Here is a 72,089-nt window from a genome sequence, read left to right as displayed (position 1 = left end):
ACTATCTCCGCATGTCTCTTATTTTACATAGGTGGGGGGGGGGTTCTTCCCCAGTGTTTCTTTAAAGAAAGGTTCTCACTCTTAAAAAAGTGACCTTTGAGATTCCTTCCAGCTCAAACATTCTAGAAAAGCTAGTTTGAAACTACTTAACCTAATTATTATTTTAAAAATCAATTATAGTCTGACTGAAAACATCATATTCTGAATGGAAGGAGAGAAGAGTGTGAGTTTCATTTTTTTTCTTCTAGCTTTTTAAGACTGGTTTGTTGACTTGCCAGTGTGAAAATCTGGGAGCCTGAGGTTACGTGTGAATTTATGTTTTCAAATCCTGAGCTTAGCCTGAGAAACAAAAGTGGATGGAAGACATCCTTTTCACCAGAGAAAATAACCTCTCACTATGATTTCCTTTGGTAAATATCATTTTGAAGAAAGATGGCATCATTTCTTTCGAAAGTTCTCCCTTCATCATTCCTCAGAGTGTATTTCCATTGAGCTCCTTGGAAAAAATAAAAGGAAGTGAAAGAAAATCACAAAGAGTATATCCATGTAGAGTACCTAGTGTCCCATCTGAGCTTCTGGGAGGTGTAAATACTCCTAGCCAGGCCACATGACTGTGCTGTACTCCTCCGCCTACAGCTCCAAGATCAATGATGCTGTCAGCATATCTGTGTTTTATGAAGTCAGCTAAATGGAATTTGTGTGTATCAGGCTACTAGTGATTTGGCAGCAAATAATATGTATGTTGCAGAAGTCATTGACTCTCTTTCATGGAAATTTGAGGTCCACTTTTCTGCCCAAATGCTTCATCCCATCTTCAGGCAAATCCCATGAAGGTGAGTGTTCTCCTTAAGCATATCCTAATATCTTAACCTTGCCAGATTCTCCTTGAGGTTTTCTCTAGTGGGTTTGTTTATATCTCCATAGCTCTAGAGGGGACTTTCACAGTTCTATCTAAAGACCCTAGGGGTACTATTCCAAATGGGATGCAGATGAGAACATCAGGAAGGCTTCATATGGCTTAGCACTGCCTTGGGTAAGTGCTGGCTTCTCTTTTTTTATGTTTAAAAATTTTTTTATTTTTTAATTTAAACAATCTCAATTTTTTATTTTTAAATTTAACTAATTTTCTTTTTATTTTTTTACGCATGTGTGTGCTCTTACGTTCTCTTGCTGTATTACAAACCACCCCAAAACTTGGTGACTGAAAACAGTGACAATCATTATTTTGCTTATGGCTCTGCAACTTGGGCAGCTGGGTGGTTACCTGGGCCTCTTTTCTGCTCCACACAGACATCTGGAGGCCTCCGCTGGGCTGACATGAATAGCAAGGCGCTGGAGCAGCTCAGGCTGAGCAGGAAGCCCTTTCTCTCTACGTTCTCTAAGGGTCGTTCCACAGGGCTTCTCTTGCATGGTGGTCTCAAGGTAGTTCAGCCTCTTAAATGGTAGCTCAGGGCTCCCAAAGCTACTGTTCCATGAGGCCTGGGTTGAAGCTAAGAAACTTCTTACGACCTGGCTGCAGAGCTCTGTCTTTCAGGCAAGTCTCTATGACTAGACTGTGTTCAAGGGGAGGGAAATTAGTCTCCAGCTCTCAGTGGTAGTAACAAAGAATTGGCACAGCACCTAGTGTGTTATGTAAGTCTCCCTCAGTGTTCACAACCACCTTGGACGAGAATGTTACAGATGAGTTAACTGACCTCTGATGGCTCAGGTAACTTGCCTGGGCCACTCAGGTGGCAAATGGCAGAGTCAGGATTCAAACCTTGGATTCTGGTCTTGTTAGAAGAGACAAGGTCTTTTGTTCAATGTCTGTAATTTACAAATAGGAAAATCAAACAAACAAACTGAGACCCAAAGAAAGGAAAGGAAAGCCTGCTTGGTATCACACATTTTATCAGCAGTTAGGATAACCTATGCCCAGTCAGTTAAGCAAACCCAATGACTGCAGGCCACTTTGGCAGTGCTCCAAGGGAGGGGCTTTGAAAGGGTTAATTGAGGCAGACCTTTCAAGGCTGGATGTTTTTAGATGAGGTAATGCTATCGATGGTCAACAGATACCAGTGTTGCTACACTGACCAACATGTCAATTCCAGGAAACTATAGGAATGCTTCAGACAGATGCCCAGATGACTTTGACCTCAAGCTGAGGTACTTGGGGTGAGATTGTTTCACGTTGAGGTCTAAAATTCTGTCATGTTCTGTTTATATGTATTTTAAGTGGTTGCATGAACTAGGATTTGAAACTCCAAGTGGATAATATATCTTTAAAAGAAGGAAGATTTTTTTTTTCTGTCTTGCGTTAAAGAGGCTTGCCATTGCCTTTAGATCCGTCATCAGTTACCTGTTAGGTGGAAGGAGAGCAGTCCCTATTTGTTGTAAAGGGAAATTAAGCTTTTTTGATCACAGAAGATAGACTTGTGTCATCCTGTTGATACAGATGCACATGATGGGTCTATGGTCTCTTTTTTATGCAATTAAATGGTGATGAAAAGCAACTTATTCTTTCAAAGAAACAAGGTAGAAGCCTAGATAGTATGTATGGACACAGCAGGCAGAGAGAGAGAGAGAGAAGAGAGCCAGAGAGCCAGACAGCCTCTGGCTATCCGATGACTTCTTTTAGGGAAAAAAAATCTATAAGAAAAGAAATATTGCTATGGTTTCTACACCTGCTGAAATTGTCAAAAACTCCAGAAACAGACCATTGAGGAGGTCCAAATTCAAATTAAGAAATCCATTTGTAATTACTTTAATTTTTAATTTAAAAAAATTTAAATTATTGTTTGGCTGCATTGGGTCTTCGTTGCTGCGCATGGGCTTTCTCTAGTTGCGGCGAGGGGGGCTACTCTGTTGCGGTGTGTGGACCTCTCATTGCAGTGGCTTCTCTTGTTGCGGAGCACAGGCTCTAGGCGTGTGGACTTCAGTAGTTGTGGCACGCGGGCTCAGTAGTTGTGGCTCGTGGGCTCTAGAGCGCAGGCTAAGTAGTTGTGGCGCACGGGCTTAGTTGCTACGCGGCATGTGGGATCTTCCTGGAGCAGGGCTGAAACCCGTGTCCCCTGCATTGGCAGGCGGATTCTTAATACTGCGCCACCAGGGAAGTCCCCCATTTGTAGTTACTATGTAAACTTGGGAAGAAGTTGAAATAAATCAATGTTTGGAGTAGTTAACAATTAGTGTGTAAGGTATCTAAATGTATGAAGGGGTTTGTGGTAAGTGCATGTGTATTTCAGTGTGTAAATTTCTTCCTATCTACCTAAAAGTGTTGTTAATCTAGTTTTCTGTAAATAATTAATGGTGCAAATTAGTTTTTGCTCCATTTTTTCAACAGACTACTCATTTTTTCTAAAAAGGATGGATGAGGAGGAAAATAACCTGCTTGCCTTTAATCACAATGGGAAACCATGAAATGTGAACGATAAAAACCAAAGCTTACACATTGCAGGAGACTTGTAGTTGTTTACTTTAATTGCAGGCCAGATACACAAGGAAAAAAAGGCCATCCCACAAAGCAAGCCCATAAAGAGATGGTTGTCATCATGCTTTTCGTTAAGTCAATCCTTATCTTTTTGCAAGCCCCAGAGCATCGTCTGAGGAGATCAGTTACCTTCTTTAGGTGGGACCTGTGTGGAGGGCGGCATGGAGAGAGTAAAGGAGGAGGGAGTAAAATTACTGTACAGAGAGAATTCACCTTGGCACCTAGAGCTTCTGGTAGCCAAAATTCCTTACCCTTTAAAAAAAATCTATAAAACTATTAAAACTAGTAAGACTTCAGACTCTCTAGAGAATTAGTTTTTGGAAGTTTTTCCTTTTGAAAACTGAGTTAATGCTTTTCTTTAGCTCCAGTCTAATGCACTCTCCAGCTACAAAGTTAGGACACAAAGTCTTTGGGGGATTGTGGACTTTGTGGGAGTCTGCTGTTCTAGCCATGGGGCCATCTCAGGTAGCAGGTTACTGCGTGGCTCAAGGTGCAAGGCACCATTCTCAGCCAACACTGACCCCACTGGTTGGATGTCAGAGGTTCTTCAGCTCTTTTTCTGAGGGTGAGGTGACATTTTTCCCCAATAGCCTACCTACCCGCTCCATACACACAGACATACGCTCTGCCAACACTCCCACTGGGAAAACTGTCAAACAAGCATACTGTACAATCACATAACTCTTCTCACTGAAAATTAGACTTATATGAAGAATACATTTTTATCATTTTTACCCTGACATTTCTAAGAAGGATATATTCTGATGAGCCTGAGGGAGAGAAAATGGGCACAATTTGGATACATACAGTATCACTCACAGCTTTCACACACGTCCTATGTCCAGCACTTCTGGGTTTGGCTGGGCAGTGGGTGTTGCCCTTCATTTCTTTGTGGAAATCATTGGCTCTTCTTCCTGTTCCTCCTTTAACTTTCAAATCCTCCTGACAAGGCTGACACTTTAATTCCCAAGCCCTTAGTGTGAGTGAGTTAGGGAGGAAGGGTCAGAGCCGGGAGTGGCCTCTGGACTGTTGAGTTTTGCGGGTGGTTTCACCTGCCTTCACCCACTGAAGCCGTATTATTTTCACCTACCTTCATCTTTGCAAAGGCTGGAGAACTTTTACTCTGCACTTTGAGAGTTATCATCCCTGCTTTTCAAAAAAAAAAAAAAAAAAAAAAAAAAAAAAAAAAAAAAAAAAAAACAACCCAGAATATCCAACAAGAAGCTCCCATCCAGATGATTATGGGTGTATTTATTTATTTTGGCTCTGAGGACCACACATCTTTGCCCTGTGTCATATTCATTTGTAACTTGAATGTTCTAGAGTTTGGTTCTCCCCTCCTCTGACACCCAGAGCAGTGCCTTGAACAGAAATATTGTTCCTAGAGGGAAGAGATAGTAGGGTTTTTGTACATTTTCAAATAGTTGCTGAGCTGTTGACCCTACTTGTCCCCAGAAGGCCATTGAGGGCAGTGTTTATGCTCTGGGAGCTATAGGAAGGAGGTCTTATCATGCTCTCCCATTAGCACACCTGCCAGGTGGTTTGTTGTCAGTTGTGTTCATATTGTGTTCTAAGAAGCCAGGTGCCCCTGTACGGTGTCCCAAAAAGCTGCTGGGAGGAGGGGCGCAAGGAAAGTGCAACTCGTGGGAACTTTGTGCCTCTCTCCTGCTTCAACCAGAGGAGACCTCCTTTATCTGTTTATGTATGTATTTGGAAAAAAGGGTTTAGCTGTGTGTTTTTTAAAGTTTAGAAACTATCATAATGTGAAATAAGTTTGGAATCCACAGCCCTTAGCCCCAAGGTCATGAGACAGAATAGGAATGTTTCGTGAGTGGAGATGAAGCCTTTACCAAAGGATGTCATGAGAGTCCTCAGCAGATGGGTCGGTCCTGGCAGTGAGGCAGCTGCGATACTGCTCACCTGGGTCTGTGTGTTGGGGCTTGGGGTGGAGGTGGTGGAATTTCGTGAATTCTGATAGAAACAGTTTTGAGGAAAGAGACCTGCTCCCTGTCACATTACTTTTGCCGCTTCCATCCTCTTTGGACCACACACCTGCCTCTGCTGCTTCCACACTCCCTCCATCCGTGATGGGCAAGTATGTTGACCGGGTTCTGAGACTTTCCGGAACAGCTAAAAGTGATTATAAAGGACTTTACCACAGTAAAATAATTGTATATAAAGAATTCTCCTTCCAACCAGGGTTAAGTGTTGTGCCTCTGTCCTAGGGCTTATGAAACCATTCAGTCAGTGTTGCTTTAGGAAAATAGTAAGAGGAATCAGTTAATTGAATTCCATTCTTTGTAAGACTTTTAATCCCCTAACATTATTGAAAGGCAGTTAGGATGGAAGATCTAATTTTCCTCTTTGAGGCATTTTGGGTCAGTTTGTTCCTAATGGGCTTGACTAGGACACAAGGAGTATTGCCACGTTCAAAAACAAACAAAAAACGGGGCAACTCTCTCCTCTGCTGGATAATTGAACAGTTAGATGGTAAAAAATTACATCTCTGAGATTTCTTTTTCCCTCTAAATGTATAATGTGGAGAGGCAATTTAATGGAAAGGGCTTCTCTAAATTTCACGTGTAGCTCTTGCCAAGGATTTTAGCATCAAGCTGGATGGATCTTCCCAAGACAGTGTGAATTAAGAATGTCCTTTCTTGCAGTACATTCCCTTTACCTCCCCAGAAACCTGTGTCATCTTTGGCTTCAGTCTACTTTATTGCTCTCGTAATCTCGTTAGGTTTCCTTCCTTTCCCCCTACACCTCCGTCAGGGGTCTGGCTGATGAACCAATGGCAGATTTCTGTGCTTGTGCCAACATTGAACTCCTGGAGGGTGGCGGGCAAGAGGAGGACTCTGGTTACCACCAGGATGAGCCATGTCCTAGTGATGGGCTCTCCTTGCTGGTTTTGGACCAAGAATCTGGCTGTGTAAGGAACAGTAATGCCTCTGAAGATGAATGCTGACTTAGGTTCCACAAGAGAACTAATTTAACCTGAAGCCTTTTCCATCTCTTGATTAAATCCATGCTCAGTGTGAAGGAGGCCAAGAGTCTCACTGGAAGCCAAACTGGCAGAAATTGCCTTTTCTCCCCATTGTTGATAGTATCTTTAATTTTCTACCTGACATGTTTGGTAGCTTTCTCTCTCTCACTCTCCTCCTCCCTCTTCACCCCCCATATACATGTACATATGTATGTATATACATATATATATATATATATATATATAAATATTCTCTTATCCAGCCTCCAATTAACTAATTAAACTGACTAAGGCTCCCCTTCTCTGTAATACATACTGTGTTAAATCGATGCAAATCTAACATAGTGCAGTCAGCTCACTTTTCCATCAGCTGAGTACCCAAGAACCAGTGGTGTTTGTTACCAGGTCTGTTTCTGCCAATTTTACTTGGTATTCTATAGATATAATTTAATTATATGTTATATGAAATGTTTCTTTGAAAACTAAGTTGAATGCTTTGGAAAGACTTGGGAAAATAGTCACTAGAACTTTGTTCTTGAATTAAGTATGGTAAAGACAACTGTAAAAAAATAGAAATATCCTAAATATCTAGAAGAATCCTAGATTTAAAAAAAAATAAATTTATTTATTTATTTTTGGCTGCGTTGGGTCTTCGTTGCTGCGCGCGGCTTTCTCTAGTTGCGGCGAGTGGGGGCTACTTTTCGTTGCAGCGTGCGGGCTTCTCATTGCGGTGGGTTCTCTTGTTGTGGAGCCCGGGCTCTAGGCGCGCGGGCTTCAGTAGTTGCAGCACACGGGCCCTAGAGCGCGCAGGCTTAGCTGTTCCACGGCATGTGGGATCTTCCCGGACCAGAGCTCAAACCCGTGTCCCCTGCGTTGGCAGGCGGATTCTTAACCACTGCGCCACCCGGGAAGCCCAGAAGGTCTGTTAATTAGAGTGACTTTAGCAATCATTTCATTATGTATATGTGTATCAAAGCATGTTGTACACCTTAAATATATATAATTCGAATAAACAAATATCCCCGAGTGATAACAACCTGGAACCAAAGTTGAGAATCATTGCATCAACGGGTCACAATGTGAAGTTTGAAAAGCACTCCTCTTAACTGCTGAAATTCTAATGATATCTGTAGGTTACTTCACAGTATTGTGCCCATGTTAATCTTTTTGTTTCATTTATTGTATTATGGTTATGTGATACTAATATTACAGGAAGCTAGGTGAACATTGCAACCCTTCTGTAAGTTCAAAATTATTTCAAAATAAAAATGTTTAAAAAAAAGAATTCCTCAAAGAAATAATTTAGATGTTCAACAGGAAATGGACAAAAATTTAAATAAGCATTTCTTAAAAGAGGACATCCAAACGGCCAGTAGATCTGTGAAAACATACTTAACTTCATTCGTCAGCAGGAAAATAAACATTAAAACCACAATGAATTGCTGTTGCACACCCCCCAAGAAAGGTTAAATAAAGAAGACGGAAAACGCCAAGTGATGGTGCAGAAGTGAAGCGACTGGAACTCTAAAACCTACTTACTGATGGGGATGTAAGTTAGTGCAACTATCTGGGAAAACTGTTTGCCATATCAGTTAGAGCTGCACATACACATACTCTATGACCTGGAAATTCTACCCCTAGGTATACACTAACAGAAATGGGCATATATTCAGTAAAAGACATACTCAAGAACATTCATTCATTTGGCATCTTTTGTAATAGCCAAAGCCTAGAAATAACCCAAGTATCCACCCAGGATACAATGGATAAATACACTGCTGTGTAATCATACTATGAAATACTCAGCAGCAAGTATGAATGAAATATAACCACATGAGACAACATGGATGAGTCTCTGAAAAATGACGTTGAATGAAAGAAGCCAGGCACAAAAAGATGCATTCTGCAAAATTCAATTTACATGGAGTACAAAAACAGAACTAAACTATAATGCCTGGTTTCCCTTATGGGGATATTGACTGGTCAGGGCCAGAAGGGGGTCCTGGTGATGTTCTGTTTCTTATTCTGGGCATTAGTTGGATGATGCAAAGTCATTAGACTCTATACTTTGAATTTCTGTCTTTTTATATATAGATCATACTTCAGGAAAAAGTTTAAACAAAACAAAGTACATGGTTTTCTCCTATTATTCAATAATTTGCATTGACTTTCTCTGTGACCTACCAAACCAAGGCTCACTTTCCTACCCACACACGGCACACGCCCTCTTTAGCATCTTTACTCGTGCAGTTTCCTCTTACTGAAATATCCTTCATCCTCCACATGGCTTGTCTGGTAAAGCATATCTCTTTTACACAGAGTGACTATATGCACCAGTTTACACAGTGCGGTCCTGGATGAAATTTTTGCCCTGGAGTAATTATTTAAAAATATCGGGACTTCCCTGGTGGCGTAGTGGTTAAGAATCTGCCTGCCAATGCAGGGGACACGGGTTCGAGCCCTGGTCCGGGAAGATCCCACATGCCGTGGAACAGCTAAGCCTGCGCGCTCTAGGCCCTGTGTGCTGCAACTACTGAAGCCCGCGCACCTAGAGCCCGGGCTCCACAACACGAGAAGCCACGGCAGTGAGAAGCCCGCGCACTGCAACGAAGAGTAGCTCCCCGCTCACTGCAACTAGAGAAAACCTGCGCAGCAACAGAGACCCAACGTGGCCAAAAATAAAATAAATAAATCTACAAAAAAATTCCTTCTCATATAATTGTTTGTGTGTGAGTGTATGTTTAGGGCCCCTGAAATCTACTCTCTCAGCGAATTTCCGGTGTTCAATACAGTATTAGTAACTGCAGTTATCATGTTATATATTAGATTTATTCATCCTGTGTAACTGCAACTTTGTACCCCCTGACCAGAATCTCCCCATTTCCCCACCTCCTTGTGCCAGTAACCACTATGCTACTCTTTGCTTCCATGTATTGGACTTTTTAAGATTCCACGTATAAGTGAGATCCTGCAGTTTTTCCCTCCTGTGTCTGGCTTATTTCATTGAGCATAATGCTGAGGAATTCTTTATATATTCTGATTATGGGTCTTCTGCCAGACATGCATGTTGTGTAGATAAGCCACTCTGTGACTTGCCTCTTCAACTCTCTCAATGCTGCCTTTTTTTTTTTTTTAGTATTATTTGGCCGCTCCAAATAATATATACTTAGTTGCAGTATACTTAGTTGCAGTATACAGCATTTTCGTTGCCCGTGTGCAGGCTCCTTTAGTTGCAGAATGTGGGATCTAGTTTTTTGACCAGGGATGGAACCCGGGCCTCCTGCATTGGGAGTGTGGAGTCTTAACCACTGGACCACCAGTCCCTCTTAATGCTGCTTTTGATGCAATGTACATTCTCAATTGTAAGGTATTTCCATTTATAAATTTTTCCTTTTTGGTTCCTGTTTTTAAAATCTTTGATTATCCCAAGTTCATGGAGAAATCCTCTTACGTCTTCGTATGTTTCTTATCTTCCTTTCTAAAAGCATCGGGGAAGGAAAACCAGGATTTTGAGAAGATCAAGGTGGCATATACATGCAGGAGGGCTTGTGGGGAGAGGTTGGAGACAGACTAGACAGGAGCCTATATTATCCACCCGAGTATCAGCCCAGACTGGGTGGACCAGGATGTAAAGAGAAGGAGAACAGGAGCAAGAGCTCTGATAAAGATGTGGGGCCTGTCTTCCTGCCTGAGTACAGGAGAGAGGAATGGATACGGAAGTCTGCTATAACTCTGAGACTCACTTAGAAACAGAGAGAACGGAAACCCTTTCACATTGCAGGATCCGGCCTTCTCAGTAATGTACTCTTTGAGATTCTGCGGCCTCTATTATCATGAAGAGAGACTGAGTACGTATTTGCTATGTGCAGAGAACAGAATAAGCAGGAAGTTTTAGCAAGTATAATTCTGGAACAGGAAAGGACTGGAGAAGTCGGCTGCGGGAGGTCGTAGGTCTTGATCTGAGAGACAAGCAAAGGGGAATGGGCCAGCTGTGTGTCGCGGTGAGTTGGTAGAGCACTGAGGGAATGCTCCAGTAGCCTTAGCGCATCCTCATCTACCTTGCAGCTCGAGGCTGAGTCATGGGGACCATTTACCATGGGGAAGCCGACATCTGTTTAATGCCAAGAAGGTCTGGGTTTGCCAGGTTTACTTTTCCGAAGTTGTAATTGGTAAATTTTCCTAAAAGTCCTTCTCCCCTAAAATACAGGCGTCACATCTGAATGGCTTGTGCCCTGGGACTCTCTAATGACGCAGACTTCAACACACTTACATCATGAGGGAAAGATCTGTGTAAACTTTTCGGAGAATGGAGCCTGCAGTTTAGATTTTTTTGGTTACTATTTCATTCTCACTGCATTCTAGCAGAGGCTGTGTGTCTATGATTTAAGTAAACAGTTGCTCCATCAGATTGGAGATTGAGGTAGAAGTACCTCTATCCTTTGCTAGGTCAAGATGTTGTGGCAGATTAAAAATTCCACAGATTTTGACTAACAGTTGTGTTTTATTCAGAGACAGTGAAAGGATGCATAGAGCATGAGATATGCAGACTCTGATTTAAAAAAATTTTTTTTTATTGAAATAATTGATTTACAGTGTTGTATTAGTTTCAGGTGTACAGCAAAGGGATTCAGTTATATTTATATACATATATATATTCTTTTTTTATGTTCTCTTCTGTTATAGGTTATTACAAGATGCTGAGTGTAGCTCCCTGTGCTATACAGTAGGTCCTTGTTGGTTATCTATTTTGTATATAGTAGTGTGTATATTTTAATCCCAAACTCCTAATTTATTCCTCTCCTCCCTCTCCTTTGGTAACCATAAGGTTGTTTTCTATAGTTCCCGACCAGAAATCGAACCCGCGCCCACTGCAGTGGCAGCATGGAGTCTTAACTGCTGGACTGCCAGGGAAGTTCCCAGGCTCTGATTTTTTAATATCCTAATATTGCTTCCAATTCTCTCACTCTTGGAAGTGTTTACCTGCCTTTGTTCCTGGTTTGTCCTCATGGGACTAATGAGGAATTGGGTTCCTTTTGCAGAAGTCTCTAGTCCCACAGTAGAGCTTTATCTACGGGTTTATTTATTTGCTCTATGTCATATCCTACACTGTCGCATCTGGGTTATAACCTTCTGGAGAGCCAGATCCTTGCCTTATTCTTTGCATTCTCTAAATATCCTAGTATATTGCTTTACATGTAGAAGAATACTTAATAAACAGCATTAAAAGAAAAACAACAACCGTGGACTAGAACAGGGAAATGGGAGTGAGATCTAGGCAGAGAGTCTTCTGTAACATGGCCCAAACTTCTACAGCCACCCTTATCTCTAGCCACAGACTGTCACATAGCCTGTCCTTTAGCTGCAGTGGCCAATTTTCCACTTCTTGAACTTTTCTCCTTTATATATGTACCTGTAACCGTACCTGACTGTAGAGAGAATTTGGGGCAGAAAAAAATATTTGAAGTAATAATTGCCCCGAAAAGTCCAAATTTGATTTAAAAAATGTCAAGTGTCAAGAAGGTCAATGAACCCCAAGTAAAATAAAGAGAAAACCGTGTATCTCACCTCGGTGGTTTGACACATCCCTGTTCCTTCAGCACGGATGACCTTTCCGTTCCAGGCAAAAGCCTTCAGCAGGCCCTTCACCAGAAAAGATATTCAAATGGATTATAAGCATATGAAAAGGTACTCTGCATTTTTACCAAGAAACACAAATTAAGATCACAAGGAGGTACTGCTGCACCTCCAAAAAACGGCTGAAATTAATAAAACTAATGATACTAGGTGTTGGTGAAAAAGTGAAGTAAATGGAACTCTGATCCATTGCTGGTGAGTAAATTGCTACAAGCACATTGGGAAAACTGTTTGGCAGAATCTGAACAAGCCAAACACACATATTCTGTGATTCACTAGTGAATATATACCCCAAAGAAATGAGTGCTTCTGTTTATCCATAGACATTTCCAAGAACGTTCACAATAGTCAAAAACTTCTAATAACTTGAATATCTATCAGTGGCTGAATGGATAAATAAATTGTAGTATACTCATGCAATAGAATATTGCCTGGCAGTTAAAGTGACTAAGACTGTGCATGATATGAATGAATCTTTTAGATATTAAGTGAAAGAATCCAGAGAAAAAAGAATATATATCATATGGTTACATTTATGTAAATTAAAAAAAAATAATAGACCAACTAATCTCTCACGACAAAAGGTCAGAATAGTAGTTGCCATGCAGGGCTGGGGGTACAACCTGGGAGGAAGCATGGGGGAGGAGGCCCAGTGGGTTGCTAAAAATATTCTGAATCTTGATCTAGGTGATGGTGACACATATGTTTACACGAGTACCATTTTAAGGGGCTGGACACAGTATTTGTGTACTTTATGTAAGTTATATCTCAATAAAAAAATTAAAGAATTAAAATCTGTGCAGTAAGCACCCAAACCAATAAATGCAGATTTACTAAATAATTGTTATAAGTATCATTATAAAACAGAATCAAATGTAAAAATTAGAAATGAAATATACTGTAAGAACAGTTTTATTGCAAGAATATGGCTTTTTAGCCTAGATTATAATGACATTATTTGGAAGTAGGTGAGAGGTAGATAACTAAAAGCAAAATAAATCAGTCGTCTTACATAAAAAGAGTAAAACTATTGCAGAGCACAGGCTCCGGACGCGCAGGCTCAGTGGCCATGGCTCACGGGCCCAGCCACTACGCGGCACGTGGGATCCTCACAGACCAGGGCACGAACCCGTGTCCCCTGCATCGGCAGGCGGACTCTCAACCACTGCGCCACCAGGGAAGCCCAAGTAAAACTATTTTTTTAAACTGATTTTACATGTAGGAAATGTGGGAAGTAGAAAAAAAAGCAAACTTTTGGTTGTCTGATTTGGATTTTCTCTGTTAAAACACATAAAACTTAACAGCTTTTTTGTTTCTAAATTTTATGTTAGCTAGTAACAAACACTAAAATTTTTTTTTCAAATCATGGTCTTCGAATTTGGACCCCTCCTCTGTGGTTTCTCTTCCTTAGTGATAGACCTCTGCAGCATGAAGTAATAAACTGGCCTGGTGGACAGAGCAAATCTGACCTCTGCTCTCTCACTGATCCCCAGTTGGTTGCATTTTACAAAGTGGGTGGGTTGCGGATTGTTGCCTTATTTACAGAGCCTAAGGCAGGAAGTTTTTGAAAGATGTCTGAGAAATCACGTTTCCCCCATTGCTTTGCCTTCAGCCTACCTCTCAGGGGCTTCATATATTCTCTTCTTCGCACTAAAGAGTGGAGCAGGCAACTTTTTCAGTTCTTCAGGGTGCGTGATGCTCTGGCGTGCTGTGATCTTGGGTCAGTGGCCACAGGCAGAAAGAGGGTCTCTTAATAAAGCCGTATCTCTGCTTTACTGTTCCTTTCTGATTTCCAGTCCAGCTACCTTGCTCATCTCTCTAGCTGCACAGTCATCAGTGACAAAGGTCCTGAAACAGCAGCTTTGGTGGGAGCATTGTTTAATTCTCAAGACACCAAAGGGACACATGAAATCTGCAACTTTGCTGGGTAACAAAGACTGCTATTATAAGACTAAATGCAAATATACAAGAAAGTTAGCAGTGGAACAAATAATAAGAAAAATTTTATAGCAAGATATGATTTTCAACCAAGATTATCTTGATATTATTTGGAAGTAGAGTTGAGAAGTGGGAAAATAGGATAAAATAAGTCAGTCATCTTATATAAAAAGATGCCCATCACCTGATTTTGGTGTAGGCAATTCCAATTTTAGGGTCTGCCATTTGTAATACCCTAAATCTGGTAGCAAATCTCTATGAGGAAGTTTGCCATTGAAAGAGTTCAATTTAACTTAGGAAAAAACAAACAGAAGGAAAAATTAAAGAGGTTTGTTGAAAAAAATATTGTTAAAACTCTAGAATAGAAGGAAGAGATTTCAGGGCAGGCACATCCTAGTAAAGTAGGAATTGGAACCAGAGATCCAGCCATTGTCAAGATGCTGTCTTTTTTTTTTTTTTTTTATCATCTGTGTTTCTCTCTACTTGGTTTTATTGTATCTCTCTGTGTCTGTAACATAACACACACATATGTAACATATGTAACATATATACATAGCTATCTATATCTAGGGAGAATGCTTTTTTCCATTTGGTGGGAGCATTGGTACCTGCAGCGCTAAGTTTGTATCATTTTAGTTTCATGGCTGAAGAGGCAAGAGTTTCTTTTTTTTCTTTCAACTTTGGTCAATAAAATTACAAGGGCAGATTTTGATTGAAAGAATTCAGATCACATATCTCCGGATATATGTCCTGTTACTATAAGATGGAGTACTGTGTTTTGCTTAGGACTTGGCCTTTACTCAGGGTGAGAGGACATGAATTTCACTAAGATCTGAGCTGCTGCCTTCCATGCTTTACACATGAAAGGTGTTTTGGATGGAAAAACATTTTTATGTCAAAATCGTTTTCTCTTCAATTCTTATAAGATGTTGTGTCGGTGTTCAGAATTGCTGAGATGTCAGAGACTTCCCTGATGTTTTTAATCTTTTTTTATTTTTCCCACACAGAGACTATAGGAATGTATTTCTTCGTAATTTAAAGAATTGCTAGGACATGGTTATGTAAGTTAAAAAATGTTTTTAAAGTAACTTATTCACCTGGCATGTAGTCAGTCCTTTTATTTAATACACAATACACTTTAAAAAAAATTTCTTGTTTTTCTTGGATTATTTCTTTGATTTTTTATTTATTTCCGCTTGTTCTCTTGAAAAATAGTAAGAGAATATACTTTCACAATCTAATAAAGAATGCTTATTCTACGTTTATTAGTAATTTTGTCCTTGTGACACAACAACAGCATTCTCATTGAGGTCAGGAATAAAATAAAGATGCCTGTTAATGCTGTTGAAAATTCACACGTGAGAAAAGAGATTAGGTATTCCTAATTGTTAGGATAACTCCAAATGGTTTTCTCCATTTTAAGAATTTTCCTAATCTTCCTAAAACTTTCCTCTGATCATATATCACTTTCTTGCTCGAAAAAAACTTCAGTTGTTTCCAATTGTCTAGAGCATCAGTTTCCAAACTTTTGTGACTGTGCATGCCAGTAGTAAACTAAAATTTAGATCTCTCCCTACATTCGTACACTTTATAACATGCATTCTAGGAAAATAGCATTTTTACCCATTACCATAGAAGATTTAAATGAGGTTTCTTTGTACATCTTGACGAGGACTCTAACTGATCTATTCTAGCTAAAGGTGATGACAGACTTTCTCAGCATTGCTAATGCTCCTAAAGTCTCTTTACTTTTTTTTATGGAAGATGGAATGTTGCATTTTTGACAGTGTTTCTCTTCAGAAGATCTCAATTTGGTGTCATTGGGAAGACCTTCATATTCTTTGTATTCTTCTGATGATGGAGAACGTTTTCCTTTTCCTTTTTCCTATGCCAACCTCTTGATCTTTGTGACTGCTTTCTGCCTCCTTAAACTCTTTTTACCTGACTTTCATATTTCAGCCTGTCTAGAAACTCTTTTTAACTGTTGGATAAGCTAAAGAAAGGTGTTCCACTTTAGCAGGGGGAATATACTTTATTATTTATAGTGTAAATAATCGGTGACCCACGCTAGGCAGAAGGGTAGGGACAGCACAAACTGCAAGGCACTGGCAGAGGACCTTTGGCTAATATCTTAGCCTGGGTCTTCCCAGAAAACAGGCTGAGACAAGAGCTTATGAGCTACCACTTTATTAAGGTATATAATACCAGGAAGGAGGAGTGAAGAAAAAGAGGAGTGAGGCAGAGGGTGTGCCAATATGAGGATATGTTACCGTGGTGTCCACTGCTTGGAATCAAGTAAACTCATGTCCACAGAGAGTTTGTTGTTGCAGTGGCGACTGGGGTGGAACAAGTGGTCAAGCATCCCCAAAATTGATGAAGCTGAGAGGATGGTGCAAAATAAGTGACTGACAGTGTAACACTTGCACCATTAACTCTCTTTGGGCCCTTCTGTTGCATCTGCTTCTCAGTTATAATATGGTGCCTCCATTTTTGTGAGAACAAAGTGCTGTCACTTATCTCCTGACAGGACTGGTAAAAGTCTACCTAATCACAAAGAGCCCTTCAGGATAGTGCCAGCAGCAGCAATCTGGCATAAGACTTACATCAAGAAGGTCACGGAGGGGCTTCCCTGGTGGCGCCGTGGTTGGGAGTCCGCCTGCCGATGCAGGGGACGTGGGTTCGTGCCCCGGTCCGGGAGGATCCCACGTGCCGCGGGGCGGCTGGGCCCGTGAGCCACGGCCGCTGAGCCTGCGCGTCCGGAGCCTGTGCTCTGCAACGGGAGAGGCCACAGCAGTGAGAGGCCCGCGTACCGCAAAAATAAAACAAAAAAAAGATCATGGAAATAAGCAGCAGCTGGCCCCAATGCCGTTTTGGATAATCATCTCTCCTCTCCCCACTTCTTTTAGAATTTCCTTTCCATCAGCCAACCCTTTAGCAGCCTGGTGGAATAATCTAGATTTCCACCCCTGAGGGGTTTGTGCACTAAGTTACCTCGACCATCTAAGTTACGGTTGCTGCAGTTGCTGATTTGCTGTTACTGGACATGAAAACACAGAGAGAAGCCTCAGTGGATCCCTGGCTTTCAGGGGATCCCTCAGACTCCCTGCTCTCACTGTAGAGCAGCAATCCTAATTTTTCATAGTAATCAGGTTTAATTAGCACCAGGAGTCCAGTAATTCTTTTCTTTGACCTCTGGTCCATTGAGGTGGGGAGTGAAGAGTGGCTCTCTGACTGCTCTTGCTTTCAATTCAGTAGAACTGGCGGAAGCCTTCTCTCCAAAGGGCCAGGACCTTTAACCTGGCAGAGTCTGACAACGCAGAAAGGGGGAAGCATACGTGTTGCAAGTTAAGTCACTGGGAGTGATTCTGAGAGGGTCAACCACACTACTCTCCTTTGGTTCCTAGATTCATGTAGTCCAGCCTTTGGAGACAGGGGCTATTCCTTCGTGCTGGTTGGCTGGCTGGCTGTGTGTCATGGGGCACATGGTAGGTAACACAGTGAATCCTGTGGTCGTATGTCCAGTGTTGCACCTCCTTGGCTGTAAAATATTTCTGTCTGTCTGAGGCAATGCTGAGTGTCATACCACATCAATTGATTAGGCGTTTGGATTGTGGTACTGGTGAAAGCAACATGCACGGAATGAAAACCCATTTTCTGAGCAGGTATAACCTTGTGTAGAGAAGAACTACTGCTCCTTTCAGGATGGAAAGGAGCTGGTGGAATTGATCCAGCGATAGGTGCCGGCCTATTTATAGGGCAATGCTACTCAAAATGAGGTCCATGCGACGTGATGGGCCTTTTACCAATCTGTGATACGTATAGAAATTGAAAGGAAGGGTCTAGAAAATTAACATAATTTGACATTGTTGCCACATTCAAGCATCTAGTAATTTTCTAGTAATTCATTTCACTGTATTATATAAAAGTAATTTCCATAATATTTAAAAGTTTAAAAACAAACAAACCTGGTTGCTCACCACAGATTCAGAAGCACTGTCCCAGAGGAATGGTGCCCTATCGAGCGGTTAGAACCGGTCTCTGTAGCTGGCAGGTTGTGGAATATCAAGAACCCTGGTGGGATGGACCCCTTGCTGTTGTGACCATGCAGTACTCCACCTTTGCTGCTATAGCCGCTCAGGGATGGCTTAGAGGCCCTGAGTCGGTACTAAGCCAAACTGAGAGTCTGGCTGACATCCACAGGAGGGCACGCTGTTTCCCTGGGGACTGGGAACGTTTTCTGGGGTGAATACATTTCGCGGATAGTAACATGAGACAGAAAAATTCTCACAGTTTTTGTGCCCCCTCCCATAGGCCCACTGACAATTGTCTTTCCAAGACCTCCTAGTCCCAAATTGTGGTAGATGGATGGTAGCCTCCGAAGGTATCTGGTCTTAATTTCTGGAATCTGTAAATATTATCTAATTTGGAAAATGGTCTTTGCAGATGTGATTAGATTAAGGCCCCTGAGATTGTTAGATTATCTAGGGTTCTCTGGGTGGGTCTTAAAATCACATGTGTCTTTATAAGAAAGAGGCAGAGGAAGTTGATAGAAACTGAGGAGAAGGCAATGTGAAGGTGGAGACCAGATTGGAGCAATGCGGCCACAAGCCCAGGAGTGCCAGTAGCCATCAGAAGCTGGAAGAGGCGAGGAATGGGTTTTCCTTCAAGCCTCCAACACCTTTCTTTCAATCTGGTGATAGTATTTTTGGACTTCAGGCCTCCAGAACTGTGAGGGAATAAATGTCTGTGGCTTTATGCCACGAAGTTTGTGGTACTTTGTAACAGCAGCCATAGGAAATAAATACACAAAAATTCTAGTGGTGTCCCTTTCAGCCAAGTAACTGGCCACTTCTCAGGAGTTCATGTACGTATTGGGACCTCAGGGCTTCCTCTATATGAAGTGAACGGCCTAGATTACTGTTTTGAAGTTCTGACCTCTGGGAGAATTTTCCTTCACCATTGTCCTTAGTGTCACTCCTGGATGAGGCTGAAAAGTGTCAGCAGTCCATTTTTGCTAGCACCAAGTATGGTATAGCCCCATTTTTAAACTAGGTTTGAACTATGTGTCCTCTCCTTCATAGGTGTGAGTTGAAGGAGAAATGGGAGAAGGGGCATGGAATTCTGACCGCTCACTCATGTCATTTACTGATGCCTTCTGAATATCCATAGGCCTGACGTACACTTTCCATCGCCATGGGAATTTCTCCTTACCTACCTGACCTCATGATCAGTTGATTAGATAACACCCACCTTCTGATGGGCAGCCCTCATCATACAACCGCTTGGTATCCCATTGTCGTTCATTTACCCATAAGCTTCTTTTCAAAAGGCAGTCATTTTCTGCTGCAGAAGACATGGTTTCCCGCCACTTTCCCAGGTCTGTGCTCTAAGTGTCCTAGTGGAGCTGGAAATTCTGTACATCTTTATCTGTGTCTGGTACCTCTGGTACCCCTAGTACCATTGAATTTAGTCCTAAATGGCAATTGTATCTAGTCCTGAGTTTGAACTAGAGGCTGGGCCTGTAGCAAAGCCTTATCTTACTCTGAACCACATTTGAAACTCCACTTAATATCAAGAAGTGCAATCTCATGGCTACATCTCCTATCAGTTCTGTTCTACAGAGGACAGCCACTCTGAGCTTCTCAAAGATGGCAGTGATCCCATCCCAGTGCGTTTCTTACTGCTCTTATGAGGAGAGTGTGCTCTGGGTTCTCCCAGACTGATGGGTTCTAAAATATTATATTCTAGCGTGTTCAGTTAGAATATAAGAAACCCAGAGCCCACTGGGTTTTGCTGAGCCAGGAAAGAGAGCTGGAAAGCCTTTGACCCTCTCTGCCTGTGATTACTTGAATGAGATAAGGAATAGTAAGTCACACTGGAAGGAAAGTGATAAGGGTCACAGCTGGAGCAGGGATCTAGACAGATGTTTAAGGCAGTGTTATCTGAGTTCACTTGGGTGTAGTTTTGGTAATCGATTATCTCGTGTAGTTGGCTGCTATGGCAGAAAACCCAGAAGAGAGCCAGTGGCATGAATCTCTGAAGACCATTCATCCTCCTCATTCCTATGAGACAGCAGCCTCTTTGGCTCACGCATCATCTTTGATGACTGAAAAGCACTTCGGGATGGTAGTGAGCTCGCCAAGTGGAGGAAGTGGCGCAGTCCTGAGCCTGCTTGCTGCACAGAGTGGAGACTCCCCCTTGCCCCCAGCTCTGTCCTGTTTCTTCTGCCTGGGCTCTCCTTACAGCCCGGACCTGGCAAGACTGCTTTTCCACAGCCTGCACCATTCCATGCGGTGAGGCCTGAATTCTACTCTAGGGTTTCTGGAACAGTGAGAAAGAAGCCAGGAAGGTTACCTTATACATCCTGAGGATTTACTGAGTCATTCTGCCCTCTGCCTGTCTGGGTCAGTTCTGAGAGAGAATGATATCCTACTGCCTAGCAAGCCATGGGAAATGGTTGCTCCTAACACCGGTCAGCATTCAGCTTGCGGCTTAACCTTCGGTGGAACAATTTTCCTGACTTGGAATAATTAGCTTCTGTGACAAGGAAAGATAGCCAAATGCAAAATAATTAAGAAGACAAGGTCTGTGCATTTCAATCACTCACTCTTCTTGTCCCTCTGCCCCTCTCTGACGTAGCAGGCAAGGGCCAGGGCTGGAATCCTTTCCAACTGGAACAAGGACCTGTCTCCATTCTGAGCCAAGGCAGAGTTAAATAAGCCATTGTGCCATGTGTTCATGGGTAATTAGGCATGAAAAGAATCTGCCGTCGGCTCCCTCCATTGTTCCTCGCAAGCTGTCCTTTTGCCATGTGCCCGAGCCCCTGGGTCTCGGTGCTGGCATTGCTACAGAGATAGGGGTGTTGTCGTCATGGCAACTCCTCTCTGCTAAGCAACTTTATGGTCTAATATTATTAAGGGGGCAGGGGTCAAAAGCCAGCGAAGGACTTTGTCTCTGAAGCCCAGGATAACTGTGGCGGGGATGGGGCAGGATTGCAAACTCATGGGAGGAGAGGGGATCTCAGTAAGCACCAGTTGCCTCTGCAAAGAACCTTTTGAGGCAGAGAGATGGCCACACTGTGAAGTCGATAAACTATGACTGTGAAACTCCCAGTTTCTCGTCTCCGTGTCCCGTTCTCCCCCTCCAGGTGCCGGGTACCCTGCTGCTCCCTCCTGCGAAAGGATCTGCTTTCAGTAGTTCCCGTCTGAATGTGAATTCTAGTCACTGTTCGTCCCTATTTGTGTTTGTATTTCCAATCTTATTTCCAACTGTGAAATGAGAAGCATTGACTAGGAGGTGGTGGAAAATGTTTGGGGGAGAAGGATCTCTTTCCCCAAACCCTAAAGTTAAATAGTATAGAAAACTGCCTTTTCTTTCTGGTTTAACTCTTTATTCTGGAAGATTTCAAACATTGACAAAAGTGGGGAGAATAGTATCAGGGGATTTCGTGTACCCATCATCCCAGGTGCATTCTTTACAAACGTTGTCCTCAATTGACAAGTAAGTACAGAGCAGAAAGGAGACCTTATATCTCTTTTACCTCATCCTTAGCCAGGCTCAACAAGCCAGGGTAAAAGACTTCTTGAAGTCTGACACAGAAGAGGAAGTGCTGGGCGCTGCCCAGGTACCTTTAGAGCACTGGATTAGGTGTTAAATGTTAGTGCTTTCCTTTCCCCACCATCAGCCAATCAGAAGACCTGGGCATGCCCAGAGCACCCACATATCCAGCCAGTCCGGGGCCAAAGATGGCTGTTACCCATGTTACTTTTCCCTAGTTTGCACGGGCCCTGTTTACAGACTGTGTCATCAAGTAATCTGAACTAGCAGATTGACTCTCAGTGTTGACCAAGAGAAGGGTTCAAAAAACTGTTCTCGCATTAGGTGACAAAATGGATCCGCTGTTCTCCTAGAATCCCAAAGTGCTGCTACTGCTGCAGAGGCTTTTAAAGTACCCAGATCTTCCTCCTGGACCAGCTTTTGGCCTTCGTGGGCAGGGAGCAGAGGGCTGTGCAGTACATGAGACTGTGTTGTAACAAGGTTATTCTCCGCTGTCTGCTAATGAATTAGGTTTACGATACTCCCCAATTAAATTAAAATTGGTATCATGGCATGAAAAAATTGGTTTAAAAAAATAAAAGGGTCAACATAGAGTTCTGTGTGAGGTATAAAGATGTAAGAGTTAAGTTCAATTTCAGATTACCCAATGTAGTTTTCTATAGTATAGCTATGACAACAACAGCTACCATCACCAGTGCTTACTACTGTCACGGTCGTGGCCATTACCACCTAATGTTTACCATTTCTAAAGGGCTGTCTTGCCCATCATAGCTGGAATAACTATTTTCAGGTGAACGAACGTGTTAGAATGTTTCCAGGTGAGATGTGTTGATTATCCAGTTATTGGATATTAGCAGAACTCAGTCAGAAGTAAAAGACAGCAACGGCAGGGTAAGGATAGAACTTCAAGCGCTGTGAGAGGGAGAAAGAAGTGGCGGGTAGGTGGGGCGGGGTGGGTGTAGCATTGTTCAGTAAACCTTCCGCTGATTTTACTAAAGAGAGAATGTAAACAATTGCTTCTATAATTGATATGACTGATGTTGATGATTAACACCTCACATTTTCACTTTTTAATATGGTAGCCAGTGTTTCAATATATTGAATAATAATTATCCACCCTATGAGGAAAGTAGGTAGATGTTCACGTCACTACCTCATAGGTAAGGAGACAGAGATGAGTCTGAATGAGTTGGGCAAGCATTAGCCCCCTTCCCGATCCAGAATACTTTAGGAACAAATCAATAGGACCAACAGCTGATCCAGTTACTCAAAGTAGCTTACGAACATCTTTTCATTCCATTTTATAGAACGCAAATGATCATTCTTTTATATAACCCTTGTTCTCCTATTACCTCACATTTTTCCTTCACAGACAAGGCTCCTTTAAAAATAACTTGAATCAGGCTCTACTGGTTGCAAAGAAGAGAGACGCTCAGCTCTAACTTGAGGAATAAAGGAACTTAATGTACACGTGTCTGTACAGGAGACGGAAAAGCTCTCTGGAGCTGAGAGGGTTGTAGAGACCAGTGGTATCTTCGTCCTCTTGCAGCGGCCCCACTTCTCTCCACTACCGGATTCTGTTTTTTCTCTGTACCATAGAATTCCTTAGTTTACTTAGAACTCAGTCTTCCTGTAGCTTTGGTCTGTGTGTGACCCACTGTGGCTGTTCTGGCCTTTAAATGGTAAGCTTTCTTCAACTTTTCTTCTATTGCCAACTAATAAATTCTCATGATATTTTCTTGATCGGAGTCTTAGGAGAGGAAATGCGCTTCGCCCAGTATGCTGAGAATTTAGGATTAGCTGCCCTTGGATCAGGTGTTCATGCCTGGGCCAGTCACATGTGGCCTGTGTCGGGGTTCATGTAAGACAAAACGTGGTAGCTTAAGCCTACCGTGATTTGTAAAAGAAAGAGATGGAGAACTTGAGTCAGGGTAGTAAAATTAAGCTTGCTGACTCTACTTGCTTCCCTCTCATTTACTCTTCAGAATGGGCAGGACTGGGGTGAGGAAGACGAGGCACCTGAGATGAGAGATTTAAGGCAGAACTCACTCTCAGGTGCTGATCCTGCTTGTGTACATCTTTGAGAGCAAGCACCACCTTAAATTCTGTTCCCTGGGTGCCTCGCTTGTCTCCTCTGGTCCGCATCCCTTCTCCAAATGTGCGCCCACCAAGCTCACCAATGCCCTCTGTATTGTTAAATTCAATGAACATTTGCAGACCTTTAAGATCTCTTTTTTGGCCTTGGTGTGTGTTTAACACTCTTTCATTGAGACGCTTCTCTGTATTTTCCTCTTCTATCTCCAGATAACCTTTATTTTTTTGAAGTATAGTTGATTTACAATGTTGTGTTAATCGCTCTGTTGTACAGCAGATATTCAGTTATACATATATATCTATCCTTTTTCATGCTCTTTTCTGTTACGGTTTATCACAAGGTATTGAATAGTTCCCTGCACTCTACGGTGGGACCTTGTTGTTTATCCATTTTATATATAGTAGTTTGCATATCTCCAGATAATCGCTTGTATGGCTCCCCTTTTCAGCCTGTCTTCATACTTGGGCATACTGTGGTTGTCTCTTGACATACTTCCTTAGGACAGTTGAGCTATACCTGTGGGTTTCCACCAGAACCATGTATTGATATGGTTTTGAAGTTTACATCTTCAAGTTAGATCTGTCTCCCGATTGACTGTTCACATCCCATTTGCCTCTCAGACCTCCACCTTGATGTCTCCCAGGAACATCAGACTCAATATGCCCCAGCACATGTATGTAACTGTCCCGCAGAAAAGCTTCCTGTGCATTCAGTATCACCCACGTCAGCAAATCCACTAGATCAGTCAAAACAATCGACCAGGGCTTCCCTGGTCAAAAAAAAAAAAAAAAAAAAAAAAAATCAAAAAAGAATCGACCATATTATTCGTGACTCCTCCCCATCACAGCCAATTAGTCATGAGGCTTTTTGACTGTCTCCTCATATATCTTGTATCTGCCCATTCTTGTCCATCTCTACTGTTGTTGCCTAACTCAGACTCTTGTCTACCTCCACTCCAGTTGTCCACAAATTGGTCTTTTTAAGTCCAGTCTTCCTCACTTTCCAATCCATACCGCATGCTACAGCTAGAGTGATCTTCCAGAAATGAAATTCTGAACATGTTAGTCACTTGCTTTAGATTCTTAAACAGCGTAGCATCATCTAAACAGATAAAGTCTAAGCTTTTTAGTGTGGCCTTCAAGATCCTCATAACCTGATCCGTTACTGTCTCTGAATCTCATTTACCACCACATCCTCAAAGCCTCTGATCCAGTCATATCGTATGACTAGTGTTTTTCCCCAAGACAGGTGACTTCCTGATGCTGTGCCTTTTATATGCTGTTCCTTCTACCATTTTCCCTGTTTGCCCAGAAAACTCCTGCTCGTCCTTGAAGACCTGCCTCGAGTGTTACATGGTATGTGACAGTTTCTCATGTGACCAGAGCTGAATGCTGCCTGTATATTATAGTGTGTTGACACATCTGTTCTCCAGTACTCATCCTACTAGTTTGCAGTGATTTTTCACTTATTAGACTTTTTCTTTCAAACCAGGGATTTCCTTTACTCATCTTTGTGGCCCTGGTGCCCAGTTGTTTCACAGGGCTAGCACTCAGCACTCAATATATATTTGGAGATGCTTCTACCTTTCTGGGCTCAGCGAATGTTTGTTGTTGAATTAATAGTGCTTTCTGGGCTTCCCTGGTGGTGCAGTGGTTGAGAGTCCGCCTGCCGATGCAGGCGACACGGGTTCGTGCCCTGGTCCGGGAGGATCCCACATGCCGTGGAGCGGCTGGGCCAGTGAGCCATGGCCGCTGAGCCTGTGCGTCCGGAGCCTGTGCTCTGCAACGGGAGAGGCCACAACACTGAGAGGCCCGCGTACCGCAAAAAAAAAACAACAAAAAAACACTGTGGATAAAGGAGGGGTTGGTTTTTAAAAAAAAAATAGTGCTTTCTGGTTTCCAAAATATTTTCTTAGGATTCATATTGTGTGGCCTCTTCTTTTGATGGGTCATTTCTGCATTGGATTATTTGGACCATGGCTTCCCCGTGGAATTGGTCCCATTGAAGGCAAAGTGGCGCGGCTGGGAGGGGATCAGAACTCTCCTGGGTCTGTCTGTGGTGGTGGCATCACCCAGCTCTCCCATGTCATTGCTTTGGTGGAGCTGCCCTCTCTCCCAACGGATGTCCAGTGTGTCCCAGCTCTTCTCCTCTATCCTCAAGAAATAATCTCTCTGTTCCTAGGGAATAATCTGATAAGTTAATTCACCCAGTGAATTCACCTGCCCTCAAAACCTTCCAAATCACAGCGGTCAGGCCGGCACCAAGCAGCACCTTCAAAAGGAACGTGTGTGTCCCCCACCCCCAAATTTCCTTCCTCAGCACTCGTTGCTTCATTTCCTGAATTTAAAAAAATGTGTGGTAACTTTAAAATATAGTATTCAGTAGTCAATGCATTAAATCTACTAGGGGGGCTTCCCTGGTGGCGCAGTGGTTGAGAGTCCGCCTGCCGATGCAGGGGACACGGGTTCGTGGCCCGGTCTGGGAAGATCCCACATGCCGTAGAGCGGCTGGGCCGCTGAGCCTGCGCGTCCGGAGCCTGTGCTCCACAGTGGGAGAGGCCCCAGCAGTGAGAGGCCCGCGTACCACACACACACAAAAAATCTACTAGGATCTTGGTGCTTATGAGTTTGTCATAGTGTCTGACTTAGCAGAGCTCTGAGAGAATAACCGTCTGACCAGGGGTAGGAGAGCAGAGGGGAGAACCTGGGAACAGGGAACAGACCTTGTCTGTAAGATCTGGTTGGAGTGGGGGGTCATGGGTAACTTGGGAGCAGAGGACCTGGCCGGCATTTGGATAGTGGTGAGGGGTGGTGAAAAGGGGAGCGACGGACTGAAAAGCAGAGACACTATGTTTGCTGATTCATTCAACACTTTTACTGCATTTTACTATGGGCCAGGCACCAGAGTTAATGGAAAAAAATAAAAAGGTGATGCTTCTGCATTGAAGAAACTCGTTATCTCGTGGGAAATTTAGATACTGAAAGTCGCAAAGTGTTTCGAGTATCACAGCAGAGGTTAAATATAATGTGCTTGTGGAGCACACAGGAGGGAGCAACGAACTCTGACGGGGGGAAGAGAGGTCAGCAGAGCTGGGGAAGCTGCAGAGAGAAAGTAATCGTTGATTTCTGTCTGGATGGGTAAATATGTCTGAACGGAGAAGAGGAGGAAGAACATTCTAGGGAGAGCAGATGTGGCAAAGGTACTCATGTGACAAATATTTATTTGATGCCTGCTACGTGGCAAGTGCTTTTCCAGTTGCTTGGGGTATATCAGTGAACAAACGGACAAGGCTCCGTGCTTACAGAGTTTACAGTCTAGTTGAGGAGACAGAAAATAAGATGAATAGTTAAAGTATAGAGTAAGTTACATACGATAAGTGGTAAAGGGCAAGAATGAAGCAGGCATGAGACATACGAAATGTTTGCAGGGGGACTGACATTTTAGATGGGGGACCAGGAGAGTCTCCCTGAGAAGGTGGCCTCTGGGTAAAGGTCTGAAGGAAGTAAGGGAACAAATCCTATGAGTATCAGAGGTGAGGATGCTTTGAGTAGAGGAAACAGAAAGGGCCAAGTCCTGAGCTAGGGGCAGACGTGGAGTCTTCGAGGGATACAAAGGAGGTCAGGATGACAAGAATGGAAGGATGGAGTGGAGGCTAGGAGGCAATGAGATGAGAGAAGTCAGGGGGAGGCGGATGATTTGGACTCTGTGGGTCACAGTAAGGAGAGTCGCTTGTAGTATGAGCAGATGGAGAACGATTGGAGGAATCTGAGCAGAGTGGAAAGACGTCCGACTTAGGCTTTAACAGCACCGCTCCGGCTGTTATGTTGGGAAATGGCTGCAGGGAGTCAAGGGCAGAAACGGGGGGACTATTTAGGAGGCTATCTTGACAGTCCAGGTGAGAGATGGAATTGACTTGAACTGCAGTAGGGTAGTGGGGGTGGTGAGAAGTGGTCACTTTGTAAATTTAGTATGACGGGGAGCCACAGAAATTCACGACACTTTGGACATGAGGTACGAGAGACGGAAGAATCAAGAACGGCTCCAAGGTTTTAAGCCTAAGTTGCCATAAATTGAGAAAGGAGAGGAACTGGTTTTGGGAAAAACGACAGGAGCTCAGTTTGGGGGCGTGTTAAATTGTGATATCCAAGTGGTGATATTAAATAGGCAGTTTTGGCTATATGGGGAGAGATCCAGGATCCAGGTTGAAGAAATAACATTGAGAGGCGTCATTACTAGGTAGAGAGTCACCCTAACTATATAGATGGCATTTAAGGTCATGAATCTAGAAGAGGTCATGTAATCATAGATGACATTACGTAGGCAGTAAGTGTAAATAGTAAGAAAGAAGACATTCTAGAACTGAGCTTTGGGGGAATCTAACATTAAGAAGTCAGCGAGATGAGGACAAGCTGGGGAAAGCAGGTAAGGAGGGGTAGCCAGAAATGAAGAAGGAAAACAAAGATGATGTGTTGTCCTGGAAGCCAAGAATATGAAGTGTTTCAAGGAGCGCTTTCACTTACGTCAAAAGCGGCTGATAGGTAAACAAAGATGGGGACTGAGAAATGACCTTTGGATATAGCAGTGTGGAGGTCATTGGTAGCCTTGTGAAGGGCCATTTCAGTGCAGTGATGGGGACAAAAACTTGCGTGTGTTTAAGAAAGAATGGGAACACATAAAAGGATAGATGCTGGGCTTCCCTGGTGGCGCAGTGGTTGAGAGTCCGCCTGCTGATGCGGGGGACACGGGTTCGTGCCCCGGTCCGGGAGGATCCCACATGCCGCGGAGCGGCTGGGCCCGTGAGCCATGGCCGCTGGGCCTGCGCGTCCGGAGCCTGTGCTCCGCAACGGGAGAGGCCACAACAGTGAGAGGCCCGCGTACAGCAAAAAACAAAAAAAAAAGGATAGATGCTCCACATCATTAGCCATCAGGGAAATGCATCAAAACCACAACGAGCTACCACTTTTCACCCGCTAGGATGGCTATAATAAAAATGACAGATAATAACATGAATTGGCAAGGAAAGGGTTTGGAGACACTGGAACCTTCATGTGCTGCTGGTGAGAATGTAAAATGGTGCTGCTGCTTTGGAAAACAGTCTGGCAGTTCCTCAAAAAGTTAAACATAGAGTTACCGTGTGGCCCAATAAATAGTTCCATTCCTAGTATATACTCGAGTAAAAACATACATCTACACAAAAACATGTGCATGAATGTTCATAGCAGCTTTATTCATAATAGCCAAAAAGTAGAAGTGACCCAAATGCCCATTAACTGATGAATAAAATATGGTATATCCTCACAGTGGAATACTATTTGGCAATTAAAAGGAATGACTCACTGATACATGAGGCAACAGGGATGAACCTTGAAACCATTAGGCTAAGTGAAAGAAGCTAGTCACAAAAGACCACATATTAATTTCCATGTAAATGAAAAGTCCAGCACGGTCAAATCTATAGAGACAAAAAGTAGACTAGTGGTTGCCTGGGTCTGGGGGTAGGAGACAGGGATGGGTAGGGAATGACCTGCTAATTGGTAGGAGGTTTCTTTGCGGGTGATAAAAATATTCTAAAGTTATATTGTGCTAAAGACTGTGCAACTCTGAATACTAAAACCATTGAATTGTATACTTTAAATGAGTGAATTTTATGGTATGTGAATTATATCTCAATAAAATTCTCTCAAAAAGTCGTACTATGAGGGAAGGAGAAAAATAAGTAGAAGGAGAAAACTGGATTAAGGAAGGAATTTTTTTAAGATCAGAGAAATCTCAGCATATTTTATGATGTTGCTGTTGATCTAATGGAAGGGAAAAGTTTGATGATACGGGAAAGAGAGAAGAGTTGGTGGAGCAAGAGAAAATAAAGATTTAGTGTATAGGTGGAGGGAGTATGGCAAACTCATTCAAAATAATAACAGAAAGTGGAGTATATTCACTCTGATTCTGGTAGGTAGGTAGATACGGAGTTGTAGGTATTTAAAATTCTGTTCTAATTGCTTCATATAAAAAAATTGTAGTAGAAAGCAAGATTGACGAGCTGAGAGTGAAGCGGGGGAGGGAGGTGTTGGCAATCAGAGAAGAAAATCCGAAATAGTTGTCCTAGAGAGAGTTAAGAAAGAATGGATCAGGGAAGAAAAGACTGATTAAGGACCCATATAAGGTTGGGTGAGCACAAATGTAGGACGAGACTAGTTGGCATGGTTGTGTATTTTTCTCCAGCTATTTTCAGTTGCATGGGTTCAGTTGCATAGAGTAAGTGAAGAGTTGGATTTAGCCAGGGTTCTGATTTTGCCAGATTAGATTGGGTTTCCAGAAAACAGACTCTGAGATGGAGATTTGTGTGCAGGAAGTTTATGGAGGAGTGCTCTCAGAAGCAACATCTGTGAAGAAGGGAGGGAAGGAGGGCCGGGCAGAGGAGAGGTTGAACGGTGATGCAGGTGTAACAGAGTCTCAGGGAGCTGTGAGGCTGGGATACCTTCAGAGTTGTCCCAAATTGAGGCAAGGAGCTGGGGGTGGTTTGTGCGCCTTTGTAGATATTTAGATATGGGATTCCCCTGGAGAAGAGGCACTGCCTTGGGCAAGGAGCCTTCCTTTGGGTGAAGGGAGTTCTTCAAGAAGGACTTAGCTGTGAGATGGAAGCCATCAGTACTGCTAGGAGCTGAGGTAATAAGCGCCTCAGTCCTAAGGGGAGGTAACATGTGCAAGACCACACAACCCACTACAGTTCACCCTGTGCGCTTATGTACTAAGTTTACCCCTGCTAGGAAGAACTCCTCTAATCTTCTGACTGATCTCTTTTCCCAGGCAAACTTGCAAGAAGAAGGTTAGTGGGACTAATTGTACCTTTGTAACTGGTTTGGACGCTGTCACTGATACTCATTAGCTCTGTATTCCTTACCCATTCTAGATTCTCTCCTCCCTTGGCCGGCACATCTGCTTATCTGGATGGCTTCCCTGGTTTTCATATATGAGGTGTCTGAGCCCCTGGTGACCAAGCCATTCCCCGGTTTTGGCTGTTGCATTTGTCCATTTACCATCCAAATTGGGCAGGGATGTACCAAGAGATGCCACATTGGATTACCTGGTTGCCAGACACAGTTTTCACTTCCCCCTTATGGAAGAATCATCCTATCTTCTTCTGATGATCAGGGTCCATTTCTTCTACCAGTATGGTGACACCTTTCTTCAACTGCTGGTATTTTGGTACAAGGAGCTCAAAGTGACCAGGTGACAGGCGTAGTTAAGTTTAATGGGAACATAATGTGTTTCTTGTTTGATTTCCATTTTGGGAATGAGGAGCTATAAATCTGTGGGGACAGGAAGCACATATTCCCAAGTGGGTCGCTGGGAGTGCTAGTAAGAAGGGCCACCTGGTTCCCAGACCCATGCATTATACATACTGGGGACATGGGATCATAAAGTAGTCACGGGATTAAGGTGTACACTGTGTCCTGGAGGATAGCACCTCATCCTTTCAGAGTCTCATCTCCAAGCTGGTGGCTCAGCTACACCTTTGAAAGGTCATTCTACTGCTTAGTCAGTTTCATAGATTGGGATGGTACACAGGATATGATGGGACTAGGGGATCTTACGTTCAGGTGCCCTCTGCCACACCTACTTTTACGTAAAGTTTCGTGACGCAGTCAACGTAATATGGCATTCCGTGCCGGCCGATCAAACATTCTGAATGCTCTTGGATAATAGTGCTGGTCAAGACCTTTCGGGCAGCAAAGGCAAACCCACACTGGGTTCGGGTTTCCTGTGAAAATGAATTGCTGTTCCTTCCAGCATGAAAGAGTAATAAACTTAACCGCCAATGTCTTGTTAGTCTGCTCTAGTGACAGGGCCACATCAGGGGTTGGCTGTTTGTTTCTGTTGCTAGAAGGCTGAGCATTTGGCAGCATCAGGAGGCAGCATCAGTACCTAGATGCTGAGTGGTACCAGCATCATTGGATACCACCCACTGTTGAGTGGTATTCCATGCTTTTGGGTCCATGAATAGCCTCTAACCCTATTACCATGGCTACTCTGTTCCAAAGCCTGTTATGCTGGCCCTGGGGTGACAAATAACAGTGGCTGGATAAATTACTCTGTCCATTTGGTTGTTTAGTGTTTATTCCATGGCATAGCCACCAAGGAAGATTCTCGTACTTTGTGATTCCTCCCACACTTCCATTCACATATCCTTTCCCCTGACCTCTTGTCCACAATCTTCCAAACTTCCTAGGTTCTGACCAAGCCACATCCATTATCACTGCCCACGAGTCCATGTATATTTAAGTCTCAGGCATTTCTTTCTCCACACAAGTAGATGAACGGGTTTTTCACCTGAAGTCTGCCCTTTGGGAGAATGTCCTCTCGCCACTGTCTTTTGGTGTCACCTTTGAGCGAGGCTGTAATACAGCAGCAACCCTCATTTGTCTTGTAACTACATACTGAACCAACACAGCCATGATCTGAACGTAAACGTTTTCATCCCCTGCCAGAGTCATCTCCACCCCATGCAGTCATAGGTATGAGCTTAGAGACAGGCATTGGTGCAACTGTGGTGGATAACACAGGGGGCGGGGCTATCGGCCCCTGCAGCTCGTACGTGCCTCAGTCCTGCTTATGCCTGATGCTGGTGTACCACGTCCATCTTATAGTAAGCTGCCGCTGGGCCCTCCTGACCTTACAGAACCTAGATCTTTCCATTCCTTACAGATGGCTAATAGAATCTTGCCCATAATGGGGGGTTCTTGCCATATGGCCGCTTAATGTTCAGTGGTCAAAGACTTTATCTCTACCAGGGTCCAGTAGCAATGCAAGGAACATCACGCCAAATAAATGATAGTTATCTGTTAGCAAAAGCATAGCCTTGCTTCAGATGTCTAAGAGTTTGTGTTGTGATTCTTCTATCAAAGCTTGGTATAAAGTCCATATGATGGAAAGTCCATGATTCTGCTGGGTCATATGGCCCAAGTGGTTGATTTTTCCTGTATTGTGGTCTTGATTCCTGTTCGAGACCTGACTTGAAGCTGGAAGACTTTTATGTGTCTCAGTAAGCGGGCAAGGGCAGCATCTCAGGAGTGGAATAAGCTGCCTCTTGAATGTGAGGAGGTTTACCAGGCACTTCTTCCTTCTTAGTGGTGGAAGGTACAATATACAGTAACGTGTGCTTTAATTTAGACGGGTGTCTCAGCATGACCCAAAACCGAACCCCTAAAAACTTCACTGATATGGTGGTGGTCCCCTAATTCTTTGTAAGATTTATTTCCAACTGTCCCACACGTGTGTCTTATTAATGTACTCGCCACTTCTTGTTCATCCAGTCAGACTAATGAGATATCATCCATATGGTGGAATGATGTGATGTTCTGTGAAGTGTCCAAACTGTTCAGGTCCTTTTAGACAGTACTGTTAAAGAGGAAGGGTCACCTTGGGGCAAATGTATATATGTGTACTTTTGTCCATTGCATATGGATGCAAACTGCTTCTGGTCCTGCTTTTTGATAGGGATGGAAAAGAGCACATTTGTCAGATAAGTGGGTCCCTGAATACCATGTGCTTAAGGCTGTGTGACCAGCAAAGATCCCACATCTGGAAAAGTGGCTGCAGCTGGGGTGACTACTTGTTCAAATTTGCTGCATATCACTGTCATCCATCACAGTCCATCTGGTTTTTGTAGGGGTCAGAATGGTGCATTAAATGGGATGTGATGGGGACCATCACCCCTGCATTCTTTTGGTCTTGAGGGTGAGCTATCTCTGCCATTGCCCCCTGGGATAAAGTATTGTTTTGATTTACTGTCTTAGCCAGAGGATAAGATTTAGAGGATTCCTCTTGGATTTATTTCTCAGTTGATAAATCTTATTCCACAGTCCAAGGAACCATGTGTGGCTCCTGCCAATTTTTAAGCATGTTCGTTTCAACTGTACATTTTGGGTATCAGAGAAATGACCACTGAGTGGGTCTGTGAATAAGTGGAGCCACTGTAATTTGGACCTGGGACAAGACTCCATGTGTTACCCGGTTCCCGAAGCCCCCACTCCAACAGGGTGACCATGAAGATCTCAGATTTCAGTGTGTCTTCACAATACCTAGTCATTCCCCTTTTCTTAATAAATGACTGTCTTTCACTTTGCCTTTTCTGGAAGGATTGGGAAAATTATTTTCACATATGCTTTCTGTGTTCCATAAATTTTCTTCATGGGAACTCAGCCTCTCTTTCAAGTAGTGGGCTCTGGATTTGTTCCAGAAACTGCTCAGAGGATTTTGACTCTTGATTGGAGTGACTACCTTCAGTTTCCTATCATCCACGCTTGATTTCTTTCGGTTCTATGAATTAAGCAACTTCCTTGTTAGCTGCCCATCATCTTTCCCTAAGGATTAATAAGAGCCATCTTTTATGAATCATCTCCATGGCAGTCCTGCAGGAAGTGGCACATATTCTTTTGCAAAGCCAAGGCCTAAAAAAAGGAATAAATGTCCTTAAAAAAAGGCATAAATGCCAGCTTAACGAGGAGGAGTGGGCCTGGACCTGCTCAAGTTCATCAACACAGATGTCCCAGTTCCAGTTCTCAGGGTTTCATTTCTTCCTAATCAGGGTCCTAGTCTTGGCGTAACAGCTACCCAGGGTCTGAGAATTCGGCCTCCACTGAGAATTCAGCCTCCACTGGGATTCTGCTACACCTATCATTGAGTGGCCCTGGTCCTCGGCTTTCTGATTCTTTAGCTGCAGAAGCGGAGGTCTCTTTAAATACTGGCTTTCACACTTAACCTTTAATTGATGATTAATCACCCACGGCCTTTCATTGTCCTTCCTCAACGCATCAGTAGCCCCCAGCAACAGTTATTCAACTTCACAGTCTGTGTCTTTCCTGAGATATCCTTCCGAGTGCATTTCATTACACGCGTATCCTATCCAGTTTACCACTGGTGGAAGTTATAACAATTGTACCATGACAGCATGCCAGGAGCTACTCATTACCTCTTACCAGCCGGTGATGCAGTCCTGATTGCCAGCTAGCTGGTGTGTGATGTGGCTCCAAAACTCAAGAGTCTGCTTCCAAGAACGCATGGTACCAGTTGTCTCAGGTCAGAATTTAAATTTAAATTTTATTTTAGAGTGCAGTTGATTAACAATGTTGTATTAGTTTCAGGTGTACCGCAAAACGATAGTTATGCATGTATCTATCCTTTTTCAAATGCTTTTCCCAATTCTTTTCCCATTTAGGTTATTACAGAATATTGAGCAGAATTCCCTGTGCTGTACAGTAGGTCCTTGTTGGTTATCTGTTTTAAATATAGCAGTGTGTACATGTCAATCCCAAACTCCCAATCTATCCGTCCACTCAACCCTTCCCCCTGGTAACCATAAGTTTGGTCTCTAAGTCTGTGAGTCTGTTTCTGTTTTGTAAATAAGAACATTTGTATAATTTTTTCTAGATTCTTCATACAAGCAGTATCATATGATATTTGTTTTTCTCTGTCTGACTTACTTCACTTAGTGTGATAATCTCCAAGTCCATCCACGTTGCTGCAAATGGCATTATTTCATTCTTTTTGATGGCTGAGTAATATTCCATCATACATATGTACCACATCTTTATCCATTCATCTGTCGATGGACATTTAAGTTGCTTCCGTGTCTTGGCAATTGTAAACAGCGCTGCAATGAACATTGGGGTACATGTATCCTTTCGGACCATGTTTTTCTCCAATATATGCCCAGGAGTGGGATTGCAGGATCATATGGTAGCTCCATTTTTAGTTTCTTGAAACACACTCTTTGGTGGAGATTTGCATGTAGGAAGCCTTGGGGGTTGTTGTTGTGAGAAGTACCTGTAAAGCAGTGAGGGTGGCAGATCGGGCAGAGGGGAGGTAGGAGTCTGCTGCTATTACAGTAGAACTGGCAGCACTGTTCCAAATGAAGCCAAGGGGGCTTAGCTCTTATAGCCCCCTCAGGGACCAGTCAGTGGATGTGGGATGTCTCCAGGGGTGGGGCATAACCTTGGTGAAGTGGCTCCCATTGGCTAAGGACAGGTCTCAGGGAGAGACTCAGCTGTGAGCCCTCAGCAGCAAATGCCCCTGGCTTGGGTATTGTACTGGGGGCCTTCGGGACTGAAGGACTATTCCCGGCCACCACAGCATCCCCTCTGCTTGATGAGGTGAAAGGGGATCAGGAGAACCGAGGGTGTGCACAAAAGATAACTGATGGTTGCCCATGCCTTTAAGTTTCGTCAGGAGAAACGTTGGGGTGAGGATAGTGAAAGAGTGGCAGGATCAACAAATTACAGGTTCCTGAGGGGTTGAAGGATTATTGGAGTTAGAGCAAGTGGTAGAAATTAGTCTGAAAAGATAATTAAGGGCTAGCTTGTGAAAGGCCCTAAGCATCCAGCTGAGGAATTTGGCTTGTGTCCCATAGAAAATAGGTAAGTGATAGAGATTTAAAAACACCAATTTGTCTTAATCATATGTGATTTAGAAAGCTTAAACTTGCAGTGGCTTAGACACACATATAGTCTAGAACAAGGGCAGCCAATTAAGATGCTTTTGCAATAATCCAGGGTTAGTCCTGGCTTCACGTGCTAGATATTTGTGTCAGAGACTGCCAGTTGCCTATCCAATTGTATTCTCCCTTATTCCATAGGAAAGGCCTCTGTATTGTCAAATGTAGTGTTGTGTGTAGCCTTCCTTACAGATAGAAGGGGCCATTGAATGTAAGAGAAAGGCACTGGATACAGCTTTTGAGAAGTCCATGTTGAGGTAGTTAAATCAGCTGCAGGCAAGTGTGGAAAGCTGACTGATGCCCCCCAAAGATGACCATGTCCTAATCCCTGGTACCTGTGAATATGTTAACTTACATGGAGAAGAAGGATTAAAGTTGCAGGTAGAATTAAGGTGGTTAATCAGATGGATCCTAGATTATCCAGGTCGGCCCAATGTCATTACATGGATAAGTATAAGTGAAAGAGGGTGAAGAGTTCAAAGTAACGCAACATAAGAAGGACTCAGCCCGCTAGAGGAAGGGGCCCGAAGCCAAGGAATGCTGTGGCCTCTAGAAGATGGAAAAGAGAAGGAAATAGATTCTCTCCTGTAGGCTCCAGAAGGAAATGCTGCCCTGCTGACACCTTGATCGCACCCCAGTGAGACCCAGGTCAGATTTTTAACCTGTAAGGTTATATGTATATATATATATATATTTTAAGCTACTAAGTTTGAGGTAATTTGTTACAGCAGCAATAGAAGACTAATACAGCAGCCATTTTTACTTTTTACTTCACCCTTGCTTCTTTCTAACTTCTGGAAAGCAGATGTGAGGGTTGGAGTTCAGCCGCCATATTGGGCTATAAAGCAGACCTGAGGATGGACAGTGTGCATTAAAGATGTTAGACCAAAAAGACGGAAAGACTTGGGTGGCCAAGTTTTGGACTGTCAACCTCTGAATTTCTTTTAAATGAGAGAAAAGTACTTAAGAGACTGTAATCAGGTTCCTATTAACAGTTACCTATAATTCCTGACTAAAATAATAGTGGAGGTTGGATATCCTTATCACCCTTACACTCAACATACTCGGTCCAGTAAATGTTTGAGCTTACCATATGTTAGACATGATTTTCTTTCCCGATTTCTGCTAAAGGTACCACCATTCTCTTTAAACACGTATTGGATTGGCTAATAAATAGTTTCCCAAATATGCCTCCCATTTTCCTGATTCTGTGGCTCCGAGCCCCGGACACACCCACCCATACACACCCACACACACCAGGGTTTCCGTAACTTATTCTCTCTCATCATTTCCCTTCTGTTTCCTCCCTTTCACTTACATTCACTGTTTATTCATTTTTACATAGTTATTTATTTATTTACATTGTCACCAGAATGTAAGCTCCCTGAGGATAGGAACCATGTCCATCTCAGTCACTACCCAATTTCTAGGGCCCAGATGAGTGTCAGAGTAGAGGCTCAGTAAATATTTGTTAATTGAATGGATGAGTGTACTGTCACTGTAAAGACCCTCTTAGCTTCGCATAGAGGCGTCTTAAAATTCAGGCTGGAAAAGACAATGACTGTTTCCGTCAACACACCCTTAGATTCAGGATGAGTGCTCAACCTCGTGGGAGAAGACAAACAAACAAATCCACTGTTTCGTGATGGCAGGGAGGCCAGGCTGTCTACAGGTCAAAGCACCAGCCTTGATAGAGGGTCCCTCCCCTCTGTGTCCTGGGGCTTCTCTGATCTCTAGGCCATCTCTTCAGATCAAATGAATAAACGTCCTTCCTATTTTACTTTACGGCAGGCTGTGAGATTATTTCGCTGTTCGAAATTCTATTTGTCCTGAGGTTCATCTAACTGCTGGAAACTTAGTTTGCTCTGTTAACAGGACAAATAAACATTTGGAATAGGGAAGTAAATCTTATTCTTCCCTTAGGCAAAGCCTGAAGCAAACAAAACACGCCCCCCCCATGTCTAAACTTACCCCAGACCTCATAATTACAGGAAGGAAAATATGTCTGAGGAAATTTTATTTATTCAACAGCAGGCAAGGAAATATTTTATGCTGCAAGGATCTTCGGTAAGGGAAATGTGTCCTAGCTGCTCAGCAGTGGCCGCTGAAAGTGTTACAGGTATGGCGAAGCAATGGATTTACTCATAAGGTACACAGAAACCCCTTTTATTAATCCAAGGAATCAATGCTGGCTAGGCAGGCTTTGTATTAGAGGCTGGACGCACCATATTCCTCTGTACACTTAGAGAATTTCTATTTTTTTCATCCTCTGTGATGTCATTTCTTTTCAAACACAGATTGGTGCGTGTGTGTCTAGGCAAATAAGTACTTTAACTCCAAATGAGTATTTAATAATATTTATAATTTGTAATTTGATAAAGAACAGAAACTTATAAATGGTATCCTGAAAATATCAGAAGGAAAACAAAAGACATTTTGTTATTATTAATTTTAATTATAAAATGTCCTTTCATTACTACGCTGTCTGTGTTAGGCCCTCTCTGTCTACCTTTCCTCCATCTCTTTTTACCCCAACCCTTTTCATTTGCAGGATAAGAATCCTGCCTTCTCAGACTGTCAGAGAAATAGTCTATTTTTAAATTTCCAGAATGTCAGTCCTCCCGTCATGAAACATGACAGAGGGATTTAAAGAAAGGGAAAGCATTGTTTGAAAAATCATTTTTTTTGGTGTGACCTCGACAGCACAGCAGATTAAATCTGAATTTTGAACATATTTTCAGACTGTCTACTGGCATGTAGCATTTCAGAGAGAGATAACATGTAAGTTATCAGAAAGGATACATTTGGGGTAGAAATTAGAAAAAAAATTTTTTAGCCAGAAACTAAGGATCCTTATGGTGTGTTCTAATATGTAGATGACCCTTATTCTGATCTGGGTTTGGAAGCTTGATCCGGAAAGGCCTTTAAACTGGCATTTAGGACATGGTGTTCTTTAGGGAAAAAGCGAGTTTTCTTTGCTCCAGGGGAACTGCAGTTTAGGACAGGCACAAAGCTGGGAACACAACTAAGGGCAGAAAAAAATTCACCCCCGTGTTCTATTTGTCAAACTGACCTGCAGGTCACAACCTGAAAGTTTATGGATCGGTGAGGCCTTGTCTCTGCATAAGCATGTTTTCTGGACTTTGGCTGGAGCTAAATTCCTGACTTCTGAAAGCGGAGTGGGTGTGGACTTCCAGCAGGAATAGCCAGTGGGAAGGAAGTAATATTCATTAAGAGTGTCTCATGCAAGCCGTGCAGGGCTAAGCATGCTCAGTGTAAATTCTCCTGTAGCCTGTCAAGCTATGTTTGAACCCGTTCCAGAATACTGGATTTACTTTTTTTTTTTTCCACGAGGAAGAATGCTCGATTAGACTGCATTTTGCCCTGCTTTTCTCTCTCTTTCTTCCCTTTCTTTCTTTCTCTCTTTCTTTTCCCTCTCATTTCTTCCTGCCAGAAGATTGGAAACAATATCCTTTTCCGATCAGTTCAGTAATACAATGTCCTTCAATGTTCACACGAGCATTTCAGTGGAGAAGAAAAGAAACTTTGCTACCTGGGAACAGAAGACTACTTAGGTCTGTGAATGCTAATAAAGTCCTTAAGGACTTCTGGAGCCAGGAGTTAACTTTTCTCAACTGTTAAGGTAAAATCTACAGCAAATTTAATTGCCTTTTCAACTAAGTGGGTGGACATCAAAAAATTTTTTTTCCACACAAAAAGTATGTTTTTCATATGTTGGAGTGATTTTCCAAACACAGGGAAAATATGTCTTTTGGTTAATTTGCATTTGAAAGAACCTCTTTTTGTATTAGAGGTTCTCTCTCTCTACCACAAATTATGTGTTTTTCAAACAAATATTGTGGTGAGCTGATGTAGCCATAATGGTCTGAATGTGGATGTGTTCTGTGTTATATTAATTCTTGGCGTGGGTCGGTTTGGTGAAAGTTATTGCTTTTGTTGCTGCCAAAGATGAAAGAGAGTTTGTTTTTTCATTGCTGTTGTTTTTGGAACTTTTGGTGGGCTTTGAGGCTGCACTGGGAGCTCCTTATAGAGAGGAGAGCCATCGCTTTCTATGTTTAATGTGCATTTTTCTCAATGTTCAACTCTGACTCTGAGAAAAGGGGAAAGGGATACAGATTTTATTTTAGAATCTGTGTAGGAGTGGAGTTTTTTGTGTGTGTGTGTTTTTTTTTTTAATGTAGTTTTGGAGGGAAACAGTATTTAGAAAGGCAGAAACAAGGTTTGTAATGAAGGAATTAAATCAAGACCTTCTGGGTGAAAATAAGCAGTGAATGCAAAAATATTGCCTGCTATATACTCACTGATTTAGTTTAGGTGAATAAGTTTAGCTTTTAATTCAAAAAGTAGATCAGACTTTAAAGTGCTGTCTTTATACTGTCAATGGATAACACAGAAAACTCAGGTTAGAGAGATGTTAGGATCTCAGAAATAGCAAGTTAGCAAAGGCAGCCCCTTTAAAACATCTGAGGACTGAGGTTATGAAACCACATGGCTTCACGTAGGAACAGTGCATCCTGGGCTAAAGCAGTTTAATTTTATTCAAGAATTTTAAGAGGAAAAAGGGGATTTATTTCTTTTCAAAAAAGAACAGCCAAGCGAGGATTATTGATCAGTCAGGGATTAAATATTTGCTGGAATACAAAGCATCACATATTATCAATGTGTAAATCAGACTGGCCAGCTATTCAGGGGATGTAAATGAAAATACCATAGCTTCATACGAAATCAAATGTATTAGCACCTCTGCCCTTCATTCTCCATCTTTATGTCCCAGAAAGGAATGATAGAGGTGGGGCAGCATGTGAAATAAGACTTAGCTGATGGGCTGACCTTGCTCTTTTAACTTCTGTCCATCTGTTCTTACTGGGCAGCTGAAGCAGTGAGCAAAGTGGGAGGGAAGGGACCTCAGGGGAGACGAGGACGAAGAGGCCAGACCCCGCCAGGGCTGTGATCTGCTCCCCATACTGTGACTTAGACATGAGTAGAGGAGCTAAGTGGATGCATCTAAATCCACTTCCTTCTGCTCCCCGGGCTTTGATTTAGTACCATTGCTGCAGTTCTGCACCTGCCTCTGTTTTTCATAAGTAAAAGCTTCTCCAGTGCATAGATGGTGGATTATTTGATATAGGTTGATCCCCGAGGAAATAGCCAAAGTAATTCAGTCTTGTTTTGGTTATTCCTTTCTTCCCTAACATGTGGTGTAGATCTTGATGGGTTTAATTGAAACAACAAATCCTTTCTGGGATGGGAGAGCACAGTTCTCCATGAAAGTGTGTGTGTGTGTGTGTGTGCGTGCATGCCCTCTGGGCTCTGGGACAGCGCTGCCTTGGGAGGCTTTGTATGGCAGAGGGCATTTTTCTGGAGTCAGGGGCCCTTTCACTGTCTTGACTCTGTGTTTAGAGAGAGAAGACACGCATTCTGGAACATTCTGTAACTCTTTTCTCTGACTCCCCTTTTCTATCGCTGCACCCCTCTCCAACCCTGTCCCCCCCTTCATGACCTGCGTCTTAAAGAATAGCACTGAAACCTTTTGAGGCACAAAGGAAAACCAAAGGGTATGCACAGAGGCAGAGAACAAAGACAGGCCTCTTCATGTTCACATCTGGATAAAATTTAGATTGTGACAAGGGAAAGTGAGTGGGAGGAAAAAAAAAAGGCTGACATCACATTTAAAAAAATGCATATAATTGACTACCTAGAGGTTTTCTTGTCTCAAGTGTTCGAAGTGTTTTTGTATCCTGCCCACACCCTAACAACTGGGCGTGGGGAAGGCAAGCATCATATCCTTATTTCACAGTGGAGTCCAGTGGCTTGTCCAGAGCAGTGACCGAGTTAGAACCAGCACACAGAGCCCTCAAGCTCCAGTCCAAGACTCTACCCACATAAAAATAGGAGTAATCTGGGGTCAGTTTCTGTATCTTGGACTCAGTTTCCCCATTCACTTTGAGGTTTTGGACGATAGTAGTTATTTTGTGCAACAGTTTCTCAGACTGAATCCATTGCTGTGATGGTTTCTTAACTTGGAGAAGTGCTTGAAACCTTTCAGGGAACTTTTACACCTTTCCTTTCATCTTACCTTGAACACTACCCACTAAAATAGATTGGGCCAGTGTTGACGTTTTCCTTTGACAAATGGTGAAATCGAAAGATCGAATGACTTGCGGCCTGAGGTCAGAGAGAGGATGGGAATTCAGGTTGCCCAACTCAGGACCTGAAGTTCTAGACCATCCTCAATCTAGGTGGGAACCTCTGGGCTCCTGAGGTAGGGAGGATGTAATAAGAGGAGTTCCATGATTCGTGAAGGTGAGAAGAGTGGCAGTGCCAGGGACTTTAAATATTGAAGGAGAAAGCTCAGGCTGGAAAAGTTATGTGCGTCAGCCACAGTCACGCTTGGGGTGCTGGGGAGCTGGCTTTGAGTCCTGTCTGTGGGACTCCAGGGTGTGTGCCATCCGGTGTAGTGACAAAGCACACGGACTTTTCTGGGTCTCTTTGTGTCTCTGTTTCCTTGCACGTAGAATGGGGATGCGTAGCACAGGGTTGCTGTGAGGGTTGTATGAGATGGTGCTCCGCGTAGAGTAAACCCTCCGATGTTTTGAACAGTGCGTGCTCTTATTGTTGTTTGTGTTCTGTGTCTCCCAAGCTGAAGTGCCAGCTCTTCTTACTGGGATTCCCAATCAGCTCTTAGCTCAACTCTCAGATCCTCAGGACGCTTGTGATGGTGAGTTAATAACCTCGTCAGCTGAGCAGCACCTCGGGCATATTGATTGAAGACTTGGAAGCTGTGCTGGATGGTCTAAGGAGATAAGTGAGACAAGAGCAGGGGTCACCTTGGTCTCTGTCCAGGGAGAGGCTGGAGGGAGGTCATAGTCTGAGAGAAGTGGTACTGTTGGGTCAGCTCTGGTTACCTCTGGGGGCCTTCAAGTGCTGCAAGCAGGCTCCTTGCATGGAAGGAATCTGCATGAAGGGAAGAATGGCTAGTCCGAGTTATCCCCTGACCATGGGTCTCATAGAAAAAAGAGTGAAGGCACATATACAGGCAAACCATGGAATTGTCAAGACTTTGTATTTCTTGGCCCTTCTGAACAGCACCAACTGGGCTGTTGACATTGATGGAGTATGTGGGCTCTGAGACTCCTGGGCTTAATGTGGCATTGTGTTACCAAGATCCCCTTAGAGAACTCGAGGGCCCAATTCTGACCAAGTCAGTGCTTACCCATTGAGTATTCCCTGGATAGAGAGGTGTAAGCCCACTGTCACAGGGCTGCAAAACGAGACGGAGGGCAGGGCCATTTCCCTCAGAGCACGTTCAGTCTCGCTGAATAAATGGTGCATATAAAGGCACAGAGCATTGAAGTGTAGACCAACAAAACAGGTGTGGAGAGGCAGAAGCACGAAGCACACTTCAGGAACAGTGGAGGATGAGTAAAGATTTTAAATGTTGATTTAATACTCTTAAATTAATTCTTTAGAGTTCAGTGTTCTCTTTCATATGCCTCCCAGTGATCTTCAGCCACTTGTCCTTGCTGGGAAGGGAAGGTCACTCTGAGGCGATGGGGGTAGATGGGTGTGGGTTTCTTGAGTCTATATTATGTACCCAACCCCAGATTTTATGCTTTACCAACATTCTTTAAAGTTCACAATATCCCTGGGAAGTTTCAAGAGGAGGAAATCTGGTCTGACGGGAGAAGTATACAGTCGGCACTCTGTATCCATGGGTTTGGCATCCACTGTCAGCCAACCATGGATGGCCTGTGGAGGCCAACTGGACTGACCCATTGTGCATAAAACTTGAGCATGCGTGGATTTTGGTATCTGTGGGAAGGTGGGGGTTCCTGGAACCAATACCTTGTGGATACTGAGTGCCAATTGCATATGGCAAAGAGGATTCATGTGACCCACCAACTGGGCATGCCATGCCATGTGTAATAGGGAAGTCTCCACAAAGCATTTGAGGTGGAAAAAGATGGCTGTGATCCAATAGACTTGGCTACTGAGTAGTATTTCTGCAAGTTTCTTAGATGGGGGTTACCCATGTCTTGTGTAATTCTGGATCCATCTACATGTATGGTCCAGAGTTGGGCAAGTCTGGCCCCGGGGAGAGGCGGTGCTTAATGCTCTGTGCACTGCCTGCCTTTGGAGAGGTGTTCCATTTGAACAACAGATTCAAATCATCTCCCTCCTCAACAGTTAGATCCTTAAAAGTTTTGCAGCTTCAGAAGTGAAGACCTCATCACTCATTAGTATCATGTAGTATCATGATAGGTAGTATCATGTAGTTTAAAAACAGTTTGGAGGGAAATGACTGGGATTTGGGTCCTGACCCTGAAATTTTCTAGCTGTGTGACTTTGAGTCAATTATTTCACTTCAGCGTGCCTGAAATTTTCATCTGAAAATTGGAAAGTAAGCGAGAATTTCCTCAAGTGGGAAGAGCAAATGTTAAAGTGATTTTTAAAAATGTAGCCTGCTATGCAAATACCTGTTATTACTCTCGTCCCCTGGCTGTTATCTCAGAGTTCTAGTGTTTTCATCTTTTCTGTTCTCTCTCACTTACTTAGATGGAAGTTGGCATGATTAATGGAGCTGTGCAAACTGCTTTGGATCAGTGTACTAAAAACTTTTTATTTTTTCCAATGAAGTATAGTTGACATACAATGTTACTTTAATTTCAGGTGTATAACATAGTGGTTTGACATTTATATACATTACGATATGATCACCCTGCTAAGTCTAGTTACCATCTGTCACCATTTAAACTTATTATAATATTATTGACTATATGTGCTATTCTGTATATTACATCCCCATGAATTATTTGTTTTATAACTGGAACTTTGTGCCTCTTATTCCCTTTCACCTATTTCACCCATACCCCAACCCCTCTCTCCTCTGGAGACCAGCAGTTTGTTCTCTGTATCTATGAGTCTGTTTCTGTTTTGTTTGTTCATTTTTTGTTTTTTAGATTCTATGTATAAGTGAAATCATCTGGTATTTGTCTGACTTATTTCACTTAGTATAATACCCTCTAGATCCATCCATGTTGTCACAGATGGTGAGATTTCATTCTTTTTTTATGGCTGAATAGCATTCTGTGTTTTGTTTTGTGTGTGTGTGTGTGTGTCTCACATTTTCTTTATCCATTCATCTATTGATGGACATTTCAGTTCTTTCTACTGAAATCTCTTTAATTGCCCAAAGTAACTTTACATTTCCTAAATTAGTGAAAGATGGAAGACTTTGAAAGGACAGGAAAACTAGATGGAAAATGTAGCCAGAGCAGAATTTGGTTGAGCATGCGAAGTTCCAAGAAGTTGCAATGAGAAACGAACAACAGATTAGGGTACCAAACAAATTGTTGACACACATATATTTCCCCCATACTCTCTGAGAAGATGGGAGAGATGCCATACCCATTAGGACGGCTACTTAAAAAAATTTACAAATGTTAGCAAGGGTGTGGAGAAATTGGAACCCTGTGCACTGTCGGTAGAAATATAAAATGGTGCAGTTGCTATGGAAAACAGTATGGCAGTTTCTCAAAAAGTTAAACGTTAGAATTAACCATAGGATATAGCAATTCTGCTTCTGAGTATGTAATCAAAATAAGTGAAAGTGGGGTCTCAAAGAGATATTCCCCCCCGTTCATAGCAGTATTAGTCACAGTAGCCAAATGGTGGAAGCAACCCAAGTAACTATCGACAGATGAATGGATAAGCAAAATATACTATATACATACAATGGAATATTATTCAGTCTAAAAAAAGATGGAACTTCTGTCACGTGCTACAACGTGGATGAACCTTGAGGACGATATGCTAAGTGAAACAAACCAGGCACAGAAAAACAAATATAGGTATACCTCGGCGATATTGTGGATTCGCTTCCAGACCACTGCAATAAAGTGATTATAGCAATAAAGCAAGTCACAAATTTCTGGTTTCCTAGTGCATATGAAAGTTATATTTACACTATACTATAGTATATTCACTGTGAGATAGCATTATGTCTACAATAACAATGTGCATACCTTAATTAAAAAATACTTTATTGCTAAAAAATGCTAACCGTCATCTGAGTCTCCAGTGAGCTGTAATCTTTTTTGCTGGTGGAGGGTCTTGCCTCGCTGTCGATGGCTGCTGACTGATCAGGGTGGTGGTTCTGAAGACGGGGGTGGCTGTGGTAATTTCTTTTTCTTTTTAATTTAAAAATTTTTTAAATGACTTTTTATGGAGTATAGTTGCTTTACAATGTTGTGTTAGTTTCTGCTGTACAGCAAAGTGAAGTAGTTATACATATCCTATTTTTTGTATTTCCTTCCCATTTAGGTCACCACAGAGCGTTGATAGAGTTCCCTGTGCTATACAGTAGGTTCTCATTAGTTATCTGTTTTATACATAGTAGTGTATATATGTCAATCCCAATCTCCCAGTTCATCCCACCCCCTTGGTATCCATAAGTTTGTTCTCTACATCTGTGTCTCAGTTTCTGCTTTGCAAATAAGTTCATCTGTAGCATTTTTCTAGATTCCACATATGAGCGATATTATATGATATTTGTTTTTCTCTTTCTGACTTAACTTCACTCTGTATGACAGTCTCTAGGTCTATCCATGTCTCTGCAAGTGGCACAATTTCATTCCTTCTTATGGCTGAGTAATATTCCGTTGTATATATGTACCACATCTTCTTTATCCATTCCTCTGTAGGTGGACATTTAGGTTGCTTCCATGTCTTGGCTACTGTAAACAGTGCTGCAATGAACACTGGCGTGCATATATCTTTTTGAATTATGGTTTTCTCTGGGTATATGCCCAGGAGTGGGATTGCTGGGTCATATGGTAGTTCTATTTTTAGTTTTGTAAGGAATCTCCATACTGTTTTCCATACTGGATGTACCAATTTATATTCCCACCAACAGTGTAGGAGGGTTCCCTTTTCTCCGCACCATCTGCAGCATTTATCGTTTGTAGAGTTTTCGATGATGACCAATCTGACCGGTGTGAGGTGTGAGGTGATACCTCATTGTGGTTTTGATTTGCACTTCTCTAATATTAGTGATGTTGAGCATCTTTTCATGTGTTTGTTTGCCACCTGTATGTCTTTGGAGAAATGTCTATTTAGGTCTTCTGCCCATTTTTTGATTGGGTTGTTTGTTCCTTTTTGATACTGAGCTGCATGAGCTGTTTGTATCTTCTGGAGTTTAATCCTTTGTCAGTTGCTTCATCTGCAACTATTTTCTCCTATTCTAAGGTGGTCTTTTCATCTTGTTTATGGTTTGGCCGTGGCAATTCCTTAAAATTAAGACAAAATGAAGTTTGCCGCACTGACTGACTCTTCCTTTCATGAGCACTGCATGTAGTGTGCAATGCTGTTTGATAGCATTTTACCCACAGTAGAACTACTTTCAGAGTTGGAGTCAATCCTCTCAAACGCTGCTGCTGCTTTATCAACTAAGTTTATGTAATATTCTAAATACTTTGTTGTCATTTCAGCAGTCTTAACCGCATCTTTACCAGGAGTAGGTTCCATCTTAAGAAACCACTTTTTTTTTCTTTTGCTTGCTCATCCATAGGAAGCAGCTCCTCATTCCTGAAAATCATATTATGATATTGTAGCGATTGTCACGTCTTCAGGCACCACTTCTAATTCTAGTTCTCCTGCTATTTCTAACACATCTGCAGTTACTTCCTTCACTGAAGTTTTGAGCCCCTCAAAGTCATCCAGGAGGGTTGGAATCAACTTCTTCTAAACTCCTGTTAGTGTTGATATTTTGATCTCTTCCCATGAATCACAGACGATCTTCATGGCATTTTTTCATTTCCAGAAGGTTTTCCATTTACTTTGCCTAGATCCATCCAAGGAGTCACTGTCTATGGCAGCTATAGCCTTATGAAATGTGTTTCTTAATATAATAAGACTCAAAAGTCAAAGTGACTCCTTGTTCCATGGTCTGCAGAATGGACATCATATGAACAGGCATGAAAACAATATCAATCTCACTGTCCAACTCCATCAGAGCTCTTGGGTGAACAGGTGCATTGTCAACGGGCAGTAATATTTTGTAAGGAATCTTTCTTTCTGAGCAGTAGGTCTCAACACTGGGCTTAAAATGTTCAGTAAATGACAATGTACACAGATGTGGTGTCATCCAGGCTTTGTTATTCTATTTAGAGAGCACAGGCAGAGTAGAATTGGCATAATTCTTTAGGGCCCTAGGATTTTCAGAATAGTAAATAAGCATTGGCTTCAACTTAAGGTCACCAACTACATTAGCCCCTAACGAGAGAGTCAGACTGTCCTTTGAAGCTTTGAAGCCAGGCATTGACTTCTCCTCTGTAGCTATGAAAGTCCTAAATGGCATCTTCTTCCAATAAAAAGCTCTTTTGTCTACATTGAAAGTGTGTTGTTTAGTGTAGCCACCTTCATTAATTGTCTTAGCTAGATCTTCTGGCTAACTTGCTCCACCTTCTGCGTCAGCACTTGGTGCTTCCTCTTGTGCTTTTATATTATGAAGATGGCTTCTTTCCTTAAACCTCATGAACCAACCTTTGCTAGCTTCCAACTTTTCTTCTTCAGCTTCCTCACCTCTCTTAGCCTTCATAGAGTTGAAGAGAGTTAGGGCCTTGCTCTGGATGAGGCTTTGTCTTAAAGGAATGTTGTGGCTGCTTTGGTCTTCTATCCAGACCACTAAAATTTTCCCCAAATCAGCCATAAGGCTGTTTCACTTTCTTATCATTTGTGTGTATGCTGGAGTAGCACTTTTAATTTCCTTCAAGGATGTTTACTTTGCATTTGCAACATGGTTAACTGGGTGTAAGCAGCTTAGCTTTTGACATGCCTTCATCAGTAAACTTAAATCAGTTCTGGCTTTTGATTTAAAGTGAGAGAAATAGAGGAATGGATAAAGAAGATGTGGTACATATATACAGTGGAATATTAGCCATAAAAAGGAATGAAATTGGGTCATTTGTAGAGACATGGATGGACCTAGAGAGTGTCATACAGAATGAAGTAAGTCAGAAAGAGTAAATCAAATATCGTATATTAACGCATATGTGTGGAGTCTAGAAAAATGGTATACATGATCTTATTTGCAAAGCAGAAATAGAGACACAGGCGTAGAGAACAAATGTACGGATACCAAGGGGGAAAGGAGGGGTGGTGAGATGAATTGGAGATTGGGATTGACATGTATACACTATTGATACTACGTGTAAAATAGACAACTAATGGGAACGTACTGTATAGCACAGGGAACTCTACCTAATGCACTGTGGTAACCTAAGTGGGAGGGAAGTCCAAAAGGGAGGGGCTATCTGTATGTGTATGGCTGATTCGTTTTGTTGTACAGTGGAGGCTAAAGCAACAACACTGTAAAGCGACTATACGCCAATAAAAATTAATTAAAACAAAAAATAGAGACCTGCAACTCTTTTGCTTGAACACTCAGAGGCCATTGTAGGGTTATTAATTGGCCTAATTTCAATACTGCTGTGTCTCAGGGAATAGGGAGGCTCAAGGAGAGGGAGTGAGATTGGGAAACGGCTGGCCGGTGAAGCAGAATGCATAGGAGGTTTATCGATTAGGTTTGCCATCTTATTTGGGTGCAGTTTGTGGCACCCCAAAACAGTTATAATAGTAACCTCAAAGATCCCTGATCTCAGATCCCTGTAACCAATGTAATAATAATGAAAAAGTGAAATACTGTCAGTTATCAAAACGTGACACAGAGGCCCTAAGTGAACAAATGCTGTTGGAAGAATGGTGCCAACAGACGTGCTTGAAGCAGGGTTGGTGTAAACCCTCAGTGTGTAAATAACACCATATATCTGTGAGGCGCAGTTAAGTTGAAGTACAATAAAACCAAGAAAATGCAGTATGTCTCTGTTGTGTGACTCCACTTTCCACTTACATGAGGTACCCACAGAAGTCAGATTCATAGAGACAAAGTAAAATGGGGGTTGCTGGGAGAGGGGAGAATGGGCAGTTACTCTTTAATGGGTACAGAGTTTCAGTTGGGGAAGATGGAATATTCTGGAGATGAATGGTGGTGATGGTTACACAGCAATGTGAATGTACTTAATGCGACTAAACTGTATATTAAAACACAGTAAAGATCGTAACATTTTTATTATGTATATTTTAGCACAGTTACAAATGAAAAAGAATTGAGAATATAAAAAAGTCAGTATATCTGATAGTTATGAGGGCTTAGACACGGGAAGTATTTGTTTCGTTACTGAAATTGAGCTGTGTATGAGGAAGAAGATTAGGTTCAAACTGAGCGGCAAAAGAGAATAATGTCGTTCAATAAATGCAGTTTGTGGGAGTGAAAAAACAAGGGAGAGAATACAGGAGAAAAATAGGCTCTTGGGACAGAGCAGAGGAAATTCCAGAATTTCTCTCCGTGATGTGCTTAGGGGTGGGGTTTTGTTTTGACACTGTGTTCACATAACAGGCATGTCACTTTAATTTAAACTGTTTATTTGGGGTGGCATTTAGTAGCTGACATGGGGAGGTACCAAAAGCCTTCCTGAGCCTCCTATTTTTGGTAGACCCTGAATTTGCTCTCGGATTAAATTTTTATCAGGCCTCACCTTTGTGAGCCATCCGTGGTGAGAAAATTTACAGAACTCAAGAGAAATGAAAAAGCTACTCAATAATCAGGCTCAGGGAGGGAGGAAAAGTAACTAGCATCTGTTACACGCCTATTTTGTACCAGCTCTTTATGTGTATTATCCGTTTAATCCTGTCAGTTGCCTCTAAGGTAAATTTCATGTTGGCATTTGGTAAAGGTGACTTTCCTAAGATCCTTTTGCTACAGAGTGGTGAAGCCAGGACTGGAACCCAGGTCTGTGGGAGCCTAAAGCTTATTGTGTTTCATCACACTTACGGCTTTAGGAATTACATTTCCTTAGTTAATGATCTAGGTGATCCCTCCCTGGCTTTGCTGTTAGCAGCCGGAGAGGAGAAGTTTTCCTGGAACAGATATACGTCTCACACACTCAGCTTAGAGCCGTCCAGGGGGCGCCCAGCATTAGCTAGCATTCACAATCTGAACGTCATTTTTTTTTTTTTTTTGCGGTACGCGGGCCTCTCACTGTCGTGGCCTCTCCCGTCGCGGAGCACAGGCTCCGGACGCACAGGCTCAGCGGCCATGACTCACGGGCCCAGCCGCTCTGCGGCACGCGGGATCCTCCCGGACCGGGGTATGAACCCGTGTCCCCTGCATCGGCAGGCGGACTCTCAACCACCGCGCCACCAGGGAAGCCCTGAGCATCATTTTTAATTTTCACAAATACCCGCGGAGCAACATTTAGCCTTCCTGAGGCAAAAAGCTCCAGACGCACAGGTGTCAGGGAAGTGTCTTTTCTGCAGTGCCATCTCGGGTTCAGGTGTTGGGATGAATGAACCTGAGCGCACTGGCCCCTCCCTGGAAGGCTGTTCTCAGGCTCCTTTGTTTGGTTTATGTATAGCCATCAATGCACCATTCCTTCTGCTTCAGCTGTTTGAGAATCCCATCTTCTCTATTGATTTCCCACAGAACGTTTACTGCTCTCCAAGGTGTGACCTGTACCTCTAGCTAATTTATTTCTGTCATGGCTGTAGGATTTAGGAATGAAGGGGGAGGGGAGGGAGGGAGGGTGGTGAGAGAGTGATGTGTCCAAGATGTGGGAAATAAATTCAGCCCTGGCACCCCCGACAGGCAGGCTCGCAGCTTGGGAGGGCAGTTCTTTGCCCGCGGCAGCAAGGAGACTTTGCTTGAAAATCTACTCAGTAAGATGGAGGCTGCAGCCACCGAGTTTCAGGAGGCCAGGAATGATAGCAGGGCCCCATGGGGATGGAAAAGCAAGGGAAGAATGTGTTTGGAAATAACACCTTGACTGTTCAGGAGCCAGTCACCATATTGAGCGGGATGTGGTAGGTTTTTTTTTTTCTCTTTTAATGAAATGATGGAAAACTCTTTTAGGGGCAGGGGGGCACCTCGTGAAGTCCTGTTCTCTTCTTCATTATGGGATTTTCAACATCAGGACATTCCTGTATCAGTCCTGGAACTGTGATTACAATGACTGATGTGTGAGATATCAAATCGAACCACGTTAACATAAACCTTCCTTTCCCTCCGTGCCTAGAACATACCGAGTTACCCTTTCCATGGTATGATTATACTAGATAACTATTTGAATGCCCACTTCATTTTTTTTTCCTGTGGAAACAGCTTATATCTTCTTAGAAAATCTGGTTATCAACTTACACAAGGAAGGATGTCGGTTATTTGTTATTTTCACCTGGACGGTGACTCACATTTGTTAAGCAAGTAGGTACATTATATGTGAAGGGCATTTTTAAAGTTTTCAAATTTTTTTCATATACTTTATTTCATTTCCATAGCAATGCTAAAAAGTAGGGGTTATTTATTTATTTTTTTTTTGCGGGACGCCGGCCTCTCACTGTTGTGGCCTCTCCCGTTGCGGAGCACAGGCTCCGGACGTGCAGGCTCAGCGGCCATGGCTCACGGGCCCAGCCGCTCCGCGGCATGTGGGATCTTCCCGGACCGGGGCACGAACCCGTGTCCCCTGCATCGGCAGGCGGACTCTCAACCACTGCGCCACCAGGGAAGCCCAAAAAGTAGGGGTTATTATTTTCAGTGCATAGTTAAAGAAATGCTGGCTTCTTAGCTAAGGTGATATGGCTAATAAATAGCAAATACAGGATTCAAGTCTAGGGGTTCTGGTTCCAGATTCAGATTGCGGTATACGACACCCCAGGAGTGCAGGGTTTACTATATTCTACCAACATCACCCCCTGAGTAGCAGAAGCTGGAGAGTAAGAGGCCACCTGTTAGACACTGATGGAATGAATTTGAATTGAACCAAACATGCAGCCTTCTAAGCTTCTACTTGTATGATTTATGCCTCAGGTCAGTCCGTCTGAGGTGTGAAATAGTCTTAGGAAGAAGGGTAAGACATTTACTAGTGACTGTTTTCTCCCTCCTTCCCATATACCAGCCTCCAACTCCACCCCAACTCACATACAGATTCTTTGTCACTCTTTATAGGGAATAAAATAAGTCATCACCCCTCCATGTATTACCATCCATTGTAATGTACCCTGGGCTGCGCGTTAGAATAGCAGTTACTTGTGAGGCTGGCTCATGGAGTTCATGCTGGTAAATCCCAGGCACTCTGAGACCCTCTCTCTTTTTCCCAGCATGATGTACAAAGGGGCTTCTGGGAGTTAGTAGGAGAGCAAGATGGTGGGATGGTGGGTCTTTCACACTTCGGACCGAGTGTATCTGGAACTGTCTACCTGTGGGGCAGAGGAACCCACTTCATCTTGGAGACGGTGGCCAAATAAACCAACTCCGTGCTACCTCAGAGGCTGACAGAGCCTCAAGAGCCTCCATAAAGAAGCCCCCGACTTGAGCTATTCCATTTTTATAAACATAGCACGATAGTGTTATGGAAAAGATTTCTATCCTCAGTAAGTGCCTGTCATAAAAGGAGAAGGGCTCTTCTTGTAGATAAATAAAAATGTCCAGTGTGTAGAAATGAAACATAACTGTGAATATCCCTGGAATAACTGAAATTATTTTGGTTTGAAAAGATCTGGACTTTGAAAAGAAACTTGTATGCTTTCTTTGTAGTCAGCAAACTACATTCCCATCATCTCTGAGGTAACCTTCACCTCAGGACTTAGGATTTGGGGAAGGGATGAGTAAGGTACAAAATAAGAAATGCTCAGAAGAAAAGTCATATTTGCTTCCACATCAACAGTGTGTGATGTGTTTTGCTGCTTCTCCTGCCTGGAGCAATTTTTATTTCTCCACTCCTTTGCTTTTTGCAGACTGATGTAGGATACTGGTACCTTCCTTGAGGTCAACCTGAAGTGGCATGGTGTTGCAGACAGAACTCAGGACTTGTAGATTTAAAAAGCCTGATTTTTTTGAGTCCTGTTTCCACAGATTAAATTGTGTGCTGTGTGGCTACAGGGTTTAACTGTCATGATCCATTTCTGCATCAGTAAAATGGGTATATTAATATCTATCCTAACTCACAGGGTCATTATGAGGGCCTCAAGCAGCAGTGGGTGGTAGAGTGTTTCATGAACTCGAAAGCATGGCACAGGAAAGAATTTATCCTCTATTATTTTGAGTTCTTAAAGTGTATGTGCAATCAGTATTATCTCCACTATCCATGTGATCATAATGGCATCATGGCATCCAGAATGTCATTATTTAACATTAGAACTTATTTGGGGCTATGATTTGGAATCAGCCTGCAGCTCACCACCAAATATCAAATGCACACCTTCTCCATTCTCTGCTCCACCTCTCCCCACACTTTCTAACTATCCTGCCACTTTGCTTTGGGAGTTTATTCAATCCTCATATCTGCCCCTGTTCCTCTCTGGAGGTTCACCTGGGAACCTCTTTAAGCCTCGTCATCACTAGGAGTCCATCTCACTGCTGCTGGAATTTGTACACTTACTAGAGCACGGTGGGCTGGGCTGGGCTGGGCTGGACAGGGTGCAGAGAGAAGAACCAGTGTGGGGAGGGTGTGCTGAGTTTCAGACATCTCCCTTCTCAATTTGGAATGGGTTTTCTAATAAAAATAATAGGACACATGAATTTTAAATCTGATAATGCAATAATAATGGAGTTCTACCACATGATGGATTAGCTTGTTGGTGGGCTGATATGAGAATCTAAAAACCATTTATACAATTTTTTATTTGGGAAAATGTGAATTATAAGGACTGACTTACAAACATATATTTAGAGCTAAACCTAGTTGTGACTTGAGGCTTTTCTTGTCCTGAATGTGAGATCCTTTCTTCCAAATTTAATTTGTATAAATACTTTATACTCAATGTAGTGAGTAGTGACTAGGTTAGTGGGTGCAGCTGGATGAACACTGATGCTGGGAGGGATGGAAAGGGAAGGGGTCCTACCCTGGCTTTGCCGTTTGCCAGCTGTGACACTGGACAGCTACTTAAGCTCTTTACATCTCAGTTTCCTCACCTACAAAATAAAGAAAAAGGGTACAGATGAACCTGTTTGCAAGGCAGAAATAGAGACACAGACGTAGAGAACAAATGTATGGACACCAAGGGGGGAAGGGAAGGGTGGTGGGATGAATTGGGAGATTGGAATTGACATATATACAGTAATATGTATAAAATAGGTAACTAATGAGAACCTGCTGTATACCACAGGGAACTCTACTCAATGCTCTGTGCTGACCTAAATGGGAAGGAAATCCAAAAGACGGGATATATGTATACGTATAGCTGATTCACTTTGCTGTACAGCAGAAACTAACACAACATGGTAAAGCAACTATACCGCAATTAAAAAATAAAACCAAAGATGTTGATAATAGTACTCAATTCTCAGGGTGGTTGTTGTTAGAAATGCATCATTGACAATAACAGCTTATATGAAGAGAGTTGTTATACTGACTTAGCGCATTATTCAAACAATTCTCCATTTTGTTGAACAGGTGATGACTGGCCTCTGAGTGAGGACTTTTTTTTTTTAAATATAAATTTATTTATTTATTTATGGCCATGCTGGGTCTTTGTTGCTGTGCCTGGGCTTTCTCTAGTTGTGGTGAGCGAGAGCTACTCTTCATTGAGGTGCACAGGCTTCTCATTGCGGTGGCTTCTCTTGTTGCAGAGCATGGACTCTAGGCACGAGTGCTTCAGTAGTTGTGGCACTTGGGCTCAGTAGTTGTGGCTCTTGGGCTGTAGAGCACAGGCTCAGTGGTTGTGGTGCATGGGCTTAGTTGCTCCATGGCATGTGGGATCTTCCCGGACCAGGGCTCGAACCCGTGTCCCCTGCATTGGCAGGCGGATTCTTAACCACTGCGCCACCAGGGAGGTCCTTGAGTGAGGACTCTTAAGACTGTGTTCATTGATGTTAGGGAGATCAAAAATTACCATGAATTTTTTTAGGTACACATAAGGAATTGACTAAATTGTGGTATGTATGTACAATGGAATATTATTCAACCATAAAAAGAAACGTGATAGTGATACATGCTACAGTGTGGATAAACCTTGAAAATATTGTGCTAAGTGGAAGAAGTCAGTCTCAGAAGCTTACTTACTGTATGGTCTCATATATATGAAATATCCAAAATAGGTAAATCTGCAGAAACAGAAACAGAACAGATTTGTGGTTGCTGTGAGCTTAGGGGAGGGAGAAAATAGAGGGGGGTAACGTAATGGATATGGGGTTTTCTTTCGGGATAACAATGTTTTAGAACTAGATAGAGGTGATAGTTGCACATCATTGTGAATGTACTAAATATCACTGAATTGTTCACTTTAAAATGGTTAATTTTGTGTTATGTGCAGTTTTTTAAAATGCTATGGAAGAATAAAACCACCTAAATAGGTTGACTGTGTAGAAAGCCTTCCTGACTCTTTATATAGTCTTGGTCTATATAAAGAGTTTGTGAGTTTGTCACATGGAGGCTAAACAATACACTACTTAATACTGAAGTTATACACACTGCCAACAAACACATGAAAGAATGCTCAACATCATTAATCATTAGAGAAATGCAAATCAAAACTACAATGAGGTATCATCTCACACCAGTCAGAATGGCCATCATCAAAAAATCTAGAAACAATAAATGCTGGAGAGGGTGTGGAGAAAAGGGAACACTCTTGCACTACTGGTGGGAATGTGAATTGGTACAGCCATAATGGAGAACAGTATGGAGGTTCCTTAAAAAACTACAAATAGAACTACCATATGACCTAGCAATCCCGCTACTGGGCGTATACCCTGAGAAAACCATAATTCAAAAAGAGTCATGTACCAAAATGTTCATTGCAGCTCTAGTTACAGTAGCCTGGAGATGGAAACAACCTAAGTGTCCATCATCGGATGAATGGGTAACGAAGATGTGGCACATATATACAATGGAATATTACTCAGCCATAAAAAGAAACGAAATTGAGCTATTTGCAATGAGGTGGATGGACCTAGAGTCTGTCATACAGAGTGAAGTAAGTCAGAAAGAGAAAGGCAAATACCGTATGCTAACACATATATATATGGAATTTAAGAAAAAAATGTCAAGAAGAAACTAGAGGTATGACAGGAATAAAGACACAGACCTACTAGAGAATGGACTTGAGGATATGGGGAGCAGGAAGGGTAAGCTGTGACAAAGTGAGAAAGTGGTGTGGACATACATACACTACCAAACGTAAAATAGCTAGCTAGTTGGAAGCAGCTGCATAGCACAGGGATATCAGCTCGGTGCTTTGTGACTACCTAGAGGGGTGGGATAGGGAGGGTGGGAGGGAGATGCAAGAGGGGGGAGATATGGGGATGTGTGTATATGTATAACTGATTCACTTTGTTATAAAGCAGAAACTAACACACCATTGTAAAGCAATTATACTCCATTAAAGATGTAAAAGAAAAATAAAATAGTTTGTGAGTTTGTGAAGACAGTGTCTCTTACTTCTTCCCTACATTTTTTTTTCTGCCTTTTGTAGTCCTATCTGAACTCCTTGGTTTTCTGTCCCTCCACGAGGACTCAAGTTCTGTTTGAGTCACTTCTTTCATTCATTCCCTGACTCATTTCTTTACCTGGTGTCAAGGAGAGCGATAATTAATATGTGATCTGGGACAGAGGCTAGGCAGCCCTGCTGGGTTACTTTGCAGGCATCTTAACTTCTCTGGTCTTAGGGAGACATCAACAAGATCATTTCTTGGGATTCTTTCAGCTTTAAATTTCTAGATTTAAGAAATAAGAAATGCATTATTAGGTTTCCTTTAAATATTCTGCCAGCTAATTTCTCCACTTCTTTTACTTTGAATTCATTTATCAAACCTAGCTAGACAGATAGAAAAAAAATAAATTACACTTTGAATTAGCCTCTTCTTTTTCATTAGACCTCAGTAATGAGGAGAAAATTCATCTCCACGTCTGTGGTAAAACTTCTTTGACCACAGGAAACCTTGCTTCATGTTTTTTTTAAGATAAAAATGCCCAAAGCATGAAACTGATATACTTTTAAGGTTTGAAAAGAGTAAAAAATGATTTTTCTCTTTAATTATAATATGTAACAGAAAACAAGACTCTGCAATAACTTAATAGCCCATCAAAACACTATCTTCAAGGGTAATTTAGCATTTCCATGATAAATTGCTATTTTTAGAAGCTTATGTAACCAAACAAAGAATGTGTTCTTGGCTATGGCCATGAAGACAAGTTATTATTGTGGGAGGGACAAAGGAATCTGAGAGGCTCATGAGAGACAGAGCCAATTGCAGAGAACATTTTATAGATCACCCTTTCTCTTGAGTCTCCATTTTCTGCAGTCAGGATAATGCAGTGCCTTTCAGAGCCATTTTCATTTTTGAAGTGCTCTTTCATCATTAGCTAATAAATACTCATCAATGAATTTTCCTCAGCGTCTTGCAAGTTGGAGGAAAAAGAAAATCGCTTTCTATTTCGTAAGTATTATTCCCCTTGGGGCCTCCCTTCTCATGCTTCTAATGGAAACAAGAAATAAATTATACCTACTTATTTGAAAGGACCAAAGACCACCATTCCTTCCACAGAGAGCACCTGGAAATTTGCATCAGATATTAATGACCTTCTATAACTACCTCACTGTAGTAGCAGGAGTACCTGTCTCCCATTACCAAGTTCTGTTCTGTTTAGTGTCTCATGAGGACAGTTAACTGGCAGGATGCCTTAGGGGTCTTCTTAGGGAGCTGAGCGTGGTGAGTCAAGCTGAGAGAAGGTGGTGTCTGTGTGAGCATGCGTGTCCAATGGACTTCATATCTCTAATTTCTAGGGTCAAAAAGTTACGGTTTTGGAATTTTCTGTTCTTTTGTATTATCCATGTTTCTTCTCCCCTATATCATCTTCTTTGCATTTGGACTTCGCTCTGACTTTCACAGTTTCTGCTGTGGTGAACTGCACTGCACAAACTTAAAGCCACTCCAAGACTTTTCTAGTTGCACGTGTGTTTTGAGGAAGACAGTTTGGTTCAGAGCATGAGCTATGTCTAACTGGGTTTCTGCTGCCTGTTGTCTAAAGTAATGTTATCCAACAGACATAGAATACAAACCACACCATGAGCCATTTATAATTTGAAATTTTATGGTAACCCCTTAAAAAAGTGAAAATAGGTGAAATTAATTTTAATAATATATTTTATTTAACCCAATATATCCAAAATTGTATTACCTTAATATGTAATCAATATAAAATTGTTAATGAGATATTTAACATTCTTTCAAGCCAAACTGGTGAATTCTAATGTGTATTTTACACTTACAACACATCTCAGTTTGGACTAGCCACATTTCGTATGCCTCATGGCTGCTGTATTGGACAACATGGCTCTGTAGGCATAACTAGACAATATTTGAACAGACATTTTAAAATTAAAAAGCATTTCTGAATTATTTATTACACAGTCAAGTTCTGATATAAATTGCTGTAAGTTTTCTCTTCAAGGCTCTCATAAAGAATGAGGGGATGTTAGAGGGTTCTAGGGTTTATCAGTAGGGAAAGGGTTAATGTGTGTTTTCTCAAACCTACCCTTCACTCTGGAATTAACATAGCATCAATGAATTATGATCTCTCCCTCCCCTTTTACTTTATGTTTTGCTGTACCTTGAGCTCAGATCTACCTAAGAACCAAGAAATGACAAGACTGTTGATTTTAGATAGTGATTAGGATTTGACCATGTTTTTTTTTTTAATAAATAATTTTTTATTTATCTTAATTTTAATTTTGGCTGCATTGGGTCTTTGTTGCTGTGAGCGGGTTTTCTCTGGTTGCAGCGAGCGGGAGCTAATCTTTGTTGCCATGCGCGGGCTTCTCATTGCGGTGGCTTCTCTTGTTGTGGAGCACGGGTTCTAGGCACGTGGGCTTCAGTAGTTGTGGCACTTGGGCTCAGTAGTTGTGGCACGCGGGCTTAGTTGCTCCGTGGCTTGTGGGATCTTCCTGGACCAGGGCTTGAACCTGTGTCCCCTGCATTGACAGGCGGATTCTTAACCACTGTGCAACCAGGGAAGCCCAGGATTTGACCATGTTTGATGTAAGCCCAGTCTTACAGTAGCTGCACTTTAAGTGGTTTCCACACAGTGTTAGTTTTCGGTGCTGTCATCCTCGAAAGTAATGTTCTGTGCTTATTTTCATGTGGTTGTGTTCTCATGAAGAAAAAGGATACTTTTTATACTTGTAGCTTCTTACCTGAACTCAACTGAAGGAATTCTGAGGGGCGATAGCCATGACCAAAGGAGCCAGAGGCACCAAAAACCACCTCTCAAAGGCTTGGCACCCCCATTCTTGGGCTAAATATCTCATTCTGGGGGAGAGCAGTATCACAGATATTTGGTGCGTCTGTCATTCCGTTGACGGGAACTTTAGTCATTGGCACTTCCACATGTTTATGAAAGAATGATGTTGATAATTATTTATCATTGAACATCAACTATGAACGAAACACTCTGGTACGTGTGGTGAGATACAAAAAGGAGATGCCATCCTCCCTGCCCCTGAAGAGCTTAGCCTGACGGTGAAGAAGATACATGTCCTAGTTGAGGTTCTAAAGTGTTAGAGCAGAGCTATCAGCAGGGTACCCGATGACCCTGAGGTCCTGTAAGATCCAGTGAATGAACCTTTGCCAAGGACTCTTTCATGCCAGGAGATAGACTAGGTGTCAGTGACAACTAAGGTGAAGACAGTTTCTCTTCCTACTGATATCCTAATCTACTGTGAGACATGGGTAAAACACCACCTGCAGTGCCATGTGAGATGTGATATAATGGAGAAACAGAACTCCAGAAAGGCAGAGGAAGGAGAGACTAAGACCTCCAGTCCAAGTTGGGGTCATATCTTCAGAGGCAATGATGATGCGGCTGGCTTTCAAAATAGGAGTTCACGGGCAGGAAAGGGAGATGGAAGCAGCCTGGAAAGAAAGGGGCAGGAGTGAAGGCGAAGGTGGTCCTGGGGCTGGTGAGCCCTGGAGAAGGGTCACACCTGAGCAAGTTCTCCCCAGATCATCTGATCCTGTCTTAGGGCACTTGACTCAAATTCTGCTTGTGTTATGTTCTCTACAGTTCATGGATGTTTAAAAAATTATTAACAGTTACTAAGAATGGATAATTTATTGTTTTCACTATTATTTAAAAAGTACCACATCAGTGACTGTTTTGGTTTAGTTGCTGTGATAGAGAGGATCCACGTCGTGGTGGTTAGGAGCTGACTCTGGAAGACAAAGTGCCTAGGTTCAAATCCCAGCGCTGCCACTTAAAACTGTGCTGTTTAGCCCTTCTGTACTTCAGCTTCTCCATCTGTAATGTGGAAAATAATAATAGCATCTCCCTCAAAGGTTTTTCTTAGTAATAAAATGAGTTAAGATTTGGGAAGGGCACAGAATAATGTCTGCTTCATGGTAAGTATCCTAAATGTTTGTTAAATTAAATGAAGGCGGTACACAAAATTCTAGTGCCCGGTGATGGCCAACAGCTTTCTGTGTCACTGGCATGTGATAAGGACATTGATGTTTTTTTTTTTTTGGAAAGGGTCAATTTGCTTGTTGTCCAGCTGGTCTGAAGTCATCAGTGACGCTCACTGACATGAATGAAGATTGCGTAGGCATCCCTGCAGTGGGATTGTACAAGCCTTATATTTTATTTTAGTACATGCTAGAAACACTTTTAGTTGTTCAGAATATCTAAATGATCCACGTCAAAAAACTTGCATATGAAATATCCAGAAACGCAGGTCTCAGACAATATGTGAGAATGTGTGTACATCATTGTTGGATCATATATGAAAATAGTACTTTTGTAAGTAAAAGCAGAACCTTGTCATATTGCAATGATTGATTGATTTGTGTTCATGTAAAATTGTTAAGAAACATTACAAATAGGCATAAAAGTAAAGAGAATAGTATAGTGACCCCTCATATACCCATCATTTAGATTTTAACAATTTTTTTGGTTGAGGTATTTTAAAGCAAGTCCCATAAATCATGGCATTTGAACCCCTAAATATTTGATTAGAAATTTAGGAAGTTTATTTTCTTGTATAACTACATTATCCCACCAGCAGTAATCTCTTTTTGATACATCCCATCTATATTCAGAATGCCCCAGTTGACCCCAAATGGCTTTTACAGAGTTTGCTTGAATCTAGACACAAACAAGGCCTACCAGTGCCCAGTGTATTTGGTTATCAAGACCCTTATGTTTCTCTTAATCTAGGATGGTCTGAATTTCAGTGTTAGTTTGAGAGGGTTTTATTGTGTGATGGGCTCCAGGTCTGAGACCTAGTTGAAACCAGGTGTTGGGTGTGGCCTCATTCACCTTAGGTAGAAACACTTTTATCAACAAAGTTAAATTATAATTATCTCCCAACCGGTTTTAATGTCAATTTTAAGTATTCTCGGCACGGAGGGCGGCACCGAAGGCCCAGAAATGAATGCGATATGATCCCTGGGCTCAGAAATCAGGCAGAGAGTTTCTGCACTTTGACCATGAAAGTTTCTGCTGTATGACCCGCCAGAGGATGAGATCTTGAGGCTGAGGGAGGAGGGTGGCTGCCTCTGGGGAGCAGAGTGCAGTGCTTCAGATTCTGGGTCATGGCTTTTCTCTACATCAGACAACTGAGAATGCTGGTAATTTTATAGCCCAGTTGCAAAGGGGCCTGCCTAGTGGTTGGAGACGGGAGACTCTGAGGTCTGTCCTCCATCCTAACAGCCTCTCTTTTAGGGCCAGACTGTCTGATGTTTCCTTCCTCCGTGGGTATAAATAGTGTCGAGTCTCCACAAATAGCCAAGCCCTGGAGAGCGTTTGAGAAACGGTTAATATCTCCTAGGAAGCGTCATTCTAGAGAAAGCACACACAAAATATTTTCCGTCTTAGGTCTTTGCTTTATATATGTGTTCTTCCTTCTAATTTGGAAGGAAATCCTGAAGGTGGTAAGTTTACTGAGAAGAAAGGAGAACGTTTTTTGTTTTTTCCTTCAGGAACATGTATGTTAGGGAGAAAGCATGTTCCAAACACCTCAGGTGGACCAGGAAGACGTGGAGAGAAGTCTGTGGGAGTGTGGAAGGCCTGGGCTGAGAACGGGAAGACCTGGGCTTGAATTCCTCTCTCTTCACTCAGCAGCTATTTTAGCTTGAACAGGTCTCAGAACTTGCTTGAAATCCAATTTTTTTAATCTACAACATAGGTGTAAGCCAGTTAGAATGGGCATCGTCAGAAAATCTCCAAACAACAAAGGCTGGAGAGGGTGTGGAGAAAAGGGAACCGTCTTGCATTGTTGGTGGGAATGTAAATTGATACAGCCACTATGGAGAACAGTATGGAGCTTCCTTAAAAAACTAAAAATAGAACTACCATATGACCCAGCAATCCCACTACTGGGCTTATACCCAGAGAAAACCATAATTCAAAAAGACACATGCACCCCAGTGTTCACTGCAGCACTATTTACAATAGCCAGGTCATGGAAGCAACCTAAATGCCCATCAACAGACGAGTGGATAAAGAATATGGAATATTACTCAGCCATAAAAAGGAATGAAATTGGGTCATTTGTTGAGACGTGGATGGATCTAGAGACTGTCATACGGAGTGAAGTAAGTCAGAAAGAGAAAAACAAATATCGTATATTAACGCGTATATGTGGAACCTAGAAAAATGGTCCAGATGAACCGGTTTGCAGGGCAGAAATTGAGACACAGATGTAGAGAACAAACGTATGGCCACCAAGGGGGGAAAGTGGTGGTGGGGGGTGGTGGTGGGATGAATTGGGAGATTGGGATTGACATGTATACACTGATGTGTATAAAATGGATGACTAATAAGAACCTGCTGTATATTAAAAAAAATGGATGTAAGAATGCCTTTTTCATATAGTCTGTAATGAAGATGAAATAAAAGATTATAGTTTTGAAATTTTCTAGGTTTTGCAGCCCCCCTTTACAGATAGGAAAGGACTACTATCACTGCCATTAGAAGGAGGAAACCTGCCTCAGTTCTTTGGAAGAACAAATAGTTATGAGAGTGCTGTGTAGACTAGAGGACGGTCAGCCAAGGTCTTCAAAACTCAGAATGAAGAAAGGTTCAAGATCATGTATTTATTTCCAGAATAAAGAATGATGGGAGGACTGAAGAATTTTTAAGAAGTGATGTAACTTTGTCTCTATTAGTTTAGGAGCAAGAATAAATTTAAATTGACCTTGCAGACATTGAGGTAGGCTGGGTGCCTTCACTGGCAGTGTTAATTAGGAGAGGCTCTGCTCTCCTAATTAATCTTGATTAATGCAAGAAATATCAAATAAGTGGAGTGGTGAAATTCAGAGTAACAAAGGATTGCTGTGTAACAGCACATCACACACATCTATTTTAATGGTGTTAGTGTACTGTCCAAAATAAAGGACAATTAAAAAAACTGAGCACATCACAACTACGTCACATCGCCACCATAAGGAATGACCGTTTCTATTTCTTTAGTATCATCTATTTCTGTATCACACATTATATTTGTTGAACATCTGCTGTGTGGGAGCTCACCACAGTGCTGAGTGTATGTGAAGAAATAGTCTTCGTCAGCCAATGAGAGAGTGAGATCAAGCAAGATGAAAACGGAACAGTAACCAGGGCTCAGTAAATACTAAGGTGTCAGTGGCAAGATCCATTTCTGATGAATGGGAAGAGGATTAATGCAAATAGTTTTTGTTGTGTTTCTTTTCTGGCGGTTTGGGTGTCAGATATACTCAGACCTTGCACGGATTCCAAGTTGCAAGCATTGAGGTTGTCTAGAGAACTAGAGATGTTGAATGGGTTAGCTACCCCATCCTCTGTCTCTAGAACTTGCAGACTTTCTATCTCACTGACAGATTTGTAACAAACTGCCCTTAAGACACAATCTTAAGACTTTCTCAATAGAGTATTATCCCCATGAGTGCCGGACTGGCTCTGTCTTGGTCAGCTGTAACTCTAGGCCCTCCTATTGTGTTTGAAACAGAGTGGGAATTCAGTAAATAAAAAGCTTCATCATTTTTGGAGAAGGGTCTTCCCTAAAGCTAAAATGTATATCATAAAACTCTGAGGCCATTAGTTTTTAGTCTGAAAAAGCATTGGAAATAAACACTTTTAGAGCCATTTACATTTCTCCCAATGGACAGGACCCTCACCATCACAGGAGCACCCATATGCTTTCTGTCTACACGCATGCATACCCACATAGACTCACTTCTGTCCACTTCTTAGTCCTCTGATCTTTGTTATCTAGTTTAGAAGAAGAAATCAGGGGAAGTGACATGAGTTGAAAGTTGTCCATTATAGGTTTTAAGCCTTAAAAGACAGTATATCATCAAAGAAATACATCCTTTCTTCTGAGATGCCTGTATGACTATTATTTTGAGGGGGGCAAGTGTTCCCTCTCCTTTGGCAACTCTACCTCTTCCTTTCAGTTTCATCCATCATCTCATTTCTTGAAATGAACTTCCTTTGGGAATGAAAATTTTGGCATAGCTGGGAGCTTTTAACGGAAATAAGAGAGAAGACGTCTCTGACATATATAATATGTTCAATATGTTTCCATATATTGCACAATCTCTGATGTGTTACCCAAGATTCATAATGACAGATGGGCCGAGGAGAAGAAGGAGCGCTCCCCAAGTGGGGATGTCTTTAGAAACCAGCACTCCTTCCAGGGTGCTTTGAGCTATTCTGAGCAATTGGGGTTCAACACATTCACCCCCAGCAGAAACAGGTTTCTGCCAGCACGCTGCCTGTGCGAGGTTTGTTGCCTAGCATTTTGCTTCAATCAAGAGTCAAGCCAGACAGCACAGTCCTAGACTTAGAGCAATCTAGAGCCGGAGGACTGAGTTCCTGTTTTCAGCTGTGTGACGAGTTACTTGACTTCCTTCAACCTGTGATTCTTCAGCCATGTAATAGGGGTGAGAAGTAGTTTCTGTTCACTTCCCAACTCTGAAATAAGCGATGAGAACTTTTTGAGGTAATAGTGCAGATTTTGAAAGTCTTCGATGTTCTTTGCAGCTATCCTTTTTACACGTCTAGCGTGGAAATAACTAGGAGGGATGTGTCTTTTCCTTTAGTTTACTCAAATCTAATGTAATCATTTGATGACTCAAAATTTCCTGAAATGCAAACCGTACGTCGCAGAATAATGCAAAATTTTATTTTAGGGTAAGAGGGATGAGAAGTAATGTGATTTGACCATGTATTACGGGGTTAAGAAAAATTTAAAAACATCTTTTGTTTTTACATTTTAAAAAATGTTTTTAAATTTTACATCTTTTGTGAAAACGTAGGGTCAGAACAATAACTGTACAGTCATTAGCAGTGTTTTCCAGTATAGTCACTCTAAGAACATCTTTTACCTTCTCTTATTTTATTTTTCTACCCAGTTTGACTCATGCTATAACAGATCTAAATTTATGGACTATTTTATATGCTGTCTTTCTTGACTGTGTTCTGTGAGCTTGAGTTGTTTATCAGAATCTGCTTTTTTTTTTTTCTGATCACTTTTTTTATTTGCCTTGCACACAGTCTAATTGGTTTTTTCCGCCACACCCATACATTGTGCTGACAGAGCCTTTTTTTTCCAGCATAGTTTTCCCATCTAGGACGTGTGCTTGTTATTGTAGTAAGATAGATAAAATACCTACGTAAAGACAGACTTGGACTGTCTGTTCCCAGACTCCCAGATTTATAGTTTGCTAGAGTAGAAGAGAACTGAGCTGTCTTTGGAATCAATGCCTTAGCTTTGCAGATGAGGCAAGGAGGACTTAAAGAAAGTACCTGGGTATTACGGAATTCGTGATTCATCAGGGGAACTGCCTTTGGAAGGGAATAACTGCCAATGACAGAAACCCTAGGATGTCTCCCTGGGTTAATTTAGGATTTTTTTTTACTGGAAGTAACTGGGGCCATTGGAAGTACAGAAAATTAAGCATATTATCTTGTTTCTCTGAACTAAAAAGAATATTCTTCAAATTGGGAAAACATTATCCTATTGCAGATTGCAAATCAGAAGGTAACTATTAACAGGCAGCTCTACTGGCTGTTCACATATCTCTGGAAAGTGTTTAGTAAAATGACGATAAATCATTTTTTTCTTTTTTGCATTCTTCACATGCCTACCATGCTGATCACTCCCTGCTTCCCACTGCATACCTTCCCTGCCTCTGCCCCTCCATCCAGCCTAAACACCCACTGTAGATGTGTCCTCATGAGTTGTTCTCGGCTGGCTTTTGTTCTGGTCTGATCTCAGCCCATCTCCAAAGGCTTGGCTTGGCAGTCTTACACTCCATTTCTACCTCTGGTGTTTAAACTTGGTGTTTGGCCTTGGCCTTCATGGAGTCTGGACGTTGATCTGTTCAGTAGATGAGGAAACAGGGCTAAGTGAGAACAGCAAGCCTGAGCTCCCAGCTGGAGGCAAGAGCTCTTCCAGTTGGGGCTTGTTGATGCAGGGACGATGCCATTCATCACAGAATCACAGTGACAAGATGTGACCAAAAAGGGGGCCTCCTCTCTGTTAGGGCCAGTATGTTCTCACCAGCTTGCCTGCATTAGGGAATCCTGCAGTAACAGTGAGATGCGTGGGACTTCCCTCAAAGGAACACCCCACCATGTGTCCAGAACTTGTTATTTTAGGTCCTCAGCCACTCACCATGCCCCAGCCATTGTCTAAATCCTCTTCTCCACCGACCTTACTGTCCACACCTGTGGTCCACGTGCCTTACTCTTGAACGAGCACACTATTCGCTGTCTGTATGACTTGGGTTTTCCTCTGGCTTTACCTTTGTTTCTCCTGTTCAATGTGAGCACCGAGCTTTCAGGTAATAATCCATTCTTTTGCTTCTAGAAGCTTCTTCTACAACACCTCCCATTCAGGTGACATTTAACTCCACTCCTTTTGGGTGGATTCAAGAAAGTGTATAAGTTGTTCCTTAATCAAAATGTAGATACGCTTTAGAGGGGTGTGTGAGTGTGTGTGTGTGTGTGTGTGTGTGTGTGTGTATGTATGTGTAAATACAACTTCAGAATAGTCATTTAGCTCCTGATTCATACAAAATAGGCATAGAAGTCTCAGCATGAGGTAGTGGACAGAGTCCTTGACAGGGATCAGCAGACCTGAATTCTATTCCTAGGTCTGCTACTAGCCATTGCTGTGTGACAGTGGACAGTCACAACCTTTATGAAATCTTAGCTGAAAACTACAGAGTTGAATCATTTGACACTGGCTTCTTTTACAGATTATGGCCATGTGAGACAGACCAACTTAGCATAGATTTGGGGTAACACACGTATGGGAATTTATTATGGAAGTAGGCGAGATCTCTTAACCATCAACTGCAGTGGTTTTGGGATACCTGCAAGACTAATTCAGTGGAAGGGGTTGTACATGTTCATAGCTGCTAAGTAGAGGGTGATAGAGAGAATACCCAGAGGAGATACATCATTAGCTATTATTCCAGATTCTCTGCTTGCATCTGTCACACTGTTCACACATGACTTGCTGAGAAAATACTCTTCCTGCAGCACTTGACCGGCATGGGCTATATTTTTGTTTAAGATATTTTGCTCTTCTCACATAAACCAATTAACTGTCATATTTTATCCTTCCAGGAGTATCCAGATACAAGGTTGGCTGACAGCCAGTTTGCTAAGTCCTAGAGGATAATAGCTTATTGTCTATAAACTGCCTTCTTTTAAAGTCTCTCTATTCAATTCTGGCAGTACTTGTGATACAGAAAATATTTATAAGGCTGTGAAGAAAGGTCATATGTTGGGTGTGAGCTGCCCTGAGTAGCCCAAGTGATTTTATTTTTCCGTTCAACAGCTCTTGTTGCGGTAGATGACCAAAACATCGACTCGCTTTTCACTGCTGAAAATTTCACCACTGTCTGAAAGCTTTGATATCGACTTGCTGAGTGGTTTGGAATGGCTCACTGCAATCTTAGGTATATCCTGAAAATACAGATAAATAATAGGAAGATGTATTTAGTCCAATTTGATAGCTCAGATTCACAGGCAACAATATCTTGGTGTATTTAGGTTTCTCTTCTGTAAAAAATGACCTTCATATTTAAGAGGAAAATCTGCTTTCAACAACTTCAATGAGAGGGTGATTTTTCTCATCTTAAAAAGCTCATTCAAACCAGCATATTAATGATTTATGAACAAATAAAGGGAGAATATAAGGGATTACATTTCTTTTGAACTGTACAAAGTTGTAAAAAGCTTAGAGAAAAAGGACTCGGTTCAAGATAAATGTTTGTTGAACTGATTTATTGAGCCTTCTAAATGCTCTTGGATGAAAAATTCAAATCTGAACTCATTTTTTTTTTATGTTGCTAAGCTTTCTAGAAGAAGGCTTTGAAATTTGAATGAGCATAGGTTTAACCATAATAGTCCTTGATAATTCCAGTTGAGGATGTGGATACTATAACTTCAGTGCAAGAAAGAATGGCAATCAGTTAAGCATCACAACACCCTAAGAAAAAAGGAAGACCCATGTGACCAGTCTTCTGTTTTGAATCCACTTTCATTATCTCACAATTCAATGAATATTTACCGAGTACCTTCTACGTGCTAGCACATGGCTGCATGTTGTAGCTACAGTAATAAAGAAGAAATGAATTCCCTGCCTTCAAGGAGTTTACAGTCCAGTGGAAAGGTCTGGACAAGAAAACTGAAAATTATAAGGCAGTGTCGTCACCAGAGACAAACAGGGTGCTTTTGGAATTCGTGGAGCCCAGTCAGGAAGGGCAGGGTGACTTCCTGGGAGAAGGGTGGTCTGGGCTGAGCCCTGAATGGTAAGTTCTTGCAGGTGAAGGGTGGCAGTGGAAGAAGATAGTTGAAAGCAGAGGGAACAGTATGCATGAAGGGCTTCGATGACAGAGGACAAATGGAACTAGAGCAGAGAGGGCAAGGGGTGAGTGATCTTTCCTCAGCTGCTTTTCATCATCCCGGAAAGAGCACATTCACTGTGGGTCAGTTGTGTGGCTCTGTGAGCTGTCATAGAGTGAGCGCTTATGAATGGTTCCCTGCTTGCAAAAAGTACCTTCATTAAAAAAAATTTGCTCACATATTATCTCATTTAATTCTCACAGTAAACCTGTGAAATGGATCACAGTATCCTGATTTTGTAGATGAGGCTTAGAGATGTTGTAACTTCACCAGGATTACTTGAGTAGTGAGCTAGAATGGAGTCTCAAAGTATTCTCCATTCTCCCTGCCCCCCCATCATTATCTTCTCCATCTTCATCTTCGTAATAATGGCCACCATTGTTGAGCTTCTACCATTGGTCATACTACCAAGCACTCTACAGATAATTCGGTCACTTAATCCTCATAACAACCAGGATCATCTGGAGAGGAGGAACCCATGTTCTTTTCACTCACCGTATCTCCTATTTTTTTTTTTTTTTCGTATCTCCTATTTTGTGAAGAACTGGGCTCACGCCTCTTCCGCCTTCTGTCACAGTTGGAAAACATTGATTTGTGGGGTGAGGGGAGATTATTTAATAACAATTCCTTTTATATGAAGACTACTGAGGTATTTTATCTTCTGGATACTGTGAAGTGTATAAGTGATCAGGTTTTCCTCTTTGCAGCCAGTTTTTTTTTTTTAATACATTTATTTATTTTTGGCTGCATTGGGTCTTTGCTGTGCATGGGCTTTCTCTGGTTGCAGCGAGTGGGGGCTACTCTTTGTTGCAGTACATGGGCTTCTGTTGTTGCGGAGTATGGGCTCTAGGTGCCTGGGCTTCCGTAGTTGTGGCATGCGGGCTCGGTAGTTGTGGCTCTCAGGCTGTAGCGCACAGGCTCAGTGGTTGTGGCGCATGGGCTTAGTTGCTCCACAGCGTATGAGATCTTCCTGGACCAGGGCTCAAACCCGTGTCCCCTGCGTTGGCAGGTGGATTCTTAAGCACTGCACCACCAGGGAAGTCCCTGCCAGCCAGTTTTGAGCTAAATTTTTACCCGCCTCTCCACATGTCCCCTGCGAATCCATAGGTCTTTTTGGTATGTATTTTTATATTAGCTCCACTGCTGTTTCCATTTTATGGTATTATCCTTATGTTCCTCTCCCACATCTAACTTATCTTACTGTTTCTGGAATAAAGCAGGACATAAATAATTAAAATTTCATTGTTACCTGAGCATAGCATGAAACTTCAGTGTGTTGCTTTGTTGTTTTCTGCTGCTGGAAGGTAAATTTGTCCACATAATTTCGCTCATTCTTACCTAGGACCACAGCTTTTGCTTGTGAGTTGGCAGACCCGGATTTAGGGTGCTCAGGGGGCAGAGGACAGAGACTTGGCTTGTAGTCCTCCCCACATCTCTGCCAGTCACCTTAGCCTAATTAGCCTCGTGTTTCTTTCCTCTGAAGCTCACTATTCACTTACTCTTCAGGTTTGCCTTGTCTTCATAAATCACAGCAGCTTTTTTTTTTTTCTTTTTAAAGAGACGCCTAAGGAAGAAGTCAGAGCTGTGGCGTCCTGTGTGCTTTCACCCCAGAAAGGCGTAATTTACTGTAATTTAGAGTGAAGTGATAGAATTCATTTTAGTAGATTTCTCCAGAAGTGGAGCATCAAAAATATACTGTATCGGATGGAAAATAAGAAACATATTTTTCGGAGATGTTTATCTAAATCAGTCAAATAATACTGTGCTTGGGGCAAAGGGTAGTTTAGTATCAAGAGCCTGGGTCTTGGAGCCACCAACTCCGTGACTTTGGGCTGAGGACTTCATTGTGCGTTTTCTAAAAAAATCCTTATTGGTTAAAAGAGAGTAGGAGTTGCTTAGTCTCGTGAAGATCAATGTGATGCCGTGGAATCACATGGTAGATGCCTGATGCTCAG

The sequence above is a fragment of the Neophocaena asiaeorientalis genome, unplaced genomic scaffold, assembly GCF_003031525.2.
Source record: "Neophocaena asiaeorientalis asiaeorientalis breed wild unplaced genomic scaffold, Neophocaena_asiaeorientalis_V1.1 scaffold747, whole genome shotgun sequence".
Taxonomy (NCBI): domain Eukaryota; kingdom Metazoa; phylum Chordata; class Mammalia; order Artiodactyla; family Phocoenidae; genus Neophocaena; species Neophocaena asiaeorientalis.
This window is presented reverse-complemented; position numbering follows the sequence as displayed.